The 72,089-nt window shown below is 31.7% G+C and overlaps 3 protein-coding genes and 2 long non-coding RNA genes across 7 annotated transcripts; 1 reads left to right on the plus strand and 4 right to left on the minus strand.

The window, feature by feature from the left end:
• Positions 1-8,431: 8,431 nt before the first annotated feature.
• LOC144560083 (uncharacterized) lies at positions 8,432-12,580 on the minus strand. The gene is made up of 6 exons (XR_013513316.1): positions 12,531-12,580; positions 11,798-11,869; positions 11,208-11,303; positions 10,511-10,632; positions 9,467-9,531; positions 8,432-8,977 (listed from the first exon to the last, which is right to left on the minus strand). It is a non-coding gene; the product is annotated as an uncharacterized LOC144560083 (long non-coding RNA).
• Positions 12,581-12,729: 149 nt separating this feature from the next.
• On the minus strand, positions 12,730-15,333 carry LOC144560736 (uncharacterized). Of its 3 annotated transcripts, none has more exons than XM_078309983.1 (3): positions 15,038-15,333; positions 14,656-14,724; positions 12,730-13,978 (listed from the first exon to the last, which is right to left on the minus strand). In XM_078309983.1, the coding sequence occupies exon 3, from the start codon at positions 13,674-13,676 to the stop codon at positions 13,083-13,085; it is 594 nt and encodes a 197-aa protein (XP_078166109.1). In that variant the 5' UTR covers positions 13,677-13,978; positions 14,656-14,724; positions 15,038-15,333; the 3' UTR covers positions 12,730-13,082. The 3 variants fall into 3 exon arrangements, with proteins under 3 accessions (XP_078166109.1, XP_078166108.1, XP_078166107.1); XM_078309982.1 differs by having other exon boundaries at positions 12,730-14,245; XM_078309981.1 differs by having other exon boundaries at positions 12,730-14,245; positions 14,656-15,333.
• A 2,594-nt stretch (positions 15,334-17,927) lies between these two features.
• On the minus strand, positions 17,928-24,861 carry LOC144561028 (fatty acyl-CoA reductase 3-like). Its single transcript, XM_078310247.1, has 9 exons — positions 24,647-24,861; positions 23,155-23,345; positions 22,936-23,036; positions 21,189-21,393; positions 20,603-20,764; positions 20,284-20,365; positions 19,031-19,297; positions 18,457-18,584; positions 17,928-18,273 (listed from the first exon to the last, which is right to left on the minus strand). Exons 1-9 carry the CDS (start codon positions 24,743-24,745, stop codon positions 18,120-18,122), a joined length of 1,389 nt encoding a protein of 462 aa, XP_078166373.1. The 5' UTR covers positions 24,746-24,861; the 3' UTR covers positions 17,928-18,119.
• Positions 24,862-44,263: 19,402 nt separating this feature from the next.
• LOC144560842 (protein neprosin-like) lies at positions 44,264-47,447 on the minus strand. The gene is made up of 5 exons (XM_078310073.1): positions 47,328-47,447; positions 46,695-46,865; positions 45,432-45,485; positions 45,012-45,164; positions 44,264-44,662 (listed from the first exon to the last, which is right to left on the minus strand). Exons 1-5 carry the CDS (start codon positions 47,445-47,447, stop codon positions 44,264-44,266), a joined length of 897 nt encoding a protein of 298 aa, XP_078166199.1.
• Positions 47,448-55,180: 7,733 nt separating this feature from the next.
• On the plus strand, positions 55,181-59,737 carry LOC144560584 (uncharacterized). The gene is made up of 3 exons (XR_013513421.1): positions 55,181-55,538; positions 55,851-56,122; positions 59,589-59,737. It is a non-coding gene; the product is annotated as an uncharacterized LOC144560584 (long non-coding RNA).
• Positions 59,738-72,089: the final 12,352 nt, after the last annotated feature.

Here is a 72,089-nt window from a genome sequence, read left to right on the forward strand (position 1 = left end):
GTTGTGTTTTAATTTGAATTTTTGTCAACAATTTTGCATCCATTGTAATTTTGTTTGTTACATATAAAAAATCAATGGTATTAGCAAAGTCTGTTGTAGTTGACTAATTATAATATTTGATATTTCTAATATTGGACTATTTATATTAATTGTATTAATCTAGGATGGAGTGTCTCAGACTTTGAGCAAGTGAAAACTCAGTTGCAGTGAAGATTTATAACTTGGGAAAAAATTGTTCCCAACTTTTTAAAATGTGCAGGAAATTTAAAATTTTCAGTGTTTTTTTGTGCAAACTGTGCATGAAAATTAATTATAATTTTGCAATTTGCACATCATTTTGAAAAAAAGGAGAAATTTTTTTTAAAAAAAAAAGCAATGAAGTCCATTTTGATGTGGCCAAACGACATGTTCTTATTAACAAATACGTACAAAATGTTGAGACCTTGCACGTCAACTGTTTCTTCATTTTATATTTGTAATGATGAACATTCTGTAAAAGAGAAATTTACTAAATAACCCTAGTCAATATCAATATTGCAAAAAGAACTTTTTTTTGTTCAAAAAGTGGAAGTTCAATTTTTCTTCAAGAAAGGAACTACAATAAATCAAGATGATAGGAGGAAATAAAAGAAAATATTAATAGGAGAAAAAAAATTAATTCAAATTTTCAACGCCCAACAAAATGTACTTGTAGAGGAAGAATTTCAAGAGGTAGTGAAGGTAGGTTCAAATATATTTTTGGAAACAGTAGAATAAGCACTGAGACTCATTTTAGGTAGCTATTCTATATATTATGAAATCTCACAAAGGTGCATGGGAAATATTACCTTAATATTTCCTTTTTTTTATTTTCTGGTATGGCATCAGCTGATACTTATTCTTTTGGCTTTTCTGGAACTTTTTGGTATGGATCATATCTGTTCTTATCAATAATCAAGAACCAGCAGAAAAATCAGTACCAGAAATTAGGGCCAAAAAATCATCTGTATCCATACCTCAAACTGCGAAGGACATTTAAGCCAACAATCAGTACCATAAATCAACCAAAAAAGGGGGGAGACACCCAAGAACTTTTTTTCCAAACTTCTATCCTCGACTTATCAAATTCCAAACAGTAAAATGCGGCCTAAACAAAACCCTAACCTAAAGTTGGAGAAGAGAAATTTCAGCATATTACTACTGATAAAAAAAAAAAAGAATATTATGATAATATCTAAATTTTTGGGTACAAACCAGAGAAATTTCCGTAATTTTTAGAACTATTATACATAATTATGTGTTGATTGTGATACATCCTAGGGATTGTTACCATTTAGTTTCAATTTATAGATAACAATTTAAGGTAAAACAAATCTTCTAGGTTAACTTCATTGTACCTGCCTGACATCCAAATCTGGAAATATTTACCCATAATTCCTTATGCTTTGTTGCCATCTATCGAAACAGCTAGCTGGAACTGCATAATTAAGTAAAAAAGACAGAGAAATAAAAGATTTCATCAAGAACTCTTATTTAATGAAGACAAATATTACGCCTGCCTTATTCTTGTTTGGCACTTTAAGTGGGGAATAAGTCTCTTATTCCAAACAATACCAAATGGTGTAATTAACGTCAATTAGAAACATGACAGAAAACAGAATCGATCTTGCTGTGAGGAGAGGAATTAAATACAAAACATATAAAATGGAAATAAATACAGATTTCATTTTGAAATAAAAAAAAAAGAAAATAAATACAGATTTGACTAGTATTTCATATTTTGCATATAACCTTTGTAGGCACAAATTTACTCCATCCGTTTAGAATGTTTATAGTGCAGTAAAGAAATAGTATCTCTCATCTCATATACTCCTCAATTACTCGTATACAATTTAAAGCACTGTTGTAGAGCTAAGTGGTGTACTATAATAGAGACAAGGAATTAACTCAATGACACACTATCAACGCGTATAATATGTAACAGACACACTAGTGGAAAAACAGAAATCAGGATCGGCCTATCTGGATCGGTTATATGGACACCCGATCCTAATAAGTATCTGGATCGGTTTATTTAAAAAAACCGATCCTAAAAACTATTCAGATCGGTTTTTAGTAACAACCGATCCTAGTTTATTACTATTAGGATCGGTTTTTTGTGGAAACGGATCCTGATACTATCAGGATCGGTTTTATTTTAGAACCGATCCTAATAGTTCAATCATTTGGATCAGTTTTTAGTAAAAACCGATCCTGATAGTATCAGGATCCGTTTCCAACAAAAACCGATCCTGATAATTAAAATATCTCAAATAAATCTTATTAATTGAAATATATCATAAAATAGCATCTGGATCGGGTCTATACATAATAACAGATCCAGATAACTTAAATACATATAACAAATTAAAATATATCAGAAAATAGCATCTGGATCGGTTTTTAGCAATAAAACCGATCCAGATACTATCAGGAACGGTTTTATTGCTAAAAACCGTTCTTGATAAATTTTTTTTTTTTTTTTTTTTTTTTTTTTTTTTTTTTAAGGTAGCATGGTAAAACCTGGCCAGCTTTCAAGTACTTTTTTTTTTTTTTTTAAAGAGGTTTATAATTAAATTAATTTCTTTAAAGAGGTCAAATTAAAGATATTTCATTCCCTATGTACATCCTATATATGAACCGTCTGATCAAATTCGAAATAATATGGTCTTGGTCTAACCATATATATTTTGTTATCTCAGGTAATATGAATTCGTTTCCATTTGTTCATGACATCAATTAAGCAATTAATTTTATGGTATTAATTTATAAATAATAAATAAATAATTAAACAAACAATTATACAAACACAAACAAGTTGTTTATTTTTTTTTAAATAATCTCTGGTTATATATATATATCTCAGATAACTTAAATACATATAACAAATGAAATATATATCAGAAAATAGCATCTGGATCGGTTTTTAGCAATAAAACCGATCCAAATACTATCAGGAACGGTTTTATTGCTAAAAACCGTTCTTGATAAATTTTTTTTTTTTTTTTTTTTTTTTTTTTTTTTTTTTTTAAAGGTAGCATTGTAAAACCTGGCCAGCTTTCAAGTATATTTTTTTTTTAAAAAAGAGGTTTATAATTGAATTAATTTCTTTAAAGATGTCAAATTAAAGATATTTAATTCCCTATGTACATCCTATATATGAACCGTCTGATAAAATTCGAATCAATATGGTCTTGGTCTAACCATATATATTTTGTTATCTCAGGTAATATGAATTCGTTTCCATTTGTTCATGACATCAATTAAGCAATTAATTTTATGGTATTAATTTATAAATAATAAATAAATAATTAAACAAACAATTATACAAACACAAACAAGTTGTTTATTTTTTTTTAAATAATCTCTGGTTATATATATATATCTCAGATAACTTAAATACATATAACAAATGAAATATATATCAGAAAATAGCATCTGGATCGGTTTTTAGCAATAAAACCGATCCAAATACTATCAGGAACGGTTTTATTGCTAAAAACCGTTCTTGATAAATTTTTTTTTTTTTTTTTTTTTTTTTTTTTTTTTTTTTTTTTTTTTTTTTTTTTTAAAGGTAGCATTGTAAAACCTGGCCAGCTTTCAAGTATATTTTTTTTTTAAAAAAGAGGTTTATAATTGAATTAATTTCTTTAAAGATGTCAAATTAAAGATATTTAATTCCCTATGTACATCCTATATATGAACCGTCTGATAAAATTCGAATCAATATGGTCTTGGTCTAACCATATATATTTTGTTATCTCAGGTAATATGAATTCGTTTCCATTTGTTCATGACATCAATTAAGCAATTAATTTTATGGTATTAATTTATAAATAACAAATAAATAATTAAACAAACAATTATACAAACACAAACAAGTTGTTTATTTTTTTTTAAATAATCTCTGGTTATATATATATATCTCAGATAACTTAAATACATATAACAAATGAAATATATATCAGAAAATAGCATCTGGATCGGTTTTTAGCAATAAAACCGATCCAAATACTATCAGGAACGGTTTTATTGCTAAAAACCGTTCTTGATAATTTTTTTTTTTTTTTTTTTTTTTTTTTTTTTTTTTTTTTTTTTAAAAGGTAGCATTGTAAAACCTGGCCAGCTTTCAAGTATATTTTTTTTTTAAAAAAGAGGTTTATAATTGAATTAATTTCTTTAAAGATGTCAAATTAAAGATATTTAATTCCCTATGTACATCCTATATATGAACCGTCTGATAAAATTCGAATCAATATGGTCTTGGTCTAACCATATATATTTTGTTATCTCAGGTAATATGAATTCGTTTCCATTTGTTCATGACATCAATTAAGCAATTAATTTTATGGTATTAATTTATAAATAACAAATAAATAATTAAACAAACAATTATACAAACACAAACAAGTTGTTTATTTATTTTTAAATAATCTCTGGTTATATATATATATCTCAGATAACTTAAATACATATAACAAATGAAATATATATCAGAAAATAGCATCTGGATCGGTTTTTAGCAATAAAACCGATCCAGATACTATCAGGAACGGTTTTATTGCTAAAAACCGTTCTTGATAATTTTTTTTTTTTTTTTTTTTTTTTTTTTTTTTTTTTTTTTTAAAGGTAGCATTGTAAAACCTGGTCAGCTTTCAAGTATATATATTTTTTTAAAAAGAGGTTTATAATTGAATTAATTTCTTTAAAGATGTCAAATTAAAGATATTTAATTCCCTATGTACATCCTATATATGAACCGTCTGATAAAATTCGAATCAATATGGTCTTGGTCTAACCATATATATTTTGTTATCTCAGGTAATATGAATTCGTTTCCATTTGTTCATGACATCAATTAAGCAATTAATTTTATGGTATTAATTTATAAATAACAAATAAATAATTAAACAAACAATTATACAGACACAAACAAGTTGTTTATTTTTTTTTAAATAATCTCTGGTTATATATATATATCTCAGATAACTTAAATACATATAACAAATGAAATATATATCAGAAAATAGCATCTGGATCGGTTTTTAGCAATAAAACCGATCCAAATACTATCAGGAACGGTTTTATTGCTAAAAACCGTTCTTGATAAATTTTTTTTTTTTTTTTTTTTTTTTTTTTTTTTTTTTTTTTAAAGGTAGCATTGTAAAACCTGGCCAGCTTTCAAGTATATTTTTTTTTTAAAAAAGAGGTTTATAATTGAATTAATTTCTTTAAAGATGTCAAATTAAAGATATTTAATTCCCTATGTACATCCTATATATGAACCGTCTGATAAAATTCGAATCAATATGGTCTTGGTCTAACCATATATATTTTGTTATCTCAGGTAATATGAATTCGTTTCCATTTGTTCATGACATCAATTAAGCAATTAATTTTATGGTATTAATTTATAAATAACAAATAAATAATTAAACAAACAATTATACAAACACAAACAAGTTGTTTATTTTTTTTAAATAATCTCTGGTTATATATATATTTCTCAGATAACTTAAATACATCTAACAAATAAAATATATATCAGAAAATAGCATCAGGATCGGTTTTTAGCAATAAAACCGATCCAGATACTATCAGGAACGGTTTTATTGCTAAAAACCGTTCTTGATAATTTTTTTTTTTTTTTTTTTTAAGAACAACTTTGAAAATAAAATAGTATTAGAATCAGTTATTTCAAATAACCAATTCTAATACTATTTTTTTGTATATGGCATATGGTTCAATTATATGGTTGTTGTATATGTAATTAGTGTGGTGATTAATAGAATATATATATGGTTGTTGTATATGGCATATGGTTCAATTATAAATATTTTTTGATGAAAATTAATGTAATTTACATTATTAAAATTTATGTGATAATATAATTAGTTATTTGACATTGATATTTCATTTTGAAGTCATTTTGACTATTGAATTTTTTTATACAATCATGCATGATGCATCAATGACTTGTGCCATATAATAATATACATAGGACTTGAACCCTTGTTGTGTGGGGTTGTGAAGGAACGAATACGAATATTAGCATTTGGTCGATCGGAACCGTTAAAATGAAAGAATGTCATATTAATTTCACCATTATAAAATTTGATACAATTCGGGATTCGTGTACTAGTTCATCAAAGCAAAACAATATAGCAACATCGCACGGCCGTAAATAATTTACGTTGGATCAAAACTTACAGTTGTCGGGCCTTCGGCACTTTTACGTTATTAATGTTCCATGTTATATCTTGATCATTTTAAAAATTATTACATGTCATTTAATTACAGACCCACCGTTGGATGATCATGCAGAAATGAACGGTCTGCATTCCATTTAACAATTTGATGCCATTAATAATAATAAAATTGTACAAAATTGATCATAGTAGAGTTGATTTGGCCATACAAACACAAATAAATAAATTTGATATTTTTCACATTTTTCTTAATATTTATCTGTGTACATGCATTATCAACAGAAAAGAAAATAAATGGTAGCCGTTTGATGGTTGATAGACCATCAATATGAGTGGGGTTTACCGCAGTGATCTTTCTTATATATAGTATCAGGATCGGTTTTTTATAAAAAACCGATCTTGATACTATTTTTTTTTCAAAGTTGGTTCTGCAGCAAAAAAAAAAAAAAAAAAAAAAAAAAAAAAAAAATTATCAAGAACGGTTTTTAGCAATAAAACCGTTCCTGATAGTATCTGGATCGGTTTTTTATAAAAAACCGATCCTGATTTTTTTTTTTTTTTTGCAGAACCCATTTTGAAAAAAAAATTTATCAAGATCGGTTTTTATATAAAAAACCGATCCTGATACTATTTTTTTCAAAGTTAGTCCCGCCAAAAAAAATTAGTATAAAAAACCGATCCTGATACTATTAGGATCGGTTTTTTATAAACAACCGATCCTAATGATAACTCCCTATATAACCTGCTTAGGGTTCTTCTTATTTTCATTCCGCGCCTCTCATTTTCAACTTAGCGTCTCTCTCACTGTCTCCGTCTCTCCCTCTGTACTCTTTGTGTCTCTCTCTCTGTCTCCGTCTCTCCCTCTCCTCCGTGTCTCTCTCTCTCTTTCTCTCCGTCTCTTCCTCTCAAAGCCGAGCCTCTCGCACCTCCGGCTCGGCCGATCAACTATTACGGTATTAACTTTATATAATTTTCTCATTATTATGCTTTAAAAACACATTTTTTTGTATTTTTTATTGTAAAATGTTTTTCCATCTAATTGTTACATTTGTTTTTATTTTTAGGATCTTTTTTAATCTCAAGTGATGTGATTGCAAAAGAGGTAATTATTGATTTTTTTATTGTTGTGCTTTACATTAATTGCATAAATGTGTGTTAATTGAAGAAATAGCTCAATTAGTCACTTGTATGTTTGTTAATTAATTTTTTTTGGATTTAAATTTCTTGTTATAATATGTAATGCTTCACAAAACTTTGTATGAACATGAATTTTTTGTAATAATTTAAGATGTGTATGATATTTAATTTATGATGTGTATATGATATTTGATTATTGTTTCTTACTGTGCAAAAAAAAAAATATTTAGGATGCTGGCCAGCAAAATATATATGGAAGCTGGTTAAATAAATAAAAATATTTTTTTTAGCTTCAATAAAACATCAGGATCGGTTATTTTAAACAACCGATCCAGATTACTACTATTATGATCGGTTATTTTTTTAAAAACCGATCCAGATTTCAGATCCTCATTCCAACAAAAAAAAAGTATCAGGATCGGTTTTATATAAAAACTGATCTTGATAGTTCGTATCTGGATCGGTTTTTATTTAAAAACTGATCTAGATATGAAATTTTTAATAAAAAAAAATATTCGAAAATATTATCAAGAACGGTTTTTATATAAAAACTGATCTTAATAGTTCCTATCTGGATCGGTTTTTATTCAAAAACTGATCTAGATATGAAATTTTTAATAAAAGAAAATATTCGAAAATATTATCAAGAACGGTTTTTATATAAAAACTGATCTTAATAGTTCCTTTCTGGATCGGTTTTTATTCAAAAACTGATATAGATATGAAATTTTTAATAAAAAAAAATATTCGAAAATATTATCAAGAACGGTTTTTATATAAAAACTGATCTTAATAGTTCCTATCTGGATCGGTTTTTATTCAAAAACTGATCTAGATAACTACTATTAAGATCGGTTTTATGAAAAAACCGATCCTATTAGTTTCTATTTGGAACGGTTCTTTAAAAATTATAAAACCGATCCTGATAGTATCAGTATCGCCTTCATCAGGATCGGTTGGATTCCGTTACTGATATGTGTATATAACCGATCCTGATTCCATATTTTCCACTAGTGACAAGGCATAAGTAAAAAATATCTTCACAAAATAATTGCAAAATCAGCACAGTACATACCTTGAAGGGAGTTGTAGAAGTTGACACATCATGGTGTAATATAGATGAAGATGTAAGATAAATTTGTGCATGAGAGATTGTATCATTGATGGGCAAGTGGTTGACTGTGGAAATTTTGATTATGGTTGGTATCTATGGGCAACGGAGAGGACAATATCCTCCTTGATTGGTAAAGAACCTGGCTGGAAAATGGTGGGTGTGGAGTTGTACTTGATGAAGCTACGTCTTCGAAATTTTGCCGTTTTTTGATCCTCAAGGGAATAAACGTATTGCGTAAGAATTGTACATAAAGTAAACTATGGTGGGACAATTTCAAAATACAAGGCAATCGATGGCATATGGCAATCAAAACATAGGTAGCACAGATGTCAATAGGTAAAACATAGGATTAGGAAATAATTTATATCAAAGGGGAGGGATAGAAATAGAGAAGAAGAATGTAAGAAAGAGCAACTTACATTTTAGTAGGAGCTAACGCGTAAAGCAATGTCTTGGTAAGTGAGAAGTAATCTATCACAGATGTTAACGGAGAGGAAACCTGCAGCAGATAGAAGGAATGGTAGATACAGCATAAATTAGTAAGCTATTTAGAAATTTTGGAAGTTGACATGTGTCAAAAATATGACTTTATGATTGACAATTAAAAAGCTGTACAACTTATTGTTCTAATATTAGATAAATAAATGTAAAATCTTCAATGTCAGAGGTAGAACTTGTCTATTTTTTTTAACATAAGTGGGCACTGGGCTTTGTTTTTTTATTTGTTATCTTATCAACATATGTGGCAACATATTCTGTACCAGTACTGTAAAACGTTCCAGTATCAGAATCCAAATAAGATTTGTTTTATATTCCAGTTTGGCCAAAAACTCGTACCATAGTATTGAAAATAATAATTCAATCTTAAATATATACGGGATTGATTCCAATCCTCTCACAAATGATGTTACCATTGATATTTTTTGTCCATAAACTACAGAGTTTACTTTGCACCTAATATAGCTTTTTGTTTTCCTTTCCGACTTACCTAAGTCAATGAGGACAGCATCTACTAAATTGTACTGCAAATATCTTGTTCAGTCATGGTTGCACCTGAAAATAGTGCTGTGTTATGTAATTGCAAAGTAAAAGAAAAAGATTTCCAAACAATCAGCTTCTTAGCCTGCATAATTCTTAAATCTGGTGAGTTATAAAAATGAAACTGGAAAAATCAGAAGCCTAATGGCATTCTCTACAACACTCTTATACCTCAGATATGAAAGAAAATTAAATTGGAGAACATTTTTTTTTTACCCTTAAAATATTGGTCTGTAAAGGATGTCAGTGTAGTGCAAAAACCTGCAGTATTAATTTATGGGAAGTTGTTGAATTTTGATTTCCAAATTGAGTAAGATTGATTTGAAAAGAGAATGATTTGTAAAGGATAGGAGTATGTTGTATGTCGCATTATAAATGCAGAAGGATTAGTTTTCTCTGCTGTAGAATAACCCCACAGCTCAATTTTGGGTTTGTACATGTCATGGACAATGGGGAATTTTAAAAATATATATATATATATAGAGGAGGGTTCAAATGCACCCAAATTTTTATGCACCCAAATGTACCTTATCTTTTAATATTTTTTCTCCGTTTTCAAAGTCCGAATAGTCAATCCGAACTGTTAGATGCGATCTATATATTAAGATGTGATTGGAGACCAAATTTTACATTTTTTAAAATTTTTTTACTATTTATTAAGCCACTTTGAAAATCGCTGATTTTACATTTTCTAGACCATTGGATCAGCAATTTTCAAAGTGGTTTAATAAATAGTAAACAAATTCCAAAAAATATAAAATTTGGTCTCCAAGCACATCTTAATATATAGATTGCATCTAACGGTTCGGATTGACTATTTGGACTTTGAAAATGGAGAAAAATAATTTGAAAAATAGGGTGCATTTGGGTGCATTTGAACCCTCCTCATATAGATATATATATATATATATATATATATATATATTGATGAATTGCGCAGACACATTGGACAATAACAAATAGTATATAGTGAGAGCAATATAAATCTGAATACCTGAAATGATGATATGGTAGTGGGCACCACGTGAACAACTTACGTCTCAGGTTAAGAAATATGTCAAAGTCGATGAGAGAACGACTCGTAATAGATAGCACACCTTTCTTATGCTTCGTTTTCTTCAACATGGAAGAATAAAATAAAAGTAAGAATTCAATGTGGTTTGATTTAAACAAAGTTAATTTCAATTACAAGTTTGTTACTGTAACAACTACAGGAAATACAATTTTGTTCAGATATTATTCTTCTAATTAAAATAGAACTACATAAGACTGAATTGAGGATATGAATATAAACATGGTTGTTGTCTTCATCAAAATCGGAAGCAGTAACTTGATTTTGGTAAGATCACCAACATTTATGTGTTAAATGTGGTCCAATATAAATTATATGAAAAGTATAAGTTCTAACTTGGATTTAAAAGTGACAACCTAAGCCGGATTACATCTCTAAGAATTTGATGGGACCATATATGTAAACCTTAATGACAACAATTTATAGTGAAAAGGTGAAAAGAGCAATAAACCTGATTTAATTCAAATTGCTCATTTTTTGAGACTTTCTTTTTCTTCCTACACATTGCTTAAATACATACTAAAGTAATTTAAAAACTCATAAATTGAAGAAATGTAGAATGCAAGGCCTTTTTTCAGTTAAATAAAGAAAATGAAAAAGGGCGATATGAAACTCATACCTATTCAAGTAATGCCTGATTTCAATTAAAGTATCTCGATATACCACCAATGAACCTCAAAACTTTTGGAAATTGCTAGTACTTGCGAAATCACCGCTGCAAAAGAATGGTGGAAGTAAAATGAAAATATTTGAATTAGAGAAGGCGAAACTGTCATACGGTCCAACTCAACTATAGATTTGAAAGAAAGAAAAGAAAACAGTCTGTATCACAAACCAAGCTGCGCTATGCATAGTAAAGTGAAATGATCTTTTTCAATTCACCTTCTTTTCATATTTAAATTTTTCATGCATCATGTACCATGTACCATATAGATCTTCAAATGGCTATCCACATAGGTTATAAGCATTGCTATGAGAAGTCAGTTTAATCAAGTGATAGTTGCAACACAATTGGGCACTTCATCATTGACACCTGGCAACCCCGAAAACAGGCCAATTTTTAAGTATTTGAAGCTTCCATTTCACACTTAGCATTTTTTTCAACAAATATAAATATTGCACGGTTGAAAAAAGCGGTATTATACCTGACCTATATATTATATACATGTAAATGAAGAAAGGAAGATGAAGGAGAGAAAAAAAAATTACACTGTCAATAGCAATTGCACCGAATATACCCTTTACAACAACTGATTCTCTAAGAAGATAGCCATCTATACCCTGTAGAACACATAAATCCATATTGTTATCAGGGAAGAAATAAGAAGGAAAGAGGTATGGAAAAAAAAAATATTATATGAAAGGCAGATTTTAAATTGCAAATGCATTGCCATATGAATTTTTGTTTATTAGTTCACATCAAACATTTCAACTTCAAAAAGAGGGAAAAAAATGATCTGTATGACAAACCAAACTGCACTATGCATAGTACAATGAGCTGACGTTTTCCTTTTCCTTTTTTGTTATCTGTTATTTTTTCATGCATAATATACCATATAGATTTTGAAATAGCTGCCAGCAAAAGTTATATGCATTGCTATGAGAGATTAGGTTAATTTTGCACTTAATATTTTGGTATTACAATATAGAAATTTCAAGCTCACAAAAAAACTTACTATAAGCTGTTAGCAAAGGTCATATGCATTGCTATGAGAATTTAGGTTAATCAAATGACAGTTTCAATACAATTATCTACCTGATGACTTGTACCGGGCACACTGAAAATCAGACCAATTTTGTAGATTTGAAATATGTAATTTTGCACTTCATATTTTGGTGTTACAATATAAAAATTGCAAGTTTACCAAAAACCTTATTATACCTAACCAATATATTGTATATATGTATTGAGAGAGAGAGAGAGTGATGAAGGAAAGATTACATAGTCAATAACAGTGACACTGAATTTAACCTCTAGAGCAACTGCTTCCTGAAAAAAATGACCATCTCAACTCTAATAAATACATAGAACCATGTTGTTAGCATCTGTTGGGATAAACTCAGCAATACTGCACTGCTTTGCGCCAGTATGCAAAGGATTGAAGAGAGAATAATATTTTTCTGAATAGAAACAACGCTTTATTTCCTTTCTCTCTTACTCAATTACATAAAGTTCTACAATATTTATGACAGTACAATGTTTCTAAAATAGACACCCACAACTCCCTAAATTAAGCACCCACTACACAATAGACTAAAAATAACTAATCACTATGCCTACTATCCTAAAATAACTATGCTTAAAATAACCAATGCCCAAAATAACAATTGCAGTTTTCATACATCTAAAAACTGCTTCTAACTAAACTAAACCTATGCAGAGATTATCTAAAAATAATTTTGAATTAATTTTCAACACTCCCCCTTAATTCAAAATTGATTATGCCAAAACCTACTTTGAATTCTTCAAACATTCCTCTTGCCAATGCCTTTATCAAAATTTCAGCCTTCTGTTCTTCTGATCTCCATTGTTCTTGCTGCTATTATTTCTTCTTGCATTGCTTGATGCTAGTTTTTTATTTTCTGCCATTTCTTCAAAGATTGTGGATCTTTGCCTTCCACATGCTGTATACGCCATGAAAAGTATGGGTTGCTCTTTCTTTTCTTCTTGACAGCATGCTTGCTGTTCTTCCCTTTGTTTTCTGAAACAATCGGCTTGCACACAGCCGTATCTTTTGCAGTGGAAGCTCTGGACATCTTCTATGTCGTGCTGAAACAAGAACTCGCCAAATCTACAATGGCCACGTCCACCTCTGCATTGAGAGGACTCCCCCTTTCTGTAGAACGCCTTTTCATCGTCTTTCTCCTTTGATCTGAACTTTGCTTCATGGGTCTGCAGTGATCCCATCAGTTCATCAAAGGAATAGGTTGAAAGATCCCCTGATTCTTCAATTGCTGCCACCATGTGATCAAATTTTGGTGCTACATTTCTCAGCACCTTTTCCACCATGGTTTGCTCTAAGATGTTGTCTCCATATGCTCGAATTTGGATGCCAACGATCATGACTCTTAAAAGAAAAATCTGCATTGATTCTTCTATTTTCAAATGCAACAAATCTCCGTCTAGGATTTGTCGTTTGATTGCCACAACTCGAGAACTTCCTTGAAATGCTGTCTTCAAGGTTGTCAATGCTTCTTTAGCAATTGTTGCTGCTGCAATTCTTCAAGGTTGCGCACCAATTGACTCTACCATCAATTGCAAATTGACTCTGCCTTCAATTGCTTGCCCACCGAACCTTCGGCTCTGATACCATTTTGTTGGGATAAACTCAGCAATACTGCACTGCTTTGTGCCAGTATGCAAAGGATTGAAGAGAGAATAATATTTTTCTGAATAGAAACAACGCTTTATTTCCTTTCTCTCTTACTCAATTACATAAAGTTCTACAATATTTATGACAGTACAATGTTTCTAAAATAGACACCCACAACTTCCTAAATTAAGCACCCACTACACAACAGACTAAAAATAACTAATCACTATGCCTACTATCCTAAAATAACTATGCTTAAAATAACCAATGCCCAAAATAACAATTGCAGTTTTCATACATCTAAAAACTGCTTCTAACTAAACTAAACCTATGCAGAGATTATCTAAAAATAATTTTGAATTAATTTTCAACAGCACCAAGGGTAGAGAGAAGGGAATAAAAAGAGACAAAAAGAAAGTAAGAGTGATGGAAAGCATAAAGCATAAGATGATGCAATAATGTTATTTTCTAGATTAATTATACATACTATCATGTGATCCTCAAGATCATTGTCCCAATTGAAAAAAAAAGTATGAACAATTAACATATACCAGTAAAAGATTCCCTCTAAAAGTCTAAACAATTAACATGTACCAGTAAAGATGGATGCTAAATATTTCAAGTATTGTCTGTTTCACCTAGGTATCATATTACTATATCATTCCATTGTTAATATTTAAAAATGTGCAAACATAATTAATGTGCAAGTGAAACAGTAAGAACAGTGGAAATGCAATTTAGTAAAAGATTCACCTTGCCTGGAGATTTACTATTGGATGATTAATTGATGTTTCCTGTGTCAGTCATTATGCATCTTGCACACTGCATGTAGTGGAAATTTTTCCAGAGAGTCAAATTAGTGTATAAAATGCAATTTTTGGGAAATAAACATCACTGAAGAACAGTTGGGTGAATCCAACTTTTTATGCTAATTGTATAAGTGGTATAGCAGAAAATTGTAATGATACTGGCATGGCGGCTGATTGCACTCTACAAAATGTTTATGAGCCTGCCTTTTAATTTTCTTGTTCCGACCTTAATTGGATGAGAGGTTAGTGAGTGTACTTTTGGAAATGAATCATAAAATTAATGAAAACCTAGGAAAATTCTAAATTGGAGAATGAAATGAACACACTTGAAATTGATTAGGAGGGCGGAAGGACCGGTGGCAGTCAGAAGCCTGGCCTCCGTCAAGAGTAGTGGAGTAGAAGGTTGAGCGCCACGCAGTAGCAAGCAGGTCCGAAGCAGAAAATGGAATGAAAGTTTGAGGTCGGGAATCTGACGAGAAGCAACACCGACGAACACAGAAGAGGCAAAGGCAGAGAGAGCGGTGAAGCAACACGTTGCAGAGATCTAACAACGTGGCACGCGCGAGATATCAAAAGTGGACAGATGGAGACCAATTGCAAAATACAGAGATGCGAAGGGAACGATTTGGGAACTTTTACTTTTTTGGAGAAAAATCGGGGCTTAGAGTCGGGACAGAATATCCCCAAACATGAAATACCAAGGGTCCAGATCAAACCAATTAAATTATCTAAGAATTAGTCTCAGCCATTGCCCATTCATATTTTATTCCAGAAAGCGCCAGGGCATGCTAATAGCTCGGTTTTGTGGCCGAAATTCCACCCAATATGCGAACCAATTAAACGCTAGAATTGAATAGAGAGCGAGGACACAACTGGAGATATCCAGTGTATAGTAAATGACGTTGGATGAGGTAGGATTGAATCAATCAGGGCCACTCTTCAATGATCAGACGGTAAAACAGAGGCGTAGCACTGTTCATCGCTGATGTCACTCTGCATTGAAAATTAAGGTATTATAATATATGTAAGCACCTTAATTGAGAGTGTAACCAAGGGAGACCTGGTCTAATTATCTATAGCTCTGCATTTCAGGACAAGCAGCCTTTAAAAGATCCTTTTGACATTTTGATAAATGATAAAAGGCAAATTCGGGCTTCCTTATTGGGCCGGATTATTCAATGAAAGCGGCCTTGTTTAAAACAAAATGGATGGCCCAAACATAGTGGCCGCTTCGATTACTGAAAGGATGCAACCACGTGCAACTAACTGGCAAGGCCTATAAAATACATAATTATTAATTATTAATTCAATTTAAAAAAAATTATTATTAATTCAATTTAAAATACATAATTATTAATTATTAACTCACTGGTAAGGCCAATGAAATACATAATTATTAATTATTAATTCATTTTAAAATACATAATTATTAATTTGTATCCAATGAAAATTGAATTCAAATTTTTCCAATAACAAAAAGAGTTAATTTTCTATTTACCCTTCAAAACTCCTTCAATTTTCTATTTACTCCTATACTCTTCAATATATTTAATATATCCCTTGATTCTTTTTATTATTTCCTATTTACTCATAAAGTTAATTGCTCACATTTAAATACTATTAAAATCTATCTTTTTTCATTATACACTTCATCCCTCAAATTATGGGGACTGCTATTCTGAGGGCATGAATTGAGATTTTTAGGGCAGAGAGAATTTTTTTTTCTTAAATTCCGATTTGGCCCTTACTCTTAATTTCTTTCTAAAGTAATTAAGAAGGAAGCTAATAAAGGAGGAGAAAATGGAAATGAAACAGTTGCAAATCTCTCATGTCTGTACGCTAAGTTGCTCTTCCTCCAGTAAGCAAAAATGGAAATCTTTGATTTCAAATCTCTCTGTCCAAATCGGAGAGAAACTCGGAATAATGTACATAAACAGATTTTGATTAGAACAAAAAAGTTTCATTTTTGTATAATTTTCATGTGGCACAGTTGGATTGCATTGTACACGGCAGAGTTTCATATTTTTTTTCTAAAACAAGTATGCAATGAGTACGGTATCTTGCATAGATGTACTATTTAAACCTATTGTTTAATTTTAAGTGGTAAAATAAAATGTACTCGTCAAGAATTGTAGTTGGGGGAACTTCTTCCTTATTAGAATTATTTTTTCTTCTCATTCTGCTAAAGGGCACCATGAATTCTATATCTTATTATGCTTTTGAGCATTTTATTCTTTTTGAAATATACTGGTTCAGTACCAGTTCTATTTATTTTATGGTAAAGAGATGGACCTACTGGTGCAATAATTTGTTGGTTGTGAATCTTTCAACAGGGTAACTGCATACCTGATGTACCACTCTGTACTAGTCTGATACCGTACCATAAAAACAGATTTTGATTAGAACAAAAAAGTTTCATTTTTGTATAATTTTAATGTGGCACAGTTGCATTGCATTGTACACGGCAGAGTTTCATATAATTTTCATGCGGCACAGTTGGATTCCATCGTGAGTACAAAGAGTGATAATAAAAGAATTAGAAAAGAGCGTAAGCTCTTACTGTAGCGAGCTGAGAAACAAACTTTGTTAGCATGAGGCAAGCTTGAACATGTGCATGTCATCATGAGATTGAATCAAACGAATTAATGACAAATTATTTTCTGAACCGATCTCGAATGAGCCCCAAGCCACGAGTTATCTGACCTTGCTTATGCCAGTCCCTTGCTATTCTCCTCTCTTATATTTCTGTACAGCCTAAGCTGCTTTAGAGGACTCAATTATGATGACTTTTATGGGCCTAACACATATTGCAAAGCAACTTTCTTGCCGCATTTAGACAGCTAGCAGCGGCCATTTTTCTATGCCATATTTGTTGATATTTTAAAAACTATTTTTTAACAATAAAAACAAAATTATAGATGTGCTCTCAACTGTTTAGACAAAACGTATATTATAAATTCATTAAATTATTTGATTAAATGCTAGATAACTTTTTGAGCTATCTATGAAATAAAGAATACACATGCAATTTAAAGTTTTTAATTAAAATAATATTTTTAATTAAAGAATACATATGATACCCAACTTACCAAAATGATAAATAAGACATCTACAATGTTGCTCTTTGATTTTTATTGAGTTTTCAAAATGATGTTAATTTGTTATGATGTCAAATAATTTTCTTGAAACAAACTCCATCTTTCTATTACCAAAATATTCACCAAAATAATTTTGCATTATAATTAAATTCTTGGAACATCATACATCAGTAATATTGATCACTCATGAGAAAATAACATGAACTAACATGAACTTAAAAGAACCAACATAAACAACTAGAGTTTCAACAGTTTACAAGAAAATAATATATCCCATGTTTATTGCACCAGCAAATGGTGTTGCAGTAATTCACTTGGGGAGGAACTGAAGGACACCAGGAATGTGAGTTTGGTAGAAGTAATTGCTCCAATCGATGATTATTGGATCGAAACAGAAAAGTTGAGCATCCATCGGGTCTTTCTCGATCACAAGCCACAGCCTTTGCAAGTTCTTGTCATCAAAACTTAAATTCAAAACAGAAAAAAGAAAAAAATTTGTTAGCACTGACTCTATTAGGTAAAATTTTAAGTTCTAGGTGTATCTAATATCCGATGCAAAATAATAGTTCATACATGATCTTTGAATTGCTCCCTGCTATTTAATTTGAACAAATTACGAATAATTATTCGGCAGTAGGAATGCATACCGTCCTCGGAAAAAGGTATAGGGGGCATAGAGGTCAATAAGGCGCATAATGTACCGGTACTGCCGACTTTGTTCATTGTACCGATGCGAAAATTGCCCACACAATATCTTGTTTACTATGTGGAATGCCTGCAGGAAAGCACCAAGTAATAAATTGTATATAAAAGGAAAAAACAATGAAGAATAAAAAAAGATTTTGCAATAATTTTATTTTATTTTAGATGGCTTTGCGAGTGTTCACTTTTCATGACATTTCTGTTGCCCAATTAGGAAGCCTAATGTAAAACTCTGTGCTTATACATGATGTTAATGTGAAGATTGGGAGAAGAAATTTTCACTAAAAGAATTTGTAGTAATTTGTTAACAGTAGTTTCTAATACAGTCAAAAATATTGTATTGTTTTTTCAATTAAATATAGAAACTGATTAAGAGAGAAGAAATTTTTGTTGTATTTGAATTTTTCACTAAAAGAATTTGTTGTAATTTTGCTAACAGAAGCTCGAAATACAGTAACAAATATTCTATTGTTTTTTTTCAAATAAATATAGAAATTGATTAAGAAAGAAGAAATGAACCTTCAAAGGAAGCTTGTACCGAAGAGTCATGTATGCCTTGAAAGCACTAACAGTGTCAAAGATGTGCACTCGATTCAATCTGATCGTACTGCCACTCTTTCCTATGCGAGGGTTCTCTCTGAAGTACCGGTACAGGCACTGTAAGAATGTGCCGAACCGTACCGGGTTTCTCACAGAAGAGCTGGTATGGTATATCGTCTCGGCATCCTTGCCAGAATGCATAACAATTGCTGCTATCATGGCATTCACTACCATGTCTCCTGGTATCTGCATTCAAATTTTTCATTTGTTTTGTAAAACAATCGAACTATTTCTAATGGAATTAAAATGATCCTTGCAATCATTAGATCATATCGTTTCAGTTCTCTCGAATTCTTTACTTGAATGAAGGACGATCTTGTCGAATCATATTGATCTTACTACTTAAATAAATATTTGTTTATTAAAAAATGCTACAGGTGGTTGCCTTTTCATTGCTATTAATTTATGATTTTATAATAATTATTTTTAAAAAAATTGTATTAGCATTGTATTGGACATTTATATGGGTCTTGGGTCAGTTCTGTTATGGGCCGCAAGATTAAATCAAATCATTATCCTATGCATTACAATATTGGTTCCGATTCGATCCAGATCAGATATTTAAGTATTAATTTTGTAACTATACCCATAATTTAACTAGTTATATTTTCTAAACCATATCCTATCAAAATTAATATGATCTGAATTGGTTTTGTTTCGGATCGGTACCGGCTAATTGGGTAAAGGTAGCACCTCTATATGGTACTATGCATAGTGCGGATTGGTTAGCACTATGGATCAATATCTTCATTTCAAAGTATAAATAGTCGATCTCAACCGTTCAACACGATCTTCATATAAAAATGTTGCAGACTAAATTTCACATATTTTATAATATTTTGTACTATGTTTTAGATAGAAAATCACTACTTATGAATGGTCTAGAATTTTTAGATCAAGTGATTTTCTATCTATCTAAAAAAAAAGTAAAAATTGCAAAAAATGTATAAATTGTTCTATAAGAATATTTTCATACGGAGATCATGTTTAAAAGTTCAAATTACCTGTTTAGACTTTGAAAATGAAGATATTAATTCATAGTGTGGACCAATCCACACTATACAAAGTAACATAGCCTCACTCATTTAAGAATGTATACATAAAAATTGAAGCTCTTCATTAAAAACTTTGAGAATAGATCAATCAATTAACTAAATAAGTTATGAACTAACCACATCCATAATCTCCTTGAGATCCGCTAGGTAGCATGAAAGGTTTCCTCTTGCATATCTATGTATAAAGGTATCTATTGTCCTGTAACAAAAACAGTAATTGTTTTAGTTCAACAAATTAACCAATCACAATTTTCATAAATTGCACCCATAATTATGTCCTATTTACATTTTTTTTCAAAATTTCCAGCATTTTTACTGTTGCATGTAAAATTCAGTTGTGCTTGCAATCAATGCAAAAAAAATGTACTGCTTATTAGTTTGTTTCAAAAACCAATAACTTTTTTTAAATAATAAATGAGAACAGCATGAAAGGTACCTGATTCCTTCCATCCAACCAAGCAGGGGTTCCTTGTACAAGCTAGTAATAATAGTAGGTCTTATGATAACAAGAGGTACATCTCCTCTCATGTGACCTAGTAACATCTCACCCAGTGCTTTTGTAAATACATATGTATTTGGCCATCCATATTTCCTTGCCCTTAAACATACAAAGAGTAAATTGACATAATTAATTACATTCAATAAATGTTGAAGAAACATCAAATCAAACTTGTGGTCCATGTATATATTGTGCTCAGTGTTTATGCATGTATCTTACAGTAGATGATATTAATAGGACTAGAAATCACAAAATGCTTATTTGCTATATTTGCCTATACATTGCAAAAATATGTCACAATACGCGAGGGTAAAAGTGTTTTTTGCCGACAGTATCTTTGCAGATACTCCTATCGGTGATATTGATAAGCTTGGAAATATAAATTTTTGTCAGTGTACCCTCGACAGTAATCACTTTTTACCTTAAAAAAGAAGAAGAATAACACACAGAAAAAAGAAATAAAATACAAATATAATTAATGAGATTGTTGGCGCCTTTGCAAGAACAATTCTATTGTTCTAACCTCTTGATACCGAGTTCCTTCATGGCGGTTCTCTTTAACTTCTCAGTACTTTCAAGTGAATCCGTCACAGACAACTCGAGTTCTCTCTTTGTTTCTTCGACCAATTGGAGCTCCGACTCTATATCTAAGTTTGAGCTTCCATTCAATGTTACTCCCATTTTAAGTGGTTTCTCTAGTATTAGACCTTGCAACCCAGCAACATATGCTGTTCATACACACATATATGTATTATATATATAAATATATACACATATACACATATAAGTATTAAATATAGACATATATACAAATATACAAAATCCTGAAAAGTTATATCTGAAGTAATAGCTAGGTAGATAATATATATATGTATATATATATATATAGGATTTGGCTAATTTGCTATGGGTAGCTAAGAGGCCTCCCGTGCTACGGCTCAATATTCGACTTTTCAAAATTCTAACGGTCGATCCGAACCGTTCATCTTGTTCTCCATATTAATATGTGTTTGGAGACCAAATTTTACATTTTTTAGAAATTTTTTACTATATTTTTAGATTTATTGAATATCGCTGTTTTTTATGGTCCAGATTTGTCTAAAAAACAGCGATTTTCAATAAATCTAAAAAAATAGTAAAAAATTTCCAAAAAATGTAAAATTTGGTCTCCAAGCACATATTAATATGGAGAACAAGATGAACGGTTCGGATCGACCGTTATAATTTTGAAAAGTCGAATATTGAGCCGTAGCACGGGAGGCCACTTAGCTACCCATAGCACCGTAGCCAAGTCCTATATATATATATATATGGGTAAGGCTGTGGTGCTATGGGTTGCATAGAGGGCAACGGTGCTACGGCTCAATATTCGAGTTTTCAAAATCCTAACGGTCGATCTGAACTGTTCATCTTGTTCTCCATATTAATATGTGTTTTGAGACCAAATTTTACATTTTTTGAAAAAAATTTACTATTTTTTTAGATAGGTAGAAAATCAAATATCTGAATGGTGCAGAATTTTTTCAATCAAGTGATTTTCTACCTATCTAAAAAAATAGTAAAATTTTTCCAAAAAATGTAAAATTTGGTCCAAACACTTTATTAATATGGAGAACAAGATGAACGGTTCGGATCGACCGTTAGGATTTTGAAAACTCGAATATAAAGCCGTAGCACCGTAGCCCTCTATGCAACCCATAGCACTGCAGCCTTACCCTATATATATATAGAGAGAGAGAGAGGTTGGCTACTATACTTACATAAGCATACGAGGGTATATGCTTACAAGTCATTTTTTCGTTTTCAAAATCCAAAAAGTTGATCTGAACCGTTAGATGTGATCTCTGTATTTAAATGTGCTTGGAGACAAATTTTACATTTTTCTGAATTTTTTTTACTATTTATTAAGCCACTTTGAAAATCTCTGATCCAACGGCGACTTCTGATTTTATTGTTTTGTTAAGCCATCATTGGATCAGCGATTTTCAAAGTGGTTTAATAAATAGTAAAAAATTTTGAAAAATGTAAAATTTTGTCTGCAAGCACATTTCAATATAGAGATCACATCTAACGGTTCAGATCAACTTTTTAGATTTTGAAAACGAAAAAATGAATTATAAGCATATACCCTCATATGCTTATGTAAGTATAGTAGCCAACCTCTATATATATATATATTCACATTCGAAACATGAATAAGCATCTTTAAACATGCAATAGAATTCTTAAGGTTTAACAAAACTGAAATATTGATATAAATTGGTGCTTACCAGTTGAAACATGAAGAAGCATCTTTAAGTTAACGCATTTCTTTGCAAACTCCAAAACATGCTTGGCTCCTAATGTATTGACATCTAAAGAAACATCATACCTAAGTACAAACAAGTAATAATAATATTATTAATCACATTAGTGGAAATGCTGTTCAACAATTTTATTTTGAAATAATAACAAGTTTAAATTATTTAGTAATGTAATATTATATTTACCTCTCATGGAAGTTTGTAGTAGCTGCACTGTTAACAATTATGTCAATTTCATTGATTAGATTATCAACATGTGAACTTTCAATTCCCAAATTTTCATAAATGACATCTCCTGCAATTGGAGAAATCTTTTCTTCCATGAACTTGTTGCCATGTTCTTCTTTTAAAACTTTAAATAATTCCTTTCCAATGACCTATAATAGATTAGAGAGTCTGTTAAATAATACTGCTTTAAGTTTTTATTTTTGCAACATGAATTAAGTATAATTACGAAAATCAAATTTAATTATTAATTGTGGAAATTAATGCGTACAAATAATAATATATTGTTTTTTTATGAAGTAGGCCAAAGGAAAAACAAAACCAAACTAAAATGAGTTTAAATGAGTATTTTGTAAAGATACCTTTACAAAATTTTCAAGTCGCAAGTCCAATTTATTTTTTGAATAAAAATAAAAAATGAAATGAATGACTGCTTTGTACCACGACCTTCGGAAAAAGAAAAACAGATTTGAAATTACAGGCCTCAGTATTTTTTTATTTTTAAATTATAATATATTTGTATTTAGAATTAAAACTTTTGCTAATTAACCCTTTATTTTAATCAATATCTTCTGAAAAGTTTAATTTACAATACTTATAATATTATTTTTGAAATTTTTGATAGAGGCTGTCAAGCGAATACTTATAATATTACTGTCATATTCTCCTACATATAATATATAAACTTAATTTTCTGCCAGCCCATTATTTTTTACCTATAATTTTGTTTACACTGCACAAGGAAAAGAATCAGAGTGCATAACAATTGATACTAGGTCCATTCATTCCGTAGTTTTTGTAGCAACCGTTTTTTGACATCAACTTACGATGCTTTTACCCATTGCTCATACTTATTTTATCTTTTTCCCATGTTGGGTTCATATATATATATATATATATAGAGATGGGCTATGGTGCATTGCAATGCATAGGCCATGGTGTGCATTGGACCATAAATCACCGATTCAAAGTCCAAATGACCGATCCAAACCGTTCATCTTGTTCTCCATATTAATATGTGCTTGGAGACCAAATTTTACATTTTTTGGAATTTTTTTACTATTTATTAAGCCACTTTGAAAATCGCTGATCCAACGGTGGCTTCTGATTTTACTGTTCCAAACAGTCACCGTTGGATCAGCGATTTTCAAAGTGGCTTAATAAATAGTAAAAAAATTCCAAAAAATGTAAAATTTGGTCTCCAAGCACATATTAATATGGAGAACAAGATGAACGGTTTGGATCGGTCATTTGGACTTTGAATCGGTGATTTATGGTCCAATGCACACCATAGCCTATGCATTGCAATGCACCATAGCCCATCTCATATAGTAAAGCTACCATGCATTGAAAAATGAAAGCAAATTCCTGCAAGCTTCTATTTTTGAAATTAGAAAATTATTTTTTGTGCATTATATATTCTTATACATTGAAAAATCAAATGAAATCAAACCTCATATTGAACACGCTGCTTAGCTAAGTCAGAGTCTTGTGCTCTTACTAGTAGATATATCTTCTTTACTTGTGGCTCAACCCTTAGAATTTTCTCCATGAAAACTGCAAATTAAAAATCAGTACTAAAATGTACTAAATTCATGACACTTAAATAAAAAAATGTAATTGAAAAATAAAAAAATGTAATTAATAATTAATGTATGTTTTTAAACCATATTTTTTTTTATTTTGGGGAACTGTTATTACAATAAGGGGTCAAGCCCTCTGCCCTTTATTATTATTTTTCTATACTGCACTATAGTTATTCATGTCACATAAGAAGAGTGATAGAAGAGAGAAAGAGAGTAGAGAGAGAGGGATGGTTGTGTTCAAGGAATACAAGAGAAGGATGGTTGGGGAGCTTTATAGATAGCCATTGTACGAGAAGAGCAAATCAGTACACCAGAAAAGTGATAATTATACTCCCAAGTCCTACTCCTACCAATATTTTATGGGTGACGCTATTCTAAGCGCATCTTTTACAATAGTGAGAGCTTTGCTAGACTTTTTGCCTAAATACATATTCTACCCTTCAACTCTTTTTTCATTAATCTAGGTGTAATTAATGGTTAATAAAAGATGCTTTTTATAAGTCATGTACACTACTACAAAAAACATTTTTAAGATCGCCCATTTACCATCAGATGTGCTTCCGCAAAGATGGTGTACGTCACGAGTGGCAGCACTGTAATTACTTTGAACTTTTTACCGTCTGTTAGGTAAAAATTACCAATGGTGTTGATAGACCCCCTCCTTTGCCATCGGTTAAATTTCACAAACAGTTAGTACTGGACAACTCTTCAACATCTCAGTTTTGCTAAACTGACGATGGCACTGAGGGAGTTACTTTTACCATCCACTGCCAAACTGAGATGGCACTGAGGGAGTTACTTTTACCATCCACTATGTACATAATCTGTTGGTGATAGTACAAAGTAATAACAGCTCTTTACCATATTGAACCGATGACATATTCCTATGGCCAACGCTTTGTAAATAATTAGAATCTTGGATGCAGTATACACTATCTGCTCCATATGTTGAACCGATGGTGATGCTGTTATATTATATATATATTCCAATAAACCTTAGGTAGATCGATTTATCTCTCCAGAGCCTTCCAGTATATCCCCAAATTAAGTATTATACTATATAGCTCACTGCAAATTTTAACTTCCCAAAATCGACAGACAAAGATCAGCATTTCATCTCCTGAAGTCATTAATTTGTATGCTAAATCACTCCTCTCTCCTTTATTTTTTGCTTATTTTAATCATTACTTTTAATGGTTTCTTCAATTAGGAAACAACTAATTTAAACTAGGATTTAGTTAATTTTTTTTTTTGTTTTGTATAGGCAAAATGAGTAGCCAAAGTGGTCGTTACTCATCAGATCCTTATAATTTCAATAGATGTCTTAAGCCGACTGTTGTGATGCTTTCGAAGACCAAAAAGAATCCGGAGAGGAAATTTAATACATGTCAAGAATGCAATCAATTGATGGGCTGGTGCATCAACACTGCCAATTTCAGTAACTTAAGTTTAAATCCTCATATGCAACCTTGCAGACAAGTTGCAATATACCGAAATGAGGCAGAAGTATCTTCGATTCTCAAGAAACAACTAGCAGTATTAATTGTGATTTGTGTGTTGATACTTGTGACCTATTTTTTAATTGTTGTGTTGTTGCTTCATGTAAAATAGTTTATTAAATGAGATGTGTGTCACAAGCTATCCAAAATCCATGCAGAACATATTCTTAAAATTAAATCACGTTTTGATTCTGAGTTTTCGGCAGTGTATGAATGGCATGTGACAGTGCATTGTTGTTTAATCTCTTACACAAACTCCCATTGAATTAAGTGGTGGTTTGTGAAAGAGTTTAAACAACAACATAAGTCTACTGTCACATGTCTATACTACATTGCCTTAGACTTGTGATTAAAACATGATTTAATGTTTAGAAAATGTTTTCTTAGTTGAAAGTTAGTTTTAATAAATTTTTTGAAACCTAACCAAGATAATTGATAATGTTCTTATAAATTTAGTATCTAATAACATACAGTGAATTAATTAGTCAAATCAAAATAAATAATTGCATATGATCGATGTGTTGTAATTGTTGTGTTATAATTGTAAATAAGGAGATGAATTCTATGAATGTTTATTTGAGTTTTTATGTTGCATGCACATGGTAACTTTTTATGGGATTAATTGCACAATTAGATAAATTAGTGAATGTTGCTTGCATGTACAATTTGATCGGTGTTGTCAAGCTCCACGTATTGAATTAGTAACGGTAAACTCCAATAGAATTGACAAATCACTACGAAATAACAACAAAACATGTTCACATAATATATAAAATGTGCTTGGAGACCAAATTTTACATTTTTTAGAATTTTTTTACTATTTATTAAGATGGGTACAAAAACTAGTCAAATTCATACCATTGAATTTTGTACCCATCTTAATAAATAGTAAACAAATTTCAAAAAATGTAAAATTTGGTCTCCAAGCACATTTTATTGTAGAGATCACATCTAACGGTTTGGATCGACGATTTGGACTTTCAAAATGTAGAAAATGCTTGGTGTAATTTGTTGTAACTCAAAAAATTATATATATATATATATATATATATCAATCTTCATTTTCTTTTCGACCTTCATTTTCTTTTTTAGGAAAAATTAGGGTTATGCTCTCATTTGATGATATTAAATTTTGGCCTTCATTTTTGAAAGTCATTTTCTTCATCATCTCTCTTGAGATGCAATGTCAAAATTTTAATCTCTAAACAAGAGCATACCCAATAAGGTATATAGATAAAAAAGGAGGCTACGACCCCTCCCCCAGTAAATTAAAAACAATTCAATTTTGTCTATTAAAATTTGTATTTTTTTTTGTCTACAACAATATAATTCAGCCCCTTTACAATAAAATTCCAGTTTTTATCCCATACCTGAAATTCGTCAACATCATGACCTAACTTTTCATTTAAGTTTGCTGAAATTGATAATAATAAATTATTCATTTTTGAAAAAAATAATATCAAAGAATATAGGATATAATATATTTTTTTGTAACTTTGTGACACTCTTTTTGTAGATTCATTATTTTTTTTACAGTAGAAAGAATGTTTTTGATGTAAAATTCATTATCATATAATATATTTAGGAATTCATAGTTTATCATTTTAGCAACTTTAAAAAAAAATCTCAACGAATGAATGGAAAATACTTTAATGATGCCTTTAATTGATTTTTCTTTTCACTCCAGGAAGAAAAAAGAACCATCAATGCAGTTTACAGAAATGCGGACATTTTTATTTTTACACTTTTTCTTATATATTTTAATAAAAATAATCAGGTTAAAAACCCCGTTTCTTTCTCCTCTCTCTCAAACTCACCAGAATTCATAGAGAGAAAGAGAGGAAGACGAAAAGAGAAAGAGAAGGAGATTTCAGAGGCATAAAAGGACAACTTCTGTGACAATTTTTGAGTAATTTCTTTATTTAATTTTTTTAATTGTTTAATTAATTAATTATTTTTAATTGCTTTTAAATTACATTTAAATTATTTTTAAATTGCTTTATAATAGTTAGAAAAAGAGAGATTATTAACAACTTTTGGGCGGGTGAATAACTTTTTAATTAATTTTTAAATTGTTAGAAATTGTTAGGAAAAATTTAGATTAAATACCAATTGTCTAATTCATCGCTGTCATTTGAAATCCTAGTTACAATGGCATTCAAAGTCAAAAAAATTAGAGGAAGAAGTGAAGGGAGATATGGTGAATATATTCTTTTGTTATAAATGTGGCATAGTTGTTCATCCCAATTGCATGGACCCTATGCAGATCCAGTGAATGACTCTCGTCTCACTAAGTGGGAGTGTCATGCGTGCGTCTGCCGGGCTGAGGATAAGAAGGGAGCAAGTTCCTCAGCTCGTAAACCATAGTCTAGACTGTATTGTGTCGTAGTAATTTATGTTTGAACTCGGGATGGCTTGTATAATTGTTATGTTTGAACTGGTTTTTAATATATGGATTTTATGTTGTTTTATTTCGTTAACTCCACGGTATTGTATTATTTTGTGTTGTATCTGTATGGTGTTAATTTATGTTGTAGTATTTTATGTTGTATGTGGATTGTATTATTTTATGTTTTGAGGTAGGAATGAGGAAAAAGCATGCCCTTGTAAAATATGCTTTGTGAGAAATAGATTTGATAGGCAGCCTATTCGGTTTGAAATTTTAGACAATGACTTTGCGGAAAACTCATATGGGTATGGTTTAAAAAAAATGATGAAGAGCCTCCAACATCAGACGATGAGTTTGTGGAAAACCCATACGGAGATGGTTCGAAAAAAAAATTGATGTAGAGCCTCCAACATCAGACGATGACTTTTTTCTGTATATTTATACTAGTAAGGCGAGCACTTCGTCGGGTGTCACTAATTAGAAGTCGCCTCCTAAGAAGTAGAATTTCCCTTTTTATGTTGTTGTATTGTTGTTCTTAATTTTGTTTTGTTGTTTAACTATGCGAACTTAATCAATTTATTTTTTTATGTTTTTGTTATTTTTTATTTGAGAAATTTAGATATGTATATACCCATCATAACTTCATCAATTAGATATTTCCCCATCAACACTTCAAAATTAGTTATTTGCCCATCTAAACTTATCTATTTTGGATATATCCCCATTGAATGTTATAATTAATAAAAAAAAATTAATTAATATTATTAAAAAACTAATATGACATTTTTGCCCTTCTCTTCAAATCTGATATGACGTTTCCCTTAATATTGGTACGCCTGATGACTCTAGTTGAAGAGAAGAGAAATATAATCCTTCTCAGCTCAACTAGTATTTCAAGATAGAGAAAATCATAATAACAAGTGTTGTAGCTCTTCTAAATACGCTACAATTACACACGCCCTTGCATTACATTTGCTGTTTTTTTAGAATACTTTATTTCATGCACTATTAATAAATCATTCTTTTCCTTCGTTCTCTTCTCTCTCTCTGTTACTCGACAAAAGTTTTGGACTAAACAATGTCAGGTACAAGACCTGACGAAGCTCAGTAATACAAGAACTAAACAAACAATTCAACAATTTGAGTTAATTTCAAGAAAAACTGAAAATTGGTACAATGGCGTAAGAGTTGATTTGAGAGGTAAAAACACACAAAGTCTTATTCAATAGTATAATCTCAATCCATACAACGTTTTGTCTTATATAGGCGATTCTAACGTAACATGAATTACTTAAAATCGTTTACTAGGTCTTCCTATTCAATGACGATACGATACCTCAGCGCCAACTCAGTGAAATAAAACTGAGATATCCGTTATTGATTCTTCAGCATTTTCCTCGCTGCTCTCGAGTTTTACCTGTTGCGCTCTCTCCATTACTCACGAACCAGTCCCATTATTCAGTGACACTAACTTGTAAGTTGTAACAGTTGCGGATAGAATTCAAGTAGTGGACCCTAACGACAGCCTTATATTCTTCAAACGTTCCCTGACCGACCTGCCCTCTTAAATTCGTCTCCCTCTTCTATCCCTTTGACCGAGTCAAAATTGATTCTGTTTTTCTTCTAATTTGATTTGGGGACGTAGCAAACAATATCGAGCGCAGTAACTAAACTAAACTTTTTTTATGGTTTACCTTTTCAGAAAGGAGGTCGTGTTTAAATTTTACTAATTGTTCATCTCCTATGAGACTGGTAGAACAGAGTCGGATTAGGTCAGCTGGCTCTTCTTTTAACCCAATAAGCCCATCTCCCCATCTCCCGAAAAATTGTCACTAATTTCTCTAAGGAAAATCATGTGGTGGTAACAAGGATAATTTCCATGCGTATGCTGCTGAGTTGTAGTAGCAACGATAAGTATTGTCACTTTTATGCTCCATATTTTGAATATGCTTTGATTATTAACTAAAAGTTGAGTTAGACCAATTAAAATGAAAAGTGGACAAAAAAGAGAGAGAGATTTTTGAGGCCATGGCATCGTTCTCATATTTCATTTCTTGTTTCTCTTTACTTATGATTGTCCAATCAATTGATATTCTTGCTTGCTTGATTCTCTGCCTGGGCTTATAACAATATTTAAATCGCACTAATGCATTCTTCAGTTCTGTGTTAAAGGTTTCATTACTAATGTAGGTCTTAGTCCACATTACTGGGACTCATGCTTGGAGAAGCAGTTGACAAAGTTTCTTTGCATTAAAGACGAATATTCTGAGGTATGAGAGGTAGAGGTAAGGGCAAAAATGTCATATTTTTTTTTTAATAATATTAATCACTTTTTTTAATTGATTAAAACATTCAATGGGGATATATCCAAAATAGATAAGTTTAGATGGGCAAATAACTAATTTTGAAGTGTTGATGGGGAAATATCTAATTGATGAAGTTATGATGGGCATATATCTAAATTTCTCTTTTTATTTGTTGTTGTTATTTTTTGTTTTGTTTTGTTTTGTTGTATAATTTTGTGACTAAAAAAAGCTATGAAAAAAGAACATAAATACTATCATAAAACTATAAAAATATAAAACATAGCTCAAACTAAAACATAATACAACAGAATAAAACATAGCTTTCAAATGTTGTAAGTGGGAAAACGAAATTGTCCAAATTAACGGAGGTGCAGATCGTTTGTCACTGTGCAAAACATGTGAGTGGTTACCTGTGCATGTACATATAAATGGGAAAGCGAAATTGACCTAACGAGTTACCTTAATCAATCAATATAGTTGACAGAACAATATTTATTTATTCATTTATTTTATTTTATTTTATTTTTTGAATAAAATGGGGATACCACCTGTTTCATTGTGAAACTCAAATGTTCATAAGCATAGAAATACAATCTCTGAAATAGCATACTATACAAAATATCTAAACATGGAACAAGAATCGAAAAGACTAAGGAAACTGCATAATAGTCATAATAGTCCACTAAAGCAATTAAGAAGTGTCACTAATAACTACAGCTAGGAGTGTACAAAAGTACTGTCGACCCACCCGACCCATCTGACCCGTATTTTACCGGGTTGAGAAATTACTGGGTCGGGTACGGGTTGGATTTTGACAAATCCGTTACTCTGAGTCAGGTCATGAATTTGCTCTTAATAACCCGTTTATACCTGACTCCAGCCTCAAATATAGGTTGAAGGTCTATCCAGATCATGCTTTGAAAGATGGGATGCAATAATTACACATGTCGGCTAATATAATAAGTACTCTGTTGTTCTTTTGATTGCATGATTAATTGTTAGTCCTCATTTCTGAATTTTTCGGCCACATCTGCTCAAGCTCTGGGTACCATGCATGGAATTCTTATCAACTTATAAGATAATATTATATTATTCCTAAGTAAAAAAAAGCTAATATTATATTTCTATTTAGATCTTAACCGTTTGATCGGAATCCACACAGGTTCTGTGTATTTCACTTCGGGATCGGGTGGTCCGGATATAAACATAAATATTTAGTTATCTCAGGATATGAATTTACTGACATAAATATTTAGAACTTTCTATGATTTTATTTATGTTTGTCACTTTTATTTGTACCTAGTTTTAATAAAAATGGTAAAAAGATATATAATAGATTTTCGATCAAATTATAACCCCACTACTACAAAAATGGTCATTGTACACTGCACGTTGTACATGGATTTGACAATTTTATATAAAAACAGTGTAGAAATTGTAATTATTTGGAAGCCCGAAATATCTATGGGATCTCTACACGGATATTTATTAAAGAATCAGTGTAGAAAGCCTTGAGAGAGCTACACGGACGTTTATTAGGAATTGTACACGGATTATTGTTTAAATAACAGTGTAGAAAGCCTTGAGAGAGCTACACGGATATTTATTAAAGAACCGTGTAGAAATGTAGGAATTGTACACGCATCTTTTTTTAAATAACAGTGTAGAAAGTTTGATAAAGCTACACGGACCTTTACATAAAGAGCCGTGTAGAAATGTAGAAATTGTACACGGTTTTATGTTTAAATAACAATGTAGAAACTCTTGAGACACGAACGTTTAATTACAATGGAGATTTTTCGGAGTCTTGTGTTTGAGTTGTCTCTATTATTTTTGACATATTTGTTTTGTATCGGTATTTGAATCTGTATTCGTAGATTATTAGCTTCGTATCCGTATCTATTTAAGATGGATTTGATTTTGAATTTTGATATCCATTTACTATTCGTATCCGTATTCGTATCCACTTATTAAAAGGCGGATAAGGATACGGTATCAGCATTATCCGCTCCAAATTCGCTGTGTTTTCACCTCTAACCTGGAGTGATCCGAATTCCATATATTTTACCTCCAAAGCGTTTACTTTTGAAATCTGAAGAATATATATATTCCTAAGAGTTTTTTTTTTTAATATAGACACATGTATTATTCACACAAAAACTTCAAATGTTTAATCCTTATCTAATTTCGGTCGAGAATTTGTATTTTTGCAGGGAGTAGAAACTAGCAAATCATCCAAAACTACACCAGACGAAGCATGCGGCAAGATATTACATCCAACCCTTTATATCATGTATGATCGGTGTGTTCAAATTAATCTTTTTAGTTTTATATGTTGAAGTTAATATTTGTAGTTTTCTAGGTTGTCTTGGAAATTAGAAATTCATATCTAGAAAATAGAAAATAGAGAAGTTAAATGAGGGTGTTAAATGTTATTTAGTGAAAGGAAAGTGTGTACAAAGTTCTTATAAATCTATATAATATGTAAGGTGTCATTTCAAATTTTTCTAAGAGTGAGAAAATATCAATATATTATAAAAATTTCTGATAAACTTTTTCTTCTTACTCTTCCACTAAATATAAAATATAAAACAAAACAACACAAGGCCATGAATAGGCCAACACGGTGTATGTAGATAACTGACTGAAAATTGGTATAAACTCTGTATCGTCTTAATTACAATGCTGTAGCAGTTGTCATCAATCAATGCATGAAACACGCGCAAATTATACTCGTCATTCTCTAGTAGTTGTTGAAGCTAGCCATATTTATTGTGAGGCTTCTTTTACGAGCAAATATATTTATTATACTCTACAACTATTCCCTTTTCTTCCATTTTACTATTACTAATAGTTATACTAGAAAATGGTTCAAAAATGAATTGCATTAATTCCTTTCTTCTCTTTGAGCAGGACAGAAGGTAAGGTAATCTAGGGGTGGCTAAGCCACCCTCAATATTTTCAATATTTTCGGTTAGGCACCCCTATATTCAAAATCGAGTTCCGCCCCTGCTTTGAGTCTATATAGGCGTTACATCTTTCATTTGAGTCCCTAAACTACTCTATAATCCTTTTTACTAAAAGGTCCCTACAAAACCCGAAATACCGAAATACTAAAAATAGACAATAAATCTCAACACTCCTAGCCAAGATGGGCAAAAGATATCCATCAAGCCCATCTTGTCACATAACTAGATCTTTTGAGCTAAGTCATTTGGTGATGCAGTCAGCTACTTGATCTCTAGTACCGACATGACTCAGCTCCAATAGTCCACTTTCCAGTTTTTCCTTTATAAAGAACCTATCGATCTCCACATGCTTGGTTCTGTCGTGCTGCACATCGGATGAAATGGCGGAGTCCATACCTTTCCTATCCATGTACCACAAGCCGCTGTACCATGTACCCGTCCCAAGTATCATGCCTGTCCCCTTCTCTTGGAAGATCACCTTGGGAATATCCAATAAAACTACATATTTTAGTTGTGTTATAATAGCACTTATGGATAAGAGATTCACTAGAAAAGAACGAGCATGCAACACATTAGATAGTATCAAAGTGTTTGTACATTTCACTATGCTCTTACCAACCATGGCCTAGGCCGTACCATCTACTGTCTGAATACTCTCTAGGACTGCTAGGTGAGTATATGAAGAAAACTCCCCAGCAGCACCAGTCACATGGCGAGATGCATCGGTCGACTATCAAATCTTGTGATCTAGTGGTGGGTATAGAGGTAAGAGCAAGTGTATCACAAGCACCCGTGGTTGATTGAGCAAAACAAGCAAAGATACCCCTGGATGAAGATGAGGTGGATGCGTCCTCTACCACACTCTTTCCATTACCTGCTGCTTGCTGCTTGCTCTTCAGTATCTCCTTACTCTCGCCCTCTGTTACCATCAGATTTGCCTGGTAGTTTCCTCTTAAAACTTCTCCTACAACCCCGGCTATAACCACGGCCTCCATACTGCCCCTCTCACCTGCATCTCGCTTCTTAGGTGACTTAGGACAAGTCTGTTTCAGGTGATCTACCTCAATGCATATGTAACACCATCGAGGCTCGCCCCTTAACCCTGTGTTACCTGTGTGACCTGAGTTGGAGATCGTTAGTGCTGACTTCACCCCTGGAAACCCTGCTGCCCCAACTTGTAGCCTAATATGGCTCTTCTCCTCAGTCAAGTACCCCTCTAGATCCTTCACTTCTAGAGAGTGCTCCAGGCAACGTGACTAGCTCAAATACGCAGCTGCTTCATCGAGTTTCGTATCAATGAGTGACAGCTCAGCCTTCTGCTACCTCGGCTTGCTCTCACTAGCTGCCACACAAAAGACTCACATCATAATCACGACATCATCTGGACTCAGCTTAGACATAGCCTCGGCCAACAGGTTCGTGCTGACATTGTCACTATCCTTCTCCTTCTCCATTTGATCCAACTCAGATCTACTTCTCATGCACCGATCTAAGTCCGAATCACTTGTACTTCTCTCCTGAAGACCCAATCTTGCACCCTCAAGACCGATCTAGATCATCTCCCCCTATCTTCTTGATCTTCTCCGTGACCAGATCTTGATCTATCGCATCAATATTCGAGCTCAAACCCGATCAAATTTGATCGAGAACTAGATCCAAACTCGCTTCTCGGGTATCGTGGGGTTTAGGCCCCCCACGATGGCCAAATAAATAGAAAAAACCTACCTTTGGTGGCTGGCCGGCCCTAGAAGGAGTGGCTCAGCTTAACTAGGGCTAGCCGAGAGAGAGAAAAAGGAGAAGAGAGCATAACTAGGTCTGGCTGGCCATAGAAGAAGGAGAAAAATAAAGAAAAAGTTCGGACTAAGCGGAGGCTGGTGGCGCCTTTGTGCTCGACCAAGAGAGGAAGACGGATCTGGCGGCACCTCTGTGCTCTGTGCTCGGCCATTTGCTTGGCGACGAATCTGGCGGAATATCTGGCTAGGTGGAGGTGGAGCCAACCAGGACCATCCCAGGCGGCAGAGATGACCAGCGGTGGCCTAGGCGGAGGCTGGGCTAACCGGCGATGGTGGGCGGAGGCTGTTCTGTCTCTGGGACTGGGAAGAGAGTGAAAAACGAAAAAAAAATGGAAAAAATGGCTGCTAGGAAACCATAGCTCTGATATCAACTAGAAAATGGTTCAAAAATGAATTTTATTAATTCGTTTGTTCTCTTTGAGCCTATATAAGCGTTACATCTTTCATTCGAGTCCCTAAACTATTATATAAACTTTTTACCAAAAGACCCTACAAAACCCGAAATATCAAAATACTGAAAACATACAATAAATCTCAACAGTTATTTTGGTTTCTCATTTAAATATTAGTTGCTTGAGGTCATTGAACTATAGTGTGTAATTGACACTTCCAAATAGTTTATTACTTCTCGCTTACAATGCAAATAATAATAATATTTTCTTTAAAAAATATATTTTCATTGATCTTATTTTGTGTACTTTGTTGATTTATAAATTTTAAACAAAAAGAGAAATCTGATTTGGAAATAAATATTTTGAAAAGTTATAACAAGGACTAAGGAGAGAAACGATAGTCAATTTTAATTGACTACTAAGGCCACCGTTTTCACTAAAGAAATTTGAAAGCGATAACATCAGTTTTGAGTTACATATATATATAATTAATGAGTCGATCAATAAAAACCTCCCTCTAATTCTAAAATATATATTTTTTTAGAATTTCATTAAAAATATTTGACGTGAAATATTTTATTGGTAATGGTAATTTTTTTTTTGCTAAATTTCATTAAAAATAAAATAGAAGCTATATATTTTAAAAACAAGTAATTATAAGAATTATAAGGGACGAGAAAAAAAGTAAGTTGTGTTGACAAGATAATTATAAATGATACACAATTTGTCCCGTGATATTTGAATTGAGTGTGTCAAAATCTATTCTGACTTTTTAGAATGACAACTTAAAATTTTGACCAAGTTCAATTGAACAACTCAAATATACGCAATCATTTTGACACTAATATAACAATTATGACAACAGAGGTGAATTCTAAAAAGTCATCGTTTCATCGAAGGAGCATGAGATAATCATCCTTTGGTCCCCCTCTGAGTTTATTTATTAAATTCTTTGAAATCATGGTGTTACCATTTTTTAAATGAAAGAATAATATGGAGAATGTGGGACAAGTGGTTATCTAAAACCTTTAGGTTATACAGGAAATTAGTTCAGGTGGACCCTTTTATATTAAAAACTGTCTTGATCATGTCCTTCCAAGAGTAATATACGTCTATAAAGTTGCCGCCGCCTATTAATATTAATGTTGATTGAATTAGAGCTGGCAAAAAATTCCATGGCTCCTGGTCCACTAGGTATCAGTTTGTGACGTGATAGATTGACATCTCATTTGTTAGTGGATCGAGGTAAAATGAGCTCGTTCGTCATAGACTTGAGCTGGAATTCTTAGTTCATGAATGAGCCCGCTTGCCACAAACTTATATTGAATATACGTAGTTAAATAGTTTAATCGGATCTGTTCAATTCATGTTGGGAGATACTATGGTCGATGGGTGTTATAGTCAGTGTTAATTATATTAATTGTTTGTTGGACTATGCTTAAGTTGATTGGCAATTTTATATAGACTGTGTAAATTAATTATGGACAACTAAGTTAATTTGTATGAATTTATTTGTTTTGGTATGCATGAACTTATTCTATGAACTAGTTCACATTTGTATGAATTTAAGAGTTTGATATTTTGGCAAACTTATTACAGTAGTTGATTTGTGTAGTTGCACTTCAATTAAGAATATTGCTAAATAATTAATCATATAAATGTTATTTTGTTTTAATCATAATTGATAAGATATGCTATGAAAATTTAAGATATATCAGAAATGGAATATACAAATTTACACAACCAAAACGCTATAGCTTTGTTCATACACAACCCCAAAACGCTATAACTTTGCTCATGCACAATTGATTGCATCACTCACACATCCTTAGTATTGCTTTCTGGCCACTATTCCTATTTATTAGGCTTCTGCTTCACTAACTGTTGTTTCTTTATTATTTGTACCTTTAACCCAGTCTCTCTCTATCCTCTCTTTCTCCCTCTGGTCCCAGTTCCTCTGCAATCTTTCTCTTTGCTGAAAGTTCATCAGTTGAATGCAAAAGCTTTCATGTTTAAATCGAATGTGCCTCAGATTCATCACGTACGTGATTTCAAAATTTCAACTAGAAAGATGGAAAAGTTTAACATCAATTTATATATCTACGTGTATAAGATGTGGCCGTATGTTAAGAATAAAATCGAAATTATTATTAATCGGAGGACCTATATGTTGTATATAAAAATTATAGAGCACTTAAATAAGTTTATTGTGATTTCTTTTGAAAAACGGATATCTGACTTTTTTAATTAGAATATTCAATTAATTTTGCTCAAAAGTTTGAAAGTAAATTTTATAACAAAATTTTAAAATAAATAAATTTTTCCATTACAATAATGTGATATCTGGATGTTTTATTTAGACTATTCAATATGAACTATAATCTATTGGTCTCTCTTTTTTACCTTAGATTTTCAAAATATCATTCATTCTGCTTTACAATTTGGAATAGTGTTGTAGCTCCTAAAAGTCAATTAAATTTTCACCCCTGATTCTCTATGTTGGATGTGCTTCACAATCGCTTGCAAAGAGAAAAGGAATAGTAAAAAAAAATGAAGAAACCACACAAAGTATTCACCATAGAAGGAAAAGTTAGAATTGGAATTGGAATCGGGATCGGTCTTTCGACCGTGGAATCGGAATCGAGTGACTCGATCGGAATTGACTGAATTAGATGGGAAACTTATACTCTTTTGCCAGAAACTTGTTTTTATGCTAAAAAATAGGAAAAAAAGATAAAAAAAAAATTGTCAATAATTTTTGTTTAAACCAATAATTACAATCAAATAATCCACTAATACGATATAATACAAACATTTCAAGACTTATATTTACATGTAGTTATGTATTTTACTAACAAAAGATAGTATAGTGTATTTAAATGGTTCGAGTCGCGCTGGAGGGGAAATTTTTTGAAGAATGGTGTTGGCACATTTCGGCGGATGGTATGACTGGAATGAAACCGTTTCGACTGAAATTTGAGTGGAATAGGACTGGTTTGGCCGAAATTCGACTGGAATAGGACCATTTTGACCGAAATTCAACTGGAATAGGACCATTTTGTCCGAAATTGGACAAATAATTCACGTACCGTGTAACTCGATCTGAAATCAGATTGGTACAGTCCGATTCCGGCCCGGAACAGACTAATTTTCCTTCTATGGAAAAAAAAACAAAAGAATAAATATAATTCTAGAGTAATAGATGATGGATTCCAGAAGAATTTTGACCCCTTCTTTTCTGTGGTGAAATCTCCAGTGGTGGCAAAGCGAATAGTCCGGGAGAATGGTACTGTTATATTGTGGGCACATTGGAAAATGGGTCCATTGGTTACTGTTCAGAGCGAAGATTTGGACTCATGATGGGTTCGATCATGTGGCGGGTCACTGTATGCACAGCCTCCTTAAAGGTGACTCGCACATACAAGATAAACATGTATCATCCACGAAGGATCTGGAATAGTGCATCGTGTTTAGCTGCTGCTCAATATACCCGCTAATAGATTGTTAAAATATAAAATAGAATTCAAATTATAATGGCTATATAGTTTATTTAATAAATTGGAAAATAGTATGTACCATAGAAAATAGTGTACTGTAGAAAACAGTGCTTTAATTTGTAATTAATATGATTAGGGAATAGTGTATTCTAACGGCTAATTTTTAAAAAACTTGTAACTATAACTCTGAAAATAAAATTATAAAAATAAGTTCTTTTTTTAAATATCTTCTCTTTTATCTAACAAAAAATAATATAGACTTACCTGATTCATTTGTAGTTAAAATATATGTAAGCACCTTGAGGGACCTAGTCTAATTATCTATATCTCTGCATTTCAGGACAAGCGGCCTTTAAAAGATCCTTTTCACATTTTGATAAATGATAAAAAGGTAAATTCGGGCTTCTTTATTGAGCCGGATTATTCAATGAAAGCGGCCTTGTTTAAAACAAAAACGATGGCCCAAACATAGTGGCCGCTTTGATTACTAAAAGAACAACCACATGCAACTCACTGGCAGGTGGAACAAGAAAATTTAGTTAGGTTTAAAATTTAAAATGCATAATTATTAATTTGTATTCAGTGAAAATTGAATGCAAATTTTTCTAATCACAAAAAAAAGTCTTAATCACTAAACTACAAGTATATATCTAAAATTGACTGAGGGATGACTTAGTCATTTGTTCAACTATATAAAAAAATTTAGGGATGACTTGGTATCTTTTGGGCTAAGTGTAGATCCATCCTTGGTTACTAGAGCGGTCCATCTACAAAATTACTAAGTCTAAGGTATTGAGAATTGTTCTATCCAGAGAGCAGCTTCATTTTTTTTAATATCCTTCAATTTTTTTTTTTAAAACAGGCACATATATATATACAGAAACAAAATTATTGAAGTTCCAAGTGTCAGCTACCAAAAATAATTACCGAGAGAAGAAGTTTTATTGAAAGATCTATAATTCCAAAATAATTATGTATTATTCATCACAAACAATTTGCTAATTGATGTGTTTTGCTCGATAAATAAAAAACTAGGTCAGTGAATGAATTCTGAATATTTCATGTATCTTTGTTTCTTTGTGTAAATTTGGAGGTTAAATCACTTAACTATTTAATACTCTTGTTATTACAACAAGATATTTCCTTCATCTGGATTTCGAACCCATAACTTCTCACATATAGACCATGTGCATTTCCCACTAAACCAAATGCTAGTTCTCAATATTTCATATATCTAGATGGAGTGATGCAACAAAAATATATATGCCACTACCTGCGAGGGTAAAAATGATTATTCCCAAGAGTACACCAAAATAAATGTACTATTTCTGAATTTATCAGTATTACCAACATGAGTATCCGTAAAATATATCATCAGCAAAAAACACTTTCACCCTCACAAATAGTGACAGATTTTTATCATGATATATATATATATATATATAGAGAGAGAGAGAGAGAGAGAGAGAGATAGGCTACGGTGAGTTGCGAAGTAAAGCGACTATTTTACTTCACGCTCATATTTTGTGATTTTAAAGTTCAAAACGTCGATCTGAACCGTTCATCTTGTTCTTCATATTGAAATGTACTTGGAGACCAAATTTTACATTTTTTGGAATTTGTTTACTATTTATTAAGCAATTTTGAAAGTCGCTGATCTGATGGTCCAGAAAATTTTACTGTTTTTCAATATTCACAGCAAAACAACAATTTTCAAAAATGCTTAATAAATAGTAAAACAATTCCAAAAAATATAAAATTTGGTCTCCAAGCACATTTCAATATGGATTAAACATCTAACAGTTCGGATCAGTCCTTTGGACTTTCAAAATAAAAATACGGCGTGAAGTAGAAACGTGTTTTACTTCGCAACTCACCATAGCCCATCTCTCTCTCTCTCTCTCTCTCTATATATATATATATATAGGTTGGCTAAGCTCAAAACGATTTTTCATAGCTCCCAGAACAAATGACTCGATTTTCTGATTTTTGAAGTCCAAAAAGTCGATCCAAACCATTAGATGTTCAATCTATATTAAAATGTGTTTGGAGACCAAATTTTATATTTTTTTCAAATCTTTTTACTATTTATGAAGATGGTTTGAAAATCGCTATTTTTCAATGGTAAAAAATTCGAAGAAACCGCACAAAGTACTCACCATAGAAGAAAAAATTGGATTGGAATCAAGATCAGTCTTTTGGCCGTGGAATCGAAATCAGATTACTCGGTCAGAATCAGCTGAATCAGATCGAAAACTCATTTTTTTTTTTGCCAAAAACTTGTTTTATACTAAAAAAAGGAAAAAAAAATATATAAAAAAAACATTGTCAACAATTTTTGTTTAAACAAATAATTACAATCAAATAATCCACTAATACGATATAATACAAGCATTTCAATACTTATATTTACATGTAGTTTGCTTGGTTGATAGCATATATTTAAATAGTTCGAGTCACACTCGAGGGGATATTTTTTGGAGAATGGTATTTGCACGTTTCGATCGATGGTATGACTGGAATCAAATCATTTTGACATAAATTTGATTGGAATTGGACCGTTTCGGCTGAAAATTAAACTGGAATAGGACCATTTTGTCCGAAATTGGACAAATAACTCACATACCGTGTAACTCAGCCTGAAATCAAATTGGTACAGCCCGATTCCGGTCTGAAACGGCCGATGTTTTCCTTATATGGAGAAAAAAACAAAAGAATAAATATAATTCTAGAGTAATATAGATGATGGATTGCAGAAGAGCAAAGACCCCTTCTCTTCTGTGGTGAAATCTCCACTAAAGGCATTGAATCTGAGCACAATTTAAGGCAAAATTGGGTCCGTTGGTTACTGTTCAGAGCGAAGATTCGGACTCATGTCGGGTTCGATCATGTGGTGGGTCACTGTATGCACAGCCTCCTTAAAGGTGACTCGCACATACAAGATAAACATGTATCTGCCACGAAGGATCTGGAATAGTACATCTCGTTTAGTTGCTGATCAATATACCCGCTAATAGACTACTTACCTGATTCATTGTGGTTCGAAAATATAATACAAATATTTGTAAGCACCTTGAGAGTGTAACCAAGGGAGACCTGGTCTAATTATCTATAGCTCTGCATTTCAGGACAAACAGCCTTTAAAAGATCCTTTTTACATTTTGATAAATGACCAAAGGCAAATTCGGGCTTTCTTATTGGGCCGGATTATTCAAGGAAAGCGGCCTTGTTTAAAACAAAATGGATGGCCCAAACATAGTGGCCGCTTTGATTACTGAAAGGATGTAAACCACATGCAACTCACTGGCAGGCGGAACTAGAAAATTTAGTTAGGTTTAAAATTTAAAAGCATAATTATTAATTTGTATTGAGTGAAAATTAAATTCAAAATTTTCCAATTACAAAAAAAAGTCTTAATCACTAAACGACAAATTATATATCTAAAATTTAAGGAGGAAGGAGTGGTTCAACTATATAAAAAATTTAAGAAAATAAAAATTAAATTAAATTTCCTCATATGTGATTAAAAGTTTCAAAATTATAGGGATGACTTAGTATTTGCTGAGCTAAGTGTAGATTCATCCCTACTTACTGAAGCGATCAATCTACAAAATTACAAAGTCTTAAGGTATTGAGAATTGTTCAATCCAGGCAGTTGCATCATTTTTTTTAATATCCTTCAATTTCTTATTTTAAAACAGGCACATATATACAGAAATAAAATTATTATCGGTTTTAATTTTTTTGAGAGAATTAATTTTACAGAGCTTGAGCTCCGGTTAGTGAAATTGGGGCCGGGCCTAGTCTTCTTCGATTTGATCTCCAAACTAAAACCAAAAACCCGTCTCAGTCAGGAGGACATTGGGTCCAACCTGAAACCTGTCTTTTTTTATTTTTAATTCACTTCTTCTTCTTTTTTCTGAAAGAACTGACAGCTGCTGTCAGTTATAATATTATAAAAGAAAGATTTTTAATTCACTTCAATGCTAAAGTTGCCACTAATCTCCTTGTTGAACATGGAAAGAGCCAAACAAGGAAAAACCATATCTTGGACATTCAATAGCAGTAGGATTAATTAAGGAAACAATGCGAAATAGAGGTAGAAATTAGAAATGATCGGTACAGTTAAAAAAGTAATCAGTAATCTAAATTCTGGCTTATTTGTTCTTCTTGTTATCTAAACTAGTTAATAGCCATTGTTTCCTAAGAACTCGTGTACGTGCAAGTGGAGATGAGTTTTTATCAACCCATATATATATATAGCACCTGAAACAACAACATGGGGGACGTATCCTTGATTCCTTGCAACTAAATGTAACCAAACTCAAATATATAGTTAGTTAATTATATATGGGACGTATCCTTGATTCCTTGCAACTAAATGTAACCAAACTCAAATATATAGTTAATTATATTACTAAATGTAATACCAACATGGGAGACGTTCTGCAACAATTAATGTATGTGCTCCTTGATCATGAATAGAAAGTTTGCTATTAATATATATTTAGAGGAAGGATTTTGACGAACAAATGGTACAATATTGATTTCTTTGTTATACTAATCAAATGAATTCCACCACAATACATAGTTTGAACTTCATTCCATTAATTGATTACACATTATGCAAACTGCCTCCTCATTTGTACTCAGAGCAACCGCCTGGTCCACCATAAAAAAAGTGGCGTTTTGCCACATGCTTAGTATGATACCATGGAGAAACATCATAACAATCTGGTTTGTCTTCATAGATACTAAGATTAAAATAGTCATCAACAATACGACCCTTTTGATCGAATCCAAAGCAATCATTGAAAGAAGCTGCTTTACCATCTAGCTCACTGGAGAAATGCCCGCTTCCCATGGAAGGACTTGTCTTATTGTAGTTATGGGTAACAAAACCTGCCCATTGAATTACATCAGCATTTTCTGACAAATACTTGAAGAGTGTTCCTGGCCACCATCCTAGCAAAGTCATGCCACCAATAGGACCACCTAGATCTTCTCTGTACAATGACCAATCTCCAGTGCGTTCATCCTACACATCCGGATGAACGAGTTCATACAGCTGAGTGTACTTCACTAAAGTTCTTGGGCAAAATTTTATTGAACTATATATTTCAAATTAATGGCAGGAACTAATCCTAAATCATTGCTATGCAGACTATGGATGACATAAGTTGAAACAATCTTAATAGTTCAATTTAACTTTCCTGTTTTGATTATGCAATAATGCATATCTTTAGATATTTTTTAAGTTTAGGTGATAGCACTAATGAGATAAGTTGAAACAATCTTAATACTTGGAATGACATATAATATAGACAATTATGCAATAATGCATATCTTTAGATATTTTTTTTAGTTTAGGTGATAGCACTGAAAACCTTTTTTATTCTAATTGTAATCCCTCTCTGTTCTCCATTGTAAGTTGAAAGTGGAGGATGAAAAGCTTCTCCGGGATAAAGATTGGAACCATTTGCTTCTACGAAACCTGGGCAATTTTTATTGTAGCAGCCTGTCGAGTAATCACTTGTAGTCTGCAACAGAGATTAATTATTTTATTCCAAATTAAGTTGAGTCTTGACCTAAATTACCAATGCTATCCCATAGTTCAATTGTTTTATCTTTCATATTGGTTTCCATGGCCATCAGTAATTGAGTCCATGACATGTATGAGGTAACCACTTGAACTATCTTTAGACCATTTGCATACTACTGTCTTTTTTTCCATTGCTTTAACTAGTTGTAAGATGAGAACACACACTAAATTTAAAAATAAATAAGTTTTTTTTGGAAATACTTACAGTCCAGTATGTGAAGAAATGCACCTTAGAATCATTATAAAGACTAGGATTTACCTGCCAAAAAAAATTTGTTCAACAGAACGGAGCTGCACTGGTTAGAAACTTCGAATTAATCAAACTTAATAGGAAATAAGAATGTAAATGAAGATTGTTACTTCTTAATTAGTCATTGCTTTTGCTAAATTTTAGTACTATACTTTTATAACCGTTTTTATATTTTTTTAGCTTTTGTCTTGATTTGTTTAAATTTAGATGGACAGAAAGGTAGTATATTATTTAGAGAAATGTTTTGGTCTGCCGAGCCATCATACCCGAGTACATTCCCCAAGTAGTTTAACAAAAAAAATCTTCCAATGTTGTATAACTTTCATTTTCAGCGCTAATATCCAAACATTTAAAGCTATGTTTATAACCTTTTAAAATGTTACTCGCAAGCATTTAAACCTTTATCTGAAAGCATTTATAGATATTTTTAACTCTTAATTACTCTTCTCTTCAAAGCCAAAAAAAGAAAATATTCTTTTAACCCACTCTTTTTATTTTTATTTTTTCCTCTAATCATTCTAATCTATTTTAACGACAATCCGTGATTAATTTTATGAATCTAAAAATAGAAATATTTTTCATTCAATTTCATCTTTCAAATAAGATCCATTAGGAAATACTTTTGAGTCATTTTGAGTCATTTTTTTTTTTTAAAGTAAAACTCACGAGCACTTTAAATTTTTAAGTTTTTAAATCTTAGTTTACATCTATTAAAAATTTCAAGGCTTTGTACATGAGATTTTTATATGCTTTGTACATAAACTTTGTACATGCAGTATTATTGTTGAGATTTATATGAAAGATTTGAAGACTTGTAAATAGATGTTTAAATTGTTTTGAAGCAAAATAAAAAAAAAAACTAAATGTCACAGATATTTAAAATGGTAAAAAAAAAACTACACAAATATAACTCGAAAGTTATTCTTCATGGATCACATTTGAAAGAGATTGTCAGGAAAATGAATGAGAATGATCAGAAAAAAAAAAAGATAGGTGAAATGATTCTTTCCTCTTTTGGTTTAAAGACAAAAATAGTTCAAAATTAAAACTATTTAAATTTAGAATTTTAATGATTCCAAATAGAGATTTAAATTATTGTGAGTAGCATTTTAAAATGTTATAAACAGAGTTTTAAATATTTGAATATTAGTCTTACGTCTATTTCTTGATGGATGGTAATGAAAAAAATGTAATTAAGAACGAAATGCAATGCCATACGTGCCATCCAGCTGTGATAAGTTCTAGCCCCGGTGATTCGTTGATTGCTGCTATGTAAGCCCCGCTACTTGAGAGATGTTGCACATCTGGTATTTCCCATACAGTTATCTCTGCTCTTACTCCATGCCACGGTGTAGTGCCATGGAGACCCTTAGTCCGGTAACCTGCATCCTAACAAGTCCAAGCAACTTTAAATCAGAATCATCAGTGTATATAACATGGTTTGGAAACTCGCCCGATTCCGAGTCAACTCGGTATCGGCCATGTCTAGAACAGTGTATATAACACTTTGCATACCTGAGTCTCACGCTCATGCGATGTTTTCAGAAAAAGTCGATTGAACAGTGTTTGACTCGGCCAAGTCAACCCGAGTATGTCTGAGTCTGTCCGAGTTTGGGTGAGTCTGGCCGAGTCAACAATTTTTTTAATTATTTTTAAATGCTTACTCAATAAAATGAGAATAATATCCAAAATTACTATACGTTCCAAATTATGGTGGTTAATAAATGCATTGCAATAAAAAAAAGGCGACTGAAAGGAAAGGAAAGAAAATGAGAATAATATCCAAAATTATATATATATTTCACTGAAAAAATTTTATTGATCAAGTCAGAAATGGAGATTGAATTATACATGGGTGTAGATATACAGTTCTTCTTTACTTGAACCGTCACTGGATGGATTTTCTGCTGATTTGGTTGCTTGTTGGCCTCCGGTAAGACCTAGCTGTAGGATCAAGAGTTTTACTTGCATGTTTTTGTTATGACATTTATTGATTAGAAACATAATCATTGCTTAAATACTGCAATAAATCCACAGGTCCTGTTATTAAAGCTGCAGAGGAATTTTATTTTTGTATTTCATGCTTTTATTGCTACTTATCTTTTGTAGTGGGTACTGCAATAAACCATATATAATTAAGATTTCAAATTTAAATTAGGAGGCGAACTTTTTCGTTTTTACTTTTCTTAGTGTGAAGAGGCATACTTACAGCCTATAAAATTAGTTGAATAGATTTTTCACCAAATCTTTTGTTGTGTATATAACTGCATATATACTATCCAAAACTGACATAATTAAAACTTAAACCTATAAAAGCAAAAATGTCAATGGATAATCATTCATTGAAAAAAACAATGTGCTCCATTCTGGATGTTTTCCATTTAAAATTTCTTTGAACTTTTGACATTTCTTTTAAAATAAATACTATTAGAGGAATAGATTTGATGACGAAAATGAATTCACTTAGCAGACCTCAAAATAAAAAAGATAATATTCAAGTTACCTTAGAACCATTTTCAATAACGAGATGATTTGATATATCTTGTTCTCTGATTGACATACTACACGTTAGATAAAGAAGCAGGGTGATAGAAACTAACGTCGTCTTTGAAGCCATGCATAAGGATAATAATTGCTGAGTCGACATATAGCCTTGAGGCCAATAGTGTAAGAGAGAGAGAGAGAGAGAGAGAGAGAGAGAGGAGGGGGCGGCTTTGGTGAGAGGGCGGAAATGGGGGTTTAAATAGAGAGAGAGCCAGGCTAGGGTTTTACTTCCTATGGTTGAATTGGTTTTTTTCAAGAAGGTTATTAAATTTTACTCAATTGAAAAGAAAAACTTTGAATGCATGCTTTGACAGCTTTCCACGGAAACTTATATATTTATCTCAAATTCCTGATCTTCAAGAGTGTTAATTGTTTTGGTCAACATTCTAAAAGGGGCAAAAAAATGTTTATCAAATAATTGGTTCTTTTACATAGAAATGTGCAAACATTAATTGTTTAACAAACAATTATTTTGTTCAACTTTCTAGGTACACAGCAAATCTTCTCACTGATTTTTAATGTTCCACGAGTTTCTGAAAAATAGTGATAATAAAAGTTCCAGAAAAATAGTAGAAAATTTCTAAATATTGTAAAATTTGGTCTCCAATCACTATTTAATATGGAAATCAATTTGAACAGTTTGAATCAACATTTTGAACTTTAAGATATAAATGTGAAATAAAGCACTCACTTTACTTTGCGACGTACCGTAGGCAACTATATATATTATTGTTTTGCATATAAATGACATACACACTCATGGTAATAAATATTTGACTTGCATTAGACATTACGTTATTTTTTGTTAGAAAAATGTACCTATTAATGTTTTTCTTCTGAAGACAACTTTTCCATAAGTTCTTCTAAAATTTATTTATCAAACATTTTATATAGTTTTGAATTAGTCTTTTTGTTGATGAGATTAGGTGTAATAAATGTAATTTATTTAGTCAATGAGTGCATCTGACATTCCTATAGATGGCTAAATGAAAATTATATGAAGCAATTATGTTGTTTGGTGTCTCAATTTCTCTTGCATTTTTTTGTGAATATTATTTATGTGAGAAGAGTGAGGCTGTGTTACTTTGCAATTAATCTGCACATAGATTTATATTATTATAGATTCACATTTTTATTCTATTAAGTTCAAATAGTCGATTTAAATTGTTCAACATTATTTTCCTATCAAAATATATATGGAAACCCAATTTTAAATTTATTTAGAATTTTTTTATAGTATTTTTTTAGATATGCAGAAAATCAAATGATCTAAAGATTTTGGACTATTCAAAAGGAGTGTTTATCTATCTAAAAATATAGTAAAAGAATCTTAAAAAATGTAAAATTTGCTAAGTATATTTTCATATGGATATCATGTTGAGCGGTTTCAAACGACTATTTGGGTTTTTTAAAAAAATGCATTTTAAGTATAATTTTTATTGACCAAATATATCTGACATAACTTACTTTCTGTTGAAACACAGTTCATACCTGTTATAACTTACTTTCTGCTTCAAACATGTACAACCCTCTCCAAATAAAGTTTTCAATTTGATCTCTGTTGAGCTTTCAATTTCCTTTAATAAACCAAATTACTAGATGGGAACTGACAAAATTTGGCTGGAAAAAAATAATTTATGAGAAGATTTCAGTACGTCACCGCGATATCTCATCGATCGATCACAATTAATTACCTAATTTTATACAAGGAAACAACTAAGATTGATTGATTCATCATTTATGACCCAAAAAAGCATTATACAGCATGCCAGCCACTCCAATATATATATATATATATATATACCACCTAAATTAATTGTACGTTTTTATTTGTCTGTCTCCTTCTCTCTCTCTCAATCGATCGATCAATGAAGCATGCATAGAGGTTCTTTCCCTCATTCTTTCTCCTAATTTTACTGCTCCCAAAATTAGTAGAAAGAATGAGGGAAAGAGCCTCTCATGAATGCATGTGCTCCATGCAGTGCTCTACGCCGCAGAATTGTTCATACCAGCACTTCTATGACTGACCTAAAAATTTAATTTGTTAATTAATTTTGTGGGTTTTTGTTTTGAATTATAATTGATGTACATGTTATTTTTCTTTTTCTATTTCAAGTTCCAATTAATCGTTTATTTGTATTATGCGTAGGTGACAATATTCATGTACTGTAATTATATGCATGAATGAATCCTCTGGTGGAACATGAATGATACCAGTTAATTTTATACGTGTATCCAATAATAATAAAATAAAGATAACTAACATTGTATTATTATTTTTTGTCAGTTAACTGTTATTATTAATTTGAATCTAGCTTGTGTATTATTACTTTTAGTTAGCATGCCTGCATGTAGCATTTTTCTAGTGCATGTGTAAATAGAACATTTTAAAATAACTTGTATAGTAATTAACTCAAATAATTTACAATTAATATATACAATTTTAAATCTGTTTTGTATAGAAGAGTCATTCTGTAGTGGAGGATATTTGTGGTTAGATATGACGAATATATTTTTCTAGGATGCAAGAGGACTAGGAATTCCAAAATAAGATTTTTGTTTGAATTTTTTTTATTTTTTATTGTGGAGCAGTAAAACTGTCAACAAATATATTGATAAAAAATAATAAAAATGTATTTACAAGTTATAAGGCAACTCTTTACATGAAAGTGTATATACAAGGTATAACAAATATATTGATAATCTTAGCCCAACACTACAAAAAAAAAAATAATAAAAACGAGCTAACTTGCCCAAATTAACACTTGCAATTATTTGAATTGTTATTTGAATGGTGCTAATTCAGTTTATTTGTTTGTTTTTGTTAACTAATTATAACATCCATGCATTACATATTACTTTTTTCCATTAATATTTGATATTTATTTTTTATTTCCTATAAAAAAATATGTGAAAATCAGCAATACAACTATAAATTTAAGATAAAATAGGATGTTCAAAAATTTCTGATTAATTGAGATGTAGCAACAAACTTAGGAACTTCAATGAGTCTTTGTTTTGATTTATATAATTAACTTGTCAAGTAATAAGATAATAAATCAAAATTACGAACTAGAATCAGACTATATTTTTATGGGTCGAAAGTTTAGATAAACTAATTATGTACTCTTTCTCTCTTCAATTTTTATGGGTTAATTGTTTCCCATAATGTAATATATAAATCAAGTGTACCATACAAGTGGTTATTATTTTGTATTCTCTTTGGGGCAATACATGCATAATGCTTATGGCTCACTTACATAATACATGGTAGCTTCCCATCGGCTTCATCCAGCTTCTTTTGTTTCTCTTCAATTATTCGATGTGCTTCTGCGAATCTTTGGCCTTCTCTTTTTCTCTTCAATTTTTATGGGTCGAAAGTTTAGATAAACTAATTATGTACTCTTTCTCTTTCATTTTTTATTTTATTTTGTAAATTTCATCGGTCACTAAACTTTATCCTTTGTCACGAATTGGTCACTTAAGTGTTGTATGAAAATTAGACTGAAAATATATAGTGAACAAGTATTAAATTGACAAATTTTCAGATTATGAAAAACATTATAATATTTTCAATCATCATTTTGCTTATTTTTCTATTTTGATCGTTAGGTCATTTTTATATTTTTTAGAGAATATTTTTATATATAATAAAAAACAAACCTTATTATAATAAACAAGAGCATACGGTCATTTATAGATAATATTTTTCTTCTATTTACACTATATTTTTTTTTCTCAGTTATGATAATTTAGATTGTCTATTTGGAAGATATAAAGCTGAGACTAAAAATATGAGGGAAGAAACGCCTTTTTGATTTCTTTTGATCACCTCGGAGATTTTAATTTAGCTCAGTCTCTTAAAATAAGCAGCAAGCGGACTGATAGGAAAGCACTCCAAGTCCACACAGAAATAGTAAAAAATGTATTATAAATCTTAGCATTGAATAAAAATATTTAAATTCTTAAAACTTATGCATATATTGACATTTATTAAATTTTGTATATATATACTGATTCTTGGTTAATCAGAGTACAAAGAAATTGACAAAGACCTGATTGGTAGTTTATTCAAGAGGATGTACCAAACGAGGAAGAGTTACTTGGATAATCTATGTGTTCATGCATGAAAGGGCTACAGATACATTTTACAGTATAACCATCTAGTATAGATTTGACTAACTGTGACTCTATTAGGGATTTGTTGCATGTTTGATGTAAGTCATAATATATTTTTGTTTGTTTGAGAATTTTGTTGAGAAGTTGAATGCTAATGATTTTATTTTTTTTTGTTTCTCTGACTATGTGAGAAAAGTTATGTTTTTGAGTTTGTGTTGTATTTTTCTTTTTAAATTTGTATTAGTGTATTTTTATATATTCAAATTATAATAAAATAAATGCTCTCTTATATATAATGCATGGTTTCTTTCAAAATTGATTGTCTCTAATATCTTAAAGGTTGGCAAGAATTGATTTTGAAAGAATATGGTTTCATGTTTATGTAAGAATCATTGGGTTTTAGATTTATATTTTTCATCTCAATATGTATAAACATGATGTTTCGGTGACTACACATGTTTTCGCAATGAATTCACATAAATATTGCATGACCTCAACTTGAAATTCACAAGGCATGAGCGAGATAATATATATATATATAGTCCGGCTAATGTCATAACGTTATAACGAGTCAATTTTTGAGATTTCAAAGTCCAAATAACCGATCCGAACCGTTCATCTTGTTCTCCATATGAATATGTGCTTGGAGACCAAATTTTACATTTTTTGAGATTTTTTTTACTATTTATTAAGCCACTTTGAAAATTGCTGATCGAACGGTGCCTTTTGGTTTTACTATTGCCGTTGGATCAGCGATTTTCAAAGTGGCTTAATAAATAGTAGAAAAATTTCAAAAAATATAAAATTTGGTCTCCAAGCACATATTAATATGGAGATTGTGTTGAGTGGTTCAGATCAGCTATTTGGACTTTGAAATCTCAAAAACTGACTCGTTATAATTTAGGCTGAAATTATAACGTTATAACATTAGCCGGACTCTATATATATATATATATATATATAGTTGTTATGCACAATACTTGAAGTCTCGAAGTTAGCAAGGCATTGAGATCATATTTATATGTAAGCACGAGCGAAATTCAGAAGGCATGAGCGACAATCATTCAATTAGTATCAATTAGTTTAATTAATTAATTACATTTGCTGCTGCAGTATAAATGCTATTCTTTCTGTTTATGGATGCGATCAAGGCCATTATTTATAGTTAAAACATATATAAAAGTTACCGAATTATAATTCCATCACACATGGAACAGTAAAATTAAATTTCTACAAAAATACTATTACAACGATTAAATGTTACATACATATCTACTATTTCTTTTTTATCATGCATGTCAACTCTTAATTAAAGCATCAAAGTTTACCAGCTAAGGTCTCTTTTGAAGCTTAATTATTACTAATTTAATTATTCAGCATATAATAAACTTTAAGTACTTGCATTGTTCTTCAACAGACGAGTTTTGTAGAGACTCAAGGGACCTATATAACATAACATATACCCACGGATGCGATCAAGTTTCTCATTTTCATTCCCCATATCAAAGTTGTTAAACATCTTGGTCTTAGTCTCTCTCAATTGTTCTTTGAATTTCATCTAAAATTAGTACAGACAAAGATTAAATGAAAGTATACAAAAGAAATGCATGCACTTTTTGACAAAAATAAGAACAAACTAGCATACATGACGACAAAAACTGATTTCCATTTTAGTTTGCTCTATGTATCAGTAGATATTATATTAAACATCGACCGGACTAACTTATACAATGTTATTGCTAACTTATAAGGTTTAATAGAGGTAGCACTAATCCTTTCTAGCTTAGGATTTGACATGCTGGAACTCTATTGATTGTTGCCCATATGTGGTGACTGAAAAGAAAAAAATCTACTGATGATGCAACAATTTTCAAACTATTGTCAAGTAATGGGATCTCTTCCTTGTCCATTTGCTATTTAAATCAGAATATCCAATTTCCCTGAGTTTCATCAATATGTCCTGCAAAATTTTCACATTATAACCTCCTCCTTTGTAATTAAGCTGTCATTTTTCCTTCTCTCTTACATAGCCAGTTAGGCTTTGCATCTACATGATTATTCCAAAAAGAAAAATAAAAAACAAGTTTTGAATACTGCAACATGAACACAAAGACATTGGGATAAATTATTTGAAATCAAATGATATCAATTCAACTAATATATATATGACAAGGTCAATGCAACAAAAATGACAATATGTATCGTCAAATTGCTTATTAGTAACAATAAAATATGCAAGTAAACTCTAAGAGGTAATCCAAATTTACTGTCGTCTTATTGGAAGTACTTTCATTTGTAAATTAACTTGAATTTACAATCCAGTGATCCAATTTGCTGCATTTTGTGCTTAATCTCCATTCCATTATTAATGTGGGTGTCCTATCCGCCAACGTCTACGATTGAAAAATGAAATTTCGGATTTAATTTCAGCCCCCTAATTACATAATTTGTCTTCTTTTGAATAAATGAATTTTTCTTATATGTAGAAGTTGAAATTTAAATAAAATAAGACTCACTACACGTACTGCCACACGTCTTAAAACAATATGCAAACAACTCTAGGTTATGTCTTTCTCTAGAAGCTCTCCCGCTTGAGCGCCTTCCGCCTTCTCTAGAAACTCTAGGTAAAACAATATGCAAACAATATGCAAGTAAACTCATATAAAATAAGACTCTGTTCGCGACTTCACCACCTCTCTCCGCCATTCCGCCTCCCTTTCCTCCTAATTACTCAACCAAAAAGGTGTTTCACCATCTCTTTTCTCTATCTCCTTTTTAGTCGACCAAGGTACTTCTCTTCTAATTACTCAGTTTTTATTTCATGAATTCGTTCACTATATTCTGTTAGATTTCTGGCTCTATGTAAGAACAAGATCTGTTGGTAATCCACATAATGATATCATGAATCGAGTTATTTATGGTTTGATTTAAGTTGGTCGCTTTTGTTGCCTGTAGTTAGAGCGTATATCCTGATTTGTTGTTGATTTCTTAATTAAGTTGTTCTTTTTGTGTTCTTTTCTTATTTTATCTTAAGAATTTAATACTTCCGTACAAGGAATATGTGGTATTTTTTCAGATCATTGAGGTTTTGGTCATAAACCTGCTTTGTTTACTTTTCCCGTCTCTTTTACATTCAGGGCTTACCCTCTTGCTAATAAAAGTTTGTCAGGTTATGAGTGCAATAATAAAAGTTTGACCTGATACCACGGCTGTTTGAGAATGGTGCATTTTTTATAATTGATGAGTTGTTTTTGGAGTGCCATTACAACAAGTGGCAGATGTGTTGTCCCGGTGTTAGGTCACCTAAGTATAAAAATACTTACGGCCAATGTTTGGATTTGTTTCAATCGCTTCGGCAGAGGGGTGTTCTTGTTCATCAGTGGTGGTGATATGATGCTGGTAATTGAGGTTCTAATAGATTTTACTTTTTTATTTTATTTTATGATTATTGGTTTTATTTACTTTGGCAATAGGTGTTAGAGACATTTTTTTAGATTTTGTTAGAGTTGAGGTGAAATGTGTAGCATAAACATAGTTATCACTTATCAGAATGCTCTCTCGGATTCATAAGGCATTTATTTGGAAATGTTTATAATAGAGTTGGGAGTCATTTACAAAATAGTTCATTTCGTTGTAATAGATTTTCATTTGTGCAGGTGTTCAACTGTTAAAGGTGTTGTATAGTGTGTTATGTTGTTTAGTACTTTTCAGAGCACATTAATGAGAAATCTGAGGCCCTTTGTGAGGTATTAAATGGGGACCACCTTGTTGAGACCCCATACAAACTTGAATTTCGTGTTGACCTCGACTCAAAGCTGGTTTGCAAGAAGAAGTTGTCAAAGGATGATGTAGCAAAATTCTGAAGTGCTGTCACAAAGCACTACTACTTCCAGATGTACTACAATGACCTCCCTTTGTGGGTTTGGCAAGGTGGAGATGGAAGGCAAGACTGATGCCAGTGAATTAAAATATTTCCAGTACAGGTATTGGCCTTTTGTATATTTGGCATCCAACTACTGAATATTAATTAAAAGATTCAGACGTACATTGAAAGTATGAACTATCAATTTATCTAAAATTGTTTTTTGTACCTTTCAGGGGGGTGGCCGGGTGGGGTTGTAGAGCACGATGAAATTCGCTAATATTCCTTTTTTAAATTTGTTTTCCAATTTTTTTTCCTCTTTTTCCTCTATTTGTATTTTGAGATTTAAGAGGTACAACGGAATTTCCTCTTGACAATAAAGAAGTTTGCTATTCATTTAAATGTCCATCCGTGAGCATCTTGTTGGAAATTATGACTCGGATTGTGGATGATATCGGTAGAGAGGAGTTTATATAACTTGGCTTGTTTTATTTAATAGAGTACACAAGATTTTACAACTCTTATATACGCCTCACTATATGCTCTCTGATTCTATTCTACCTCATTCACATCCTATATATCCTATTTATACTAATATATGTCGGTGCTTAAAGTTTCTAGATTTTCCAATTTATTCTACCGACATTACTTTGATTTCTCTAGAGTGTACATGATGCTATGATAAATTACAATACAACTTTCTAGAATAATCATAATAGCCGGCTATAAATCTTGAATACTCTAGAATTGATTAATGGGCTTTGGGCCTTCTGGATCTCTCCAAATATTAATTGGGCTTTGGGCTTCGGTGTTGTTATCTTCAACACTCCCCCTCAACACCGACTTGATTCTCTTTAAATTTTAATTTGCCGATCGATTTTCTGTATCCTCTATACTCTCCTCCTTGAGCTAAAATTCCATGTGGCTGCTTCACGTAACTTTCTTTGTCAAGGTAGTTATTTTGTAATACCGATTTAACGTCAAGCTGATATGATCGCCACCTCTCTAGCCTTTTCATCGGAGGATATGTCTTCCAATAGTTGATGTTGGGTTCTTGTTGAAAGTCTTTTGTCATTAATCTTGCTTTGTAGTTTTTAATTTTGCCGTGCGGATTTAATTTTATCTTGTAGATGCATTTATCTCCAATAGTTTCACGATCTTTTGGTCGATTTGAAAGCTCCTGAGTGTTGTTCTTCTCAATCTTGTGGATTTTGTCCTTCATGGCCTTCTTCAAATTTTCATGTTTCTCGGCCTCTTCAAAACTTTGAGGTTCAACTATAGAGAAATTGGACGACTCGTAAAATTTAGGTGAAAATCTTACTTGCTTGGGGGATGACTCTGATATTGTAGATCCTTCTTTAGTTCTTCGATTAGCACTCTAGTTCGATCCTGAACTTGTAGTAGTACTTGAACTTAACCCATCTTGGCGTTGTGTATCACCTTTCTTTCTTGGCTTGATCACCTCATTTCTCAGTGCCAAATGCGGAGCGTAGCTTATGTGGAGTGGGAAGCTTCTAGACTTCTCCATTTGTATTCTTGCTATTATTTGATTTTTATTTCTTCGGTCAAAAATTTTGCAGCCTCCATCTTCAAAATGAACTGCATATCCATTTTGCACTAATTGCCCCATGCTCAGTAGATTTTTTTTTAGGTCCGGAACCAGTAGTACATCTCGGATAAATTTTGGACCCATCTTAGTCTGTACGGCAATACTTCCCTTGCCTTTTGCTTGAACAATTGAGCCATTTCCCATACGTACCTTTGTCTCATATGAAGTGTCGATGTGATGAAATAATTCGCGGTTCCTAGTCATGTGGTTCGTGCAGCCACTGTCAAGGAACCAGATATCGTCTCTCTCTTCCTTGGCTGAGTGGCACGCATAGAAAATGCTTTCATGACTTTCACTTTCTTCTAGGAAGTTTGCTCGATCGTTAATTCTTGATCTGCACATTTGTGCTATGTGGCCGATCTTCTTGCATTTGTTGCATCTCTTTGTCGACCAACATTCAGATGTGCTATGGTTCGACCTTTTGTGTATATCGCACCATAAATTTGAATAATTCGAACCTGGTGCTTTCTCCTTTTGCGTCGACTGCTTCTCTACATCTTGTCGTGGACCGCCTTTTAAGTTATTTTGTTGAGTCGTGGGGTTATATTGTGGTCTGAGGCTCAGCTTGGAGTGAAATGCGTCTTCCACCAAATTTCCTTGGCGTTGGAGCTTTCTCTCTTCGTGCGACTCCAAGGAGCTCATTAGTTGTTGAATCGAAAGTGTCAATATATCTTTTGATTCTTCAATTGCCGTAACGATGTAGTCATACTTGTCAGTGAGGCTAATTAAAATTTTCTCGACTACCATCTGATCGGAGATGTCTTCTCCATACGTCCGCATCTGGTTCACAACTTCTACGACTCGCGAGAAGTACTCCTTGATCTTCTCCGACTCCTTCATTTGGAGGTTTTGAAATTGTCTTCTTAGTGTCTGAAGCTTCACCGCTTTCACCTTCTCGGAGCCTTCAAACTCCTCCTTCAATGTCTCCCATGCTTTTTTGGATGTAGTTGCTCCACTGATTCGTGGAAATAGGCTTTCGACAATACCTTGCTGAATTAGAAACAAGGCCTTGGCATCCTTCATTTGTTGTTGTTGCTGCACTGGCGTCAATACTCCTCTTGGCGCCGTAAAACCTTGTTCGACGACATCCCACAATCCCTGCGAGAGTAGCAGCGTCCGCATCTTGATCTTCCACATGGCATAATTTTCTCCCGTAAATATGGGAACCATCGATTGTGCCATAGTTACGTCTCCTGAAGACATCGATTTAGGATGCTTCTTATATTTCACGAACGCCCTTGTCTACTTCGCTAACTTCTTACTCGAACCTGACGCTCTGATACCAAATGTTGGAAGTTACAATCGGATTGTGGTGTTGAATATAGAAGAGAGGAGTTTATATAACTTAATTTCTTTTATTTAATGAAGTACAAGATTTACAAGGCTCTGATAACTTTCTTACTCTCACGCCTCACTATTTCTCTCTGATTCTATCTTTCACTCATTACACCTATCCTCTATTTATATTACATACATGTCGGTTATAGAAGCTTCCACATAATTCATTTTTTTTCTACCGACATTAGATTCTAGATTATACAATATGCAGTTATCTAGAGTTTAAATAAACTACCGACATTGTTCATAATTTTTCTTGAACAATCTAGAAGAAGTATTTGGGCTAATTTGGGCCTTGACTTTTGGTGCTGTGTAATTCAACACATCTATGTCTCAGCATTTCTATCTTTGTCGCGGAAATAATATGAAAAGTTCAATTGTTTTACTTTTGGTAGAAGTTGATCACAAGCACATTGTATTTTGCTACAATAATATTTTGTGTGTAGTTTTGTTTGATGTCATTAACTTTTCCATGGTTTACATTTTATCCTGATGTTTTAGTTTAGCATGGAAAAAATTGAATCACTTATTTTTTCGAAAGGGACTACTATTGCACCCATAACTTCAGCTGGTAATGGAATGCTCAGGAATATTGTTAGAACAGAAATTTGACTATCTTATTCCACTTTATCTAAAACAGGCACATACATTTTGAGTACAATACAATGAGATTAAGGTGACAGAGGTAAGCATACGGACTGACACTGATGCAATGACGGATGTGACAGAAGACAAGGAAGTATAGGAGAGTTTTTGTACTCGATCAAGTGGAAGTACACGCCCATCCTGTTTGAACATCCCATGCATCAGCCCTTCTCCACCACCTCGAGATCCACTGGTTCTCCATCATCAACTCCTTTGTCACTGTGTTGCCGTTGACAGGTTTCCTTGCTACCATCCTCATGCGTGTCCTTCAGAATGATTTTGTTAAGTAAGATTCTCTCTTTCCTGCCTTCTCACTCCCTCTTTTTCAATCATTTTGTATGCATGTTCTTATTGGTAAATAATCTCTTTGGATATATGAATACTAAAATCAAGAGAAGGGTCGTCTCTATTTTTCATGCCTTCACTTGTTAAATACTTGATACAAGTTTCGTAAGCACAAAAAACAAAATTAAACCAATTAATGTGATCCATATCTGCCCCCTACTTGCATGTAAAAGATTGTGGCATGCATTTCAGTTCCATTTTGATGTTTATCGATGCACTGAAATTGCCCACATGACATAATTTTTATGACTTCTTTATCTCCTTTTGAGTTACAAGTGTGAGTTACAAGTGTCACATCTAACTGTATTATTTGAGTTTTAGAATTATTGTTATTTAGAACTTAAAATGGAGGCATTTGAACTTACTCATATTGATAAGTATTGCCATCTTCGTTTGGCGTGATTTCATCTTTTATGTCATACCAAGTTTTATCTGTTCATTGAGTTGCTTGCATCATTGCATGGTTCATTATTATCTATTTTATTTGTTTTCTGCCTTCTCCTTAGTAGCAGTGGATGCAACCGTGCTCTAAATTTAGTCTCAATAATTCTTGTTGATTGTCCACATTTCAGTTCAATAGTCTTTGAATGCTCACTTTTCATAAAATGTAAAATACATTAGTGTGGCTGGCTCATTTAGATGCACCAGCATCATGTCAAATTTGGCGGGCCTCAAGGGGTTCAGCTCATAATTTAGGCACCCATATGCGACCTACGTGACAAGGCATTTTTTTTTTGCGGAATATGAATTCGCCGTCTAGTGAGACAAATAAAATGGATTAACAGAAACTTGAAAGTGAATAATGGTTTAAATATGTAGGATTGCATTGCATTAGAGGTAATTATGCATTTATTTTATCATATTTTATCTATATCATATTTGTGAGAACTAAGTTGATTTTACAAACTCCGGGCTGGAACTGAATCCCGCACTGAGAGAATGTTCGAATCTCTCACCCGTTCCATATTTATATGGGTTCCAGGTAAGGAAGAAGAGGCGCCAGAGCAAAGGTCGGGAGTAATAGCAAGCGGAAAGATCCAAGTTTAGATGAAATGCCACTTATGTTTGCTTTTGTATCGTGTGTTTTATTTTCCATAAAAATTGGTACATTTGAACAAGCATGGTTGTTATCGTATTCAAACCATGTCTGTCGTGACCACTGCTAGACTACTTTTATTACTATTGTAAGACTTGATTTGTGAAATTAAATGTGGCATTTATGGATGATTATTGATAATGTATGTGATGTGCTTACGCCTTACGTGTCAATACGTGGCGGGTTGTCTCGGGGTGTGACACGTGGAGTCGGAATCAGATGACTCGGTTGGAATCAGCTGAATTGGATCAAAAACTCATATTTTTTTGCCAGAAACTTGTTTTATACTAAAAAAAGGAAAAAAAATGATAAAAAAAAACATTGTCAACAATTTCTGTTTAAACAAATAATTACAATCAAATAATCCACTGATATGATATAATACAAGAATTTCAAGACTTATATTTACATGCATGTAGTTTGCTTGGTTGATAGCATATATTTAAATAGTTCGAGTCACGCTTGAGGGGATATTTTTTGGAGAATGGTATTTGCATGTTTTGATCGATGGCATGACTGGAATCAAACCATTTTGACAGAAATTTGACTAGAATTGGACCGTTTCGGCCGAAATTCAACTGGAATAGGACCATTTTCTCTGAAATTGGACAAATAATTCACATACCGTGTAACTCAGCCCGAAATTGAAATGGTACAGCTCGATTCCAGTCTGAAACGGCCGATTTTTTTCTTATATGGAGAAAAAAGCAAAAGAATAAATATAATTCTAGAGTAATATAGATGATGGATTCCAGAAGAGCAAAGGCCCCTTCTCTTCTGTGGTGAAATCTCCACTAAAGGCATTGAATCCGAGCACAATTTAAGGGAAAATAGGGTCCGTTGGTTACTGTTCAGAGCGAAGATTCGGACTCATGTCGGGTTCGATCATGTGGTGGGTCACTATATGCACAGCCTCCTTAAAGGTGACTTGCACATACAAGATAATAAACATGTATCTGCCACGAAGGATCTGGAATAGTGCATCTCGTTTAGTTGCTGCTCAATATACCCGCTAATAGACTACTTACCTGATTCATTTGTGATTGAAAAATATAATACAAATATTTGTAAGCACCTTGAGAGTTGAGAGTGTAACCAAGGGAGACCTGGTCTAATTATCTTTTTTGAAGGACAAACAGCCTTTAAAAGATCCTTTTTACATTTTGATAAATGACAAAAGGCAAATTCGGGCTTTCTTATTGGGCCGGATTATTCAAGGAAAGCGGCCTTGTTTAAAACAAAATGGATGGCCCAAACATAGTGGCCGCTTCGATTACTGAAAGGATGCAACCACGTGCAACTATTAATTCATTTTAAAATACATAATTATTAATTTGTATCCACTGAAAATTGAATTCAAATATTTCCAATAACAAAAAGAGTTAATTTTCTATTTACCCTTCAAAACTTCTTCAATTTTCTATTTACTCCTATACTCTTCAATATTTAATATATCCCTTGATTCTTTTTATTATTTCCTATTTACTCATAAATTAAGTTAATTGCTCACATTTAAATACTATTAAATTAAATTTCCACATGTGTGATTAAAAGTTTCAAAATTATAGGGATGACTTAGTATTTGCTGGGCTAAGTGTAGATCCATCCCTACTTACTGAAGCAATCGATCTACAAAATTACCAAGTCTTAAGGTATTGAGAATTGTTCAATCCAGGCAGTTGCTTCATTTTTTTTAATATCCTTCAATTTCTTATTTTAAAACAGGCACATATATACAGAAACAAAATTATTATCGGTTTTAATTTTTTTGAGAGAATTTTACAGAGCTTGAGCTCCGGTTAGTGAAATTGGGGCCGGGCCTAGTCTTCTTCGATTTGATCTCCAAACTAAAACCAAAAACCCGTCTCAGTCAGGAGGACATTGGGTCCAACCTGAAACCTGTCTTTTTTTTATTTTTAATTCACTTCTTCTTCTTTTTTCTGAAAGAACTGACAGCTGCTGTCAGTTATAATATTATAAAAGAAAGATTTTTAATTCACTTCAATGCTAAAGTTGCCACTAATCTCCTTGTTGAACATGGAAAGAGCCAAACAAGGAAAAACCATATCTTGGACATTCAATAGCAGTAGGATTAATTAAGGAAACAATGCGAAATAGAGGTAGAAATTAGAAATGATCGGTACAGTTAAAAAAGTAATCAGTAATCTAAATTCTGGCTTATTTGTTCTTCTTGTTATCTAAACTAGTTAATACCCATTGTTTCCTAAGAACTCGTCTACGTGCAAGTGGAGATGAGTTTTTATCAACCCATATATATATATATATAGCACCTGAAACAACAACATGGGGGACGTATCCTTGATTCCTTGCAACTAAATGTAACCAAACTCAAATATATAGTTAATTATATTACTAAATGTAATACCAACATGGGAGACGTTCTGCAACAATTAATGTATGTGCTCCTTGATCATGAATAGAAAGTTTGCTATTAATATATATTTAGAGGAAGGATTTTGACGAACAAATGGTACAATATTGATTTCTTTGTTATACTAATCAAATGAATTCCACCACAATACATATTTTGAACTTCATTCCATTAATTGATTACACATTATGCAAACTGCCTCCTCATTTGTACTCAGAGCAACCGCCTGGTCCACCATAAAAAAAGTGGCGTTTTGCCACATGCTTAGTATGATACCATGGAGAAACATCATAACAATCTGGTTTGTCTTCATAGATACTAAGATTAAAGTAGTCATCGACAATACGACCCTTTTGATCGAATCCAAAGCAATCATTAAAAGAAGCTGCTTTACCATCTAGCTCGCTGGAGAAATGCCCGCTTCCCATGGAAGGACTTGTCTTATTGTAGTTATGGGTAACAAAACCTGCCCATTGAATTACATCAGCATTTTCCGACAAATACTTGAAGAGTGTTCCTGGCCACCATCCTAGCAAAGTCATGCCACCAATAGGACCACCTAGATCTTCTCTGTACAATGACCAATCTCCAGTGCGTTCATCCTACACATCCAGTGAACGAGTTCATACAGCTGAGTGTACTTCACTAAAGTTCTTGGGCAAAATTTTATTGAACTATATATTTCAAATTAATGGCAGGAACTAATCCTAAATCATTGCTATGCAGACTATGCATGACATAAGTTGAAACAATCTTAATAGTTCAATTTAACTTTCCTGTTTTGATTATGCAATAATGCATATCTTTAGATATTTTTTTAAGTTTAGGTGATAGCACTAATGACATAAGTTGAAACAATCTTAATACTTGGAATGACATATATATAATAACATAGACGATTCTGCAATAATGCATATCTTTAGATATTTTTTTTAGTTTAGGTGATAGCACTGAAAACCTTTTTTATCCTAATTGTAATCCCTCTCTGTTCTCCATTGTAAGTTGAAAGTGGAGGTTGAAAAGCTTCTCCGGGATAAAGATTGGAGCCATTCGCTTCTACGAAACCTGGGCAATTTTTATTGTAGCAGCCTGTCGAGTAATCACTTGTAGTCTGCAACAGAAATTAATTATTTTATTCCAAATTAAGTTGAGTCTTGACCTAAATTACCAATGCTATCCCATAGTTCATTTGTTTTATCTTTCATATTGGTTGCCATCAGTAATTGAGTCCATGACATGTATGAGGTAACCACTTGAACTATCTTTAGACCATTTCCATACTACTGTCTTTTTTCCATTGCTTTAACTGGTTGTAAGATGAGAACACACAATAAATTTAAAAATAAATAAGTTTTTTTGGAAATACTTACAGTCCAATATGTGAAGAAATGCACCTTAGAATCATTATAAAGACTAGGATTTACCTGCCAAAAAAAATTTGTTCAACAGAACGGAGCTGCACTGGTTAGAAACTTCGAATTAATTAAACTTAATAGGAAATAAGAATGTAAATGAAGATTGTTACTTCTTAATTAGTCATTGCTTTTGATAAATTTTAGTACTATACTTTTATAACCGTTTTCATATTTTTTAGCTTTTGTCTTGATTTGTTTAAATTTAGATGGACAGAAAGGTAGTATATTATTTAGAGAAATATTTTGGTCTCCCGAGCCATTATACCCGAGTATGTTCCCAAGTAGTTTAACAGAAAAAACCTTCTAATGTTGTCTAATTTTCATTTTCAGCGCTAATATCCAAACATTTAAAGCTATGTTTATAACCTTTCAAAATGTTACTCGCAAGCATTTAAACTTCTATCTGAAAGCATTTCTAAATAGTTTTAACTCTTAATTACTTTTGTCTTCAAAGCCAAAAAAAAAATATTTTTTTCACCCACTCTTTTTTTATTTTTTTCTCTAATCATTCTAATCTATTTTAACGACAATCCATGATGAATTTTACGAATATAAAAATATAAACATTTTTCATTCAATTTCATCTTTCAAATAAGATCCATTAAGAAATACTTTTGAGTAATTTTGAGTCATTTATTTTTTTTAAAGTAAAACTCATGAGCACTTTAAATTTTTAAGTTTTTAAATCTCAGTTTACAACTATTAAAATTTTCAAAGCTTTGTACATGAGATTTTTATATACTTTGTACATGTAGTATTATTGTTGAGGTTTATATGAAAGATTTGAAGGCTTGTAAATAGATGTTTAAATTGTTTTGAAGCAAAATAAAAAAAAAAAACTAAATGTCACAGATATTTAAAATGGTAAAAAAAATACTACACAAATATAACTCGAAAGTTATTCTTCATGGATTGCATTTGAAAGAGACAATCGAGTAAAAAATGTTCGTATTTTTAGATTCGCAAAATTTATCACGGATCGTCAGGAAAATGAACGAGAGAATGATCAGAGAAAAAAAAGATGGGTGAAATGAATCTTTCCTCTTTGGTTTAAAGACAAAAATAGTTCGGAGTTAAAACTATCTAAATTTAGAATTTTATTGATTCCATATAGAGATTTAAATTATTGTGAGTAGTATAAATAGAGTTTTAAATATTTGGATATTAGTCTTACGTCTATTTCTTGATGGATGGTAATGAAAAAAATGTAATTAAGAACGAAATGCAATGCCATACGTGCCATCCAGCTGTGATAAGTTCTAGCCCCGGTGATTCGTTGATTGCTGCTATGTAAGCCCCGCTACTTGAGAGATGTTGCACATCTGGTATTTCCCATACAGTTATCTCTGCTCTTACTCCATGCCACGGTGTAGTGCCATGGAGACCCTTAGTCCGGTAACCTGCATCCTAACAAGTCCAAGCAACTTTAAATCAGAATCATCAGTGTATATAACACGGTTTGGAAACTCGCCCGATTCCGAGTCAACTCGGTATCGGCCATGTCTAGAACAGTGTATATAACACTTTGCATACCTGAGTCTCACGCTCATGCGATGTTTTCAGAAAAACTCGATTGAACAGTGTTTGACTCGGCCAAGTCAACCCGAGTATGTCTGAGTCTGTCCGAGTTTGGGCGAGTCTGGTCGAGTCAACAATTTTTTCAATTATTTTTAAATGCTTACTCAATAAAATGAGAATAATATCCAAAATTACTATACGTTCCAAATTCTGATGGTTGATAAGTGCATTGCAAAAAAAAAAGGCGACTGAAAGGAAAGAAAATGAGAATAATATCCAAAATTATATATATATTTCACCGAACAAAATTTTATTAATCAAGTCAGAAATGGAGATTGAATTATACATGGGTGTAGATATACAGTTCTTCTTTACTTGAACCGCCACTGGATGGATTATTTTCTGCTGATTTGGTTGCTTGTGGGCCTCCGGTAAGACCTAGCTGTAGGATCAAGAGTTTTACTTGCATGTTTTTGTTATGACATTTCATGATTAGAAACATAATCATTCCTCAAATACTGCAATAAATCCACAGGATCCTGTTATTAAAGCTGCAGAGGAATTTTATTTTTGTACTTCATGCTTTTATTGTTAATTATCTTTTGTAGTGGGTACTGCAATAAACCATATATAATTAAGATTTCAAATTTAAATTAGGAGGCGAACTTTTTCGTTTTTACTTTTCTTAGTGTGAAGAGGCATACTTACAGCCTATAAAATTAGTTGAATAGATTTTTCACCAAATCTTTTGTTGTGTATATAACTGCATACTATCCAAAACTGACATAATTAAAACTTAAACCTATAAAAGCAAAAATGTCAATGGATAATCATTCATTGAAAAAAACAATGTGCTCCATTCTGGATGTTTTCCATTTAAAATTTCTTTGAACTTTTGACATTTCTTTTAAAATAAATACTATTAGAGGAATAGATTTGATGACGAAAATGAATTCACTTAGCAGACCTCAAAATAAAAAAGATAATATTCAAGTTACCTTAGAACCATTTTCAATAACGAGATGATTTGATATATCTTGTTCTCTGATTGACATACTACACGTTAGATAAAGAAGCAGGGTGACAGAAACTAACGTCGTCTTTGAAGCCATGCATAAGGATAATAATTGCTGAGTCGCCATATAGCCTTGAGGCCAATAGTGTAAGAGAGAGAGAGAGAGAGAGAGAGAGAGAGAGAGAGAGGAGGGGGCGGCTTTGGTGAGAGGGAGGAAATGGGGGTTTAAATAGAGAGAGAGCCAGGCTAGGGTTTTACTTCCTATGGTTGAATTGGTTTTTTTCAAGAAGGTTATTAAATTTTACTCAATTGAAAAGAAAAACTTTGAATGCATGCTTTGACAGCTTTCCACGGAAACTTATATATTTATCTCAAATTCCTGATCTTCAAAAGTGTTAATTGTTTTGGTCAACATTCTAAAAGGGGCAAAAAAATGTTTATCAAATAATTGGTTCTTTTACATACAAATGTGCAAACATTAATTGTTTAACAAACAATTATTTTGTTCAACTTTCTAGGTACACAGCAAATCTTCTCACTGATTTTTAATGTTCCACGAGTTTCTGAAAAATAGTGATAATAAAAGTTCCAGAAAAATATTAAAAAAATTCTAAATATTGTAAAATTTGGTCTCCAATCACTATTTAATACGGAAATCAATTTGAACAGTTCGAATCAACATTTTGAACTTTAAAATATAAATGTGAAATAAAGCACTCACTTTACTTTGCGAAGTACCATAGGCAACTCTATATATTATTGTTTTTCATATAAATGACATACACACTCATGGTAATAAATATTTGACTTGCATTAGACATTACGTTATTTTTTGTTAGAAAAATGTACCTATTCATGTTTTTCTTCTGAAGACAACTTTTCCATAAGTTCTTCTAAAATTTATTTATCAAACATTTTATATAGTTTTGAATTAGTCTTTTTGTTGATGAGATTAGGTGTAATAAATGTAATTTATTTAGTCAATGAGTGCATCTGACATTCCTATAGATGGCTAAATGAAAATTATATGAAGCAATTATGTTGTTTGGTGTCTCAATTTCTCTTGCATTTTTTTGTGAATATTATTATGTGAGAAGAGTGAGGCTATGGTACTTTGCAATTAATCTGCACATAGATTTGTATTATTATAGATTCATATTTTTATTCTATTAAGTTCAAATAGTCGATTTAAATTGTTCAACATTATTTTCCTATCAAAATATATATGGAAACCCAATTTTAAATTTATTTAGAAATTTTTTATAGTATTTTTTTAGATATGTAGAAAATCAAATGATCTAAAGATTTTGGACCATTCAAAAGAAGTGTTTATCTATCTAAAAATATAGTAAAAGAATCTTAAAAAATGTAAAATTTGATAAGTATATTTTCATATGGATATCATGTTGAGCGGTTTCAAACCACTATTTGGGTTTTTAAAAAAAAAATGCATTTTAAGTATGACCAAATATATCTGACATAACTTACTTTCTGTTGAAACACAGTTCATACCTGTTATAACTTACTTTCTTCTTCAAACATGTACAACACTCTCCAAATAAAGTTTTAAATTTGATCTCTGTTGAGCTTTCAATTTCCTTTAATAAACCAAATTACTAGATGGGAACTGACAAAATTTGGCTGGAAAAAAAATAATTTATGAGAAGATTTCAGTACGTCACCGCGATATCTCATCGATCGATCACAATTAATTACCTAATTTTATACAAGGAAACAACTAAGATTGATTGATTCATCATTTATGACCCAAAAAAGCATTATACAGCATGCCAGCCACTCCAATATATATATATATATATATATACCACCTAAATTAATTGTACGTTTTTATCTGTCTGTCTCCTTCTCTCTCTCTCAATCGATCGATCAATGAAGCATGCATAGAGGTTCTTTCCCTCATTCTTTCTCCTAATTTTACTGCTCCCAAAATTAGTAGAAAGAATGAGGGAAAGAGCCTCTCATGAATGCATGTGCTCCATGCAGTGCTCTACGCCGCAGAATTGTTCATACCAGCACTTCTATGACTGACCTAAAAATTTAATTTGTTAATTAATTTTGTGGGTTTTTGTTTTGAATTATAATTGATGTACATGTTATTTTTCTTTTTCTATTTCAAGTTCCAATTAATCGTTTATTTGTATTATATTATATGCGTAGGTGACAATATTCATGTACTGTAATTATATGCATGAATGAATCCTCTGGTGGAACATGAATGATACCAGTTAATTTTATACGTGTATCCAATAATAATAAAATAAAGATAACTAACATTGTATTATTATTTTTTGTCAGTTAACTGTTATTATTAATTTGAATCTAGCTTGTGTATTATTACTTTTAGTTAGCATGCCTGCATGTAGCATTTTTCTAGTGCATGTGTAAATAGAACATTTTAAAATAACTTGTATAGTAATTAACTCAAATAATTTACAATTAATATATACAATTTTAAATCTGTTTTGTATAGAAGAGTCATTCTGTAGTGGAGGATATTTGTGGTTAGATATGACGAATATATTTTTCTAGGATGCAAGAGGACTAGGAATTCCAAAATAAGATTTTTGTTTGAATTTTTTTTATTTTTTATTGTGGAGCAGTAAAACTGTCAACAAATATATTGATAAAAAATAATAAAAATGTATTTACAAGTTATAAGGCAACTCTTTACATGAAAGTGTATATACAAGGTATAACAAATATATTGATAATCTTAGCCCAACACTACAAAAAAAAAAATAATAAAAACGAGCTAACTTGCCCAAATTAACACTTGCAATTATTTGAATTGTTATTTGAATGGTGCTAATTCAGTTTATTTGTTTGTTTTTGTTAACTAATTATAACATCCATGCATTACATATTACTTTTTTCCATTAATATTTGATATTTATTTTTTATTTCCTATAAAAAAATATGTGAAAATCAGCAATACAACTATAAATTTAAGATAAAATAGGATGTTCAAAAATTTCTGATTAATTGAGATGTAGCAACAAACTTAGGAACTTCAATGAGTCTTTGTTTTGATTTATATAATTAACTTGTCAAGTAATAAGATAATAAATCAAAATTACGAACTAGAATCAGACTATATTTTTATGGGTCGAAAGTTTAGATAAACTAATTATGTACTCTTTCTCTCTTCAATTTTTATGGGTTAATTGTTTCCCATAATGTAATATATAAATCAAGTGTACCATACAAGTGGTTATTATTTTGTATTCTCTTTGGGGCAATACATGCATAATGCTTATGGCTCACTTACATAATACATGGTAGCTTCCCATCGGCTTCATCCAGCTTCTTTTGTTTCTCTTCAATTATTCGATGTGCTTCTGCGAATCTTTGGCCTTCTCTTTTTCTCTTCAATTTTTATGGGTCGAAAGTTTAGATAAACTAATTATGTACTCTTTCTCTTTCATTTTTTATTTTATTTTGTAAATTTCATCGGTCACTAAACTTTATCCTTTGTCACGAATTGGTCACTTAAGTGTTGTATGAAAATTAGACTGAAAATATATAGTGAACAAGTATTAAATTGACAAATTTTCAGATTATGAAAAACATTATAATATTTTCAATCATCATTTTGCTTATTTTTCTATTTTGATCGTTAGGTCATTTTTATATTTTTTAGAGAATATTTTTATATATAATAAAAAACAAACCTTATTATAATAAACAAGAGCATACGGTCATTTATAGATAATATTTTTCTTCTATTTACACTATATTTTTTTTTCTCAGTTATGATAATTTAGATTGTCTATTTGGAAGATATAAAGCTGAGACTAAAAATATGAGGGAAGAAACGCCTTTTTGATTTCTTTTGATCACCTCGGAGATTTTAATTTAGCTCAGTCTCTTAAAATAAGCAGCAAGCGGACTGATAGGAAAGCACTCCAAGTCCACACAGAAATAGTAAAAAATGTATTATAAATCTTAGCATTGAATAAAAATATTTAAATTCTTAAAACTTATGCATATATTGACATTTATTAAATTTTGTATATATATACTGATTCTTGGTTAATCAGAGTACAAAGAAATTGACAAAGACCTGATTGGTAGTTTATTCAAGAGGATGTACCAAACGAGGAAGAGTTACTTGGATAATCTATGTGTTCATGCATGAAAGGGCTACAGATACATTTTACAGTATAACCATCTAGTATAGATTTGACTAACTGTGACTCTATTAGGGATTTGTTGCATGTTTGATGTAAGTCATAATATATTTTTGTTTGTTTGAGAATTTTGTTGAGAAGTTGAATGCTAATGATTTTATTTTTTTTTGTTTCTCTGACTATGTGAGAAAAGTTATGTTTTTGAGTTTGTGTTGTATTTTTCTTTTTAAATTTGTATTAGTGTATTTTTATATATTCAAATTATAATAAAATAAATGCTCTCTTATATATAATGCATGGTTTCTTTCAAAATTGATTGTCTCTAATATCTTAAAGGTTGGCAAGAATTGATTTTGAAAGAATATGGTTTCATGTTTATGTAAGAATCATTGGGTTTTAGATTTATATTTTTCATCTCAATATGTATAAACATGATGTTTCGGTGACTACACATGTTTTCGCAATGAATTCACATAAATATTGCATGACCTCAACTTGAAATTCACAAGGCATGAGCGAGATAATATATATATATATAGTCCGGCTAATGTCATAACGTTATAA

Source organism: Carex rostrata, chromosome 10 (genome assembly GCF_964058835.1).
Source record: "Carex rostrata chromosome 10, lpCarRost1.2, whole genome shotgun sequence".
NCBI classification, from domain to species: Eukaryota; Viridiplantae; Streptophyta; class Magnoliopsida; order Poales; family Cyperaceae; genus Carex; species Carex rostrata.

Excerpts from the sequence above, each read along its gene's own strand:
- LOC144560736 (XM_078309983.1), bottom strand. The coding sequence starts at position 13,676 with ATGCAGATTTTTCTTTTAAGAGTCATGATCGTTGGCATCCAAATTCGA.
- LOC144561028 (XM_078310247.1), bottom strand. The coding sequence starts at position 24,745 with ATGGAGAAAATTCTAAGGGTTGAGCCACAAGTAAAGAAGATATATCTA. Across the intron at positions 20,765-21,188 it reads AAGGAACTCGGTATCAAGAG|GGCAAGGAAATATGGATGGC; the intron begins GTTAGAACAATA and ends TGTATGTTTAAG. Across the intron at positions 18,585-19,030 it reads GGTACAAGCTTCCTTTGAAG|GCATTCCACATAGTAAACAA; the intron begins GTTCATTTCTTC and ends GCTTTCCTGCAG.
- LOC144560842 (XM_078310073.1), bottom strand. The coding sequence starts at position 47,447 with ATGCAAGTAAAACTCTTGATCCTACAGCTAGGTCTTACCGGAGGCCAA. Across the intron at positions 46,866-47,327 it reads AACTGTATATCTACACCCAT|GATGCAGGTTACCGGACTAA; the intron begins GTATAATTCAAT and ends TGGACTTGTTAG. Across the intron at positions 45,486-46,694 it reads TTATCACAGCTGGATGGCAC|GTAAATCCTAGTCTTTATAA; the intron begins GTATGGCATTGC and ends TTTTTTTGGCAG.